Source organism: Haliotis rubra, unplaced genomic scaffold (genome assembly GCF_003918875.1).
Source record: "Haliotis rubra isolate DU_JTF1 unplaced genomic scaffold, ASM391887v1 Scf171, whole genome shotgun sequence".
Taxonomy (NCBI): domain Eukaryota; kingdom Metazoa; phylum Mollusca; class Gastropoda; order Lepetellida; family Haliotidae; genus Haliotis; species Haliotis rubra.
Genome location: NW_025765681.1, coordinates 651161 through 723249, shown reverse-complemented (window position 1 = coordinate 723249; position 72089 = coordinate 651161). Strand labels below are relative to the sequence as shown.

The following is a 72089-nucleotide window of genomic DNA, read 5'->3' as shown; positions in this document are numbered from 1 at the left end:
GATGATGGGACGCAAAACACGTTCCCCAACACGATGAGTTGGTTTATCTAACGGCACTACAAGCTCTTATGCTCAAAAGGTTTATTTTCATTCCAGACAAATAACTTGATCTTTGGCCGTTCCGTTTTATCACATTGGACATGGATGAAATATATGCTGATAAAATATCATGTTCGCAGAATTTGTTCCTTGGTGATGAAATATGGTCCAACTTTTCGTCTTGAGATAGTGAAAAGGTTTATGTGTTTAGGTTATTAACAAATATAGAAACAGTCTGAGTTCGGGCTATTAAGACTTAAAAAGATGTACGTATTTTTGTTTTTGTAAACAAATAAAGCACATATTAATTGCTGATGTAGCTACAAAGTATTGCGAGAGAGTTAAAGACACAGTGCAAAACGTGTGGCCCATGCACAGAATTAAAGGAACCGGGCACAGATATAGAAAAATTGTCAGTTTAAACTTTTCGCGAACATCTGATACCATCACTGGCTTTCAGAGATCTGTGTAATATTAGCCGCTACTTTGTCCCCAGGGTCTGTTTTGGGAACAAAAAGACAGGCTACTTCCTGGCGTTGAGGTTTTGTTTTAAAAGTTAAATGCGCCATGCTTCCTATATTAGACATGGAGCCCATTTCTGGTGTCCCCGGGGGCGGTGGGGTAGCCTAGTGGTTAAAGCGTTGGCTCGTCACGCCGAAGACCCGGGTTCGAATCCCCACAAGGGTACAATGTGTGAAGCCCATTTCTGGTGTTCCCCGCCGTGATGTTGCTGGAATATTGCTAAAAGCGGCGTTATACCAAACTCAGTCAGTCAGTGAGTCTGGTGTCCCCTGCCGTGCTATTGCTGGAGTATTGCTAAAAGCGGTGTAAAACTAAACTCACTCACTCCTGTATTAGACAGTCCCTTACCGTCATACAGTTAGGAAGATGGAATTCTACATGCTCAATTTGGTAATTATAGCAGGTACTGCACAAATAACGTTAACCATAGGCAACACAGACACTGGAACCTACTGCACCAGAGAATACTGTTCATTGAACTCTGACCTAAACACCATGACATGGGAGCATGGATTTATGCCGTGTAGAAAGGATACAACAATCGGAGTGTCTGGTCAATGCACATATAGAGCAATGAGTGAGACTTTTTAGCAATATTTTAACACGGCGGGGACACCAGAAATGGGCTTCCCATTGTACCCATAAATCGAACCTGACATTGTATGATAAAGTTGTATTATTTAAAACTTATAAATCTCTACAAAACAACTTGAAACCCGGAACCTTGAGGTGAAGCAATTTAGACAAATCATTCTAGACTTCCGTTGGACTCCTATTGAAATATTTTCTAGGGTCTGACCTATTCGTAAAGATAGGTGTGATTCGGGTTAGAAATGGTCTTCAGCAACCCGTGCTTGTTGTAAGAGGGGGTCAGGCTAGCTGACCTGGTTGACACATCTCGTCGTATCCCAGTTGCGTAGATCGATGCTCATGATGTCAATCAGTGGGGGGTGGGGGGAACGGGTGTGTGTGTGTGTGTGTGTGTGTGTAAGCCTAGTGGTTAAAGCGTTGGCTCGTCACGCCGAACCCGGGTTCGAATCCCCGCATGGGTACAATGAGTGAAGCCCATTTCTGGTTTCCCCCGCCGTGATATTGCTGCAATATTGCTAAAAGCGGCGTAAAACCAAACTCAGTCAGTCAGTCAATCAGTGGACTTTCTGGTCTAGACTGATTTTTCACAGGCCTCCGCAATATTGCTGAGTGTTGAGTGAAGCAACATACATACAAACATACTGTGAATGTTTTGTTTTAAAATTACATCTTCATTGCCCGACACGACCTCTTCATCAAAAGAAACAATACACAACTTGTTTTAAAAATAATTTCAATGATCAGACTTTCGTTTTACAGAATTTTGCTCCGAAATTGAGGTAGTCTTTTCGATAAAGAGAGGAAAAAAACCCAATTATTTTTCTTGCCTCAAAGTGTTAGGTGGGTCGTAAAAACATTTGGGAAGGAGGAAAGGAAAGCAGTCTCAACTGGCTGCTGAACGCAGTATTTTTACTTTAATTTGACAGCCAGTTTCAACAAAACTTTTTTTAACGTTTACTTTTTTGGATTCGGCGGATTCGTAACCCCCAAAAATAAAAATATAAACCAAAATACCATTATATGTCCATGTATAGCATTATGCAAGAATATGAATATTAATAACAAAATATAAATATGTTTGTGTACATTGTTAAACAGACCTTGAAAATTGTGAGTACTTTTTGTGCTCTGGGATTCTTGGAAGAATATGCTAATGGGATTCAAGAATCCTTTGTTCTATGTCAAACACTTGGCACAACTATGTCGAAAGATATCACCCCCGAAGGCAGTCATTTTATTTCCAAAAATGGGCGTATATGGGCGTGACATGTTGCGTGGGTTAATCCTCGGTTTCCTCCTTACAAAGCAGGGATAGAACTTATTCTCATATTTGTATTCATAGAATGGTGATATGATACATCCGGGTAGGTTGCCGTGCACGTGCCACGAGTCACACCGTGAGAAGCACGTGCTCTGAAAGGAAATGGACGTTTTGTCAAGTCATCCGGCCTAAAGCCTCTTTGAAACCTCAGAGCCGTTTTACAAACATTTGTATACACCAGCAAACGTTCTCCCGTGTTTATACAGATCCTGAAAATGTTTTCTGTCAGCTGGCTTCTGTCAAGGCAGATTTTCAGTCGATGAAAATTTCGTTTCATTTGAAGTGCTGTGCTTTTTATATATCTTCCATTAGTTTCTTAATATTGTGTTTTGTATTCTTCATCTTAGATGTGTATAATGTCGTTTCTGTCGGATGATGTAACCAGGCTCATTGTTGTTACAGACAACTGTTTTCTTTAAAAACCGTCATAAAAATCGGCACTGAGCAACATGAATTAACAATGCAATTAATGTCAAGGAGAAAATGTGTGATTACACAATGCCATTTAGAAAGTGGTCAAATGTAACATATGTTATATTTGGGATTACACTTTCTTAGTAAAGTACAAATTCTAGTACTTTTTTGAGTTGGTCTCCATCCGGGATTCGAACCCACAACCTCAGAGTCAGGCAACTAATCGCCAGCACACAAAGTCAGCTACCTAACCCGCTCAGCTACCGCGACTAGCTTCCACAAGAATGGAAGTCGGACAACTGGTAGTCTAGACTGCGGACTTTTTTGTACCCCTCTTTAAGTGTTAATTGGCACGGCTCCCACGGCCGAAAGCTATGATTACACAATGTCATTTAGAAAGTGGTCAAATGTAACATATGTTATATTTCGGATTACACTTTCTTAGTAAAGAAAATGAAAATGTGGTTCCATTTATACAAAGAGAAATCCCAGCCGAAGGATTGGTGAATAACATTTCTGTCCAATGGAACACCTTTGGGTCAGAACCCTGCTTTCCGGACGACGTTGGTAACAAAAGATTGGGTGCTTTGTTGTTCCAGCTATATGGCGGCGGTCTGTAAATAATCGAGTCTGGACCAGACAATCCAGTGATGAACAGCATGAGCATCGATCTACGCAACTGGGATGCGATGACATGTGTCAACCAAGTCAGCGAGCGTGACCACCCGATCCCATCAGTCGCCTCATACGACAAGCATGGGTTACTGAAGACCAAGTTTAACCCGGATCTTCACGGGTCGGTAACAAAAGGGGACATACTACATATCAGTGTTTGTAAATCCCGACATACAATTATGGATGGCTTCATGTTAGTCGTTACCGTCCAGATTAACGGGGTTTCTCAGAAGTTGTGAAGTAAAGACTTCAAGGGGTGGAGTACAAACGGAGCACCATGGTGAGCACAGAGGGAAACTTGACGTTACGAAAGCTGACATGAATCACCCAACATGTCCTAAGTCATGCGTATTTGTGTCACTCTGACTGTGTATGCATAGATCTCTGCATGAGACGAATCGGTATTACTACTCACCTTTATTTCCAGATCAGGGTCCCGATCCACATAGCGTTCGTAGCGCTACGACATTCGTAAGCCTATGGTAACTATAGAGTTACGACAGGTAGCAACGTTACGGACGCTTTATGGATCGGGACCCAGAGACCATATCCACAAAACGTTCGTAGTACTATAACAGTCGTAAGCCAGAGATATAGGGTTACGATAGGTCGTAACGTTACGAATGCGTTAAGTTGAAGCTCTTGGTTAAATTTTCTTTTGATTTTGCAAATCCGAGAAGACATCTCGATTCATACGAACAGAGGTCAGTAAGGGAGTCAAGTCAGTTGGTGCCGAGAATTGGCTTCATCTAGCCAAAAATATTCTATCCCTACATTTAAAAATGTTATCTATGAGAACGTTAAAAACTAAATGTATTGTTTTCTCTGTAAACTTCAGACTTTGCTCTTGTGGTATAGCGGTGAGCAGAGCTGAAAAAATACATGTTTTGACATGATTGAACTTGGTTCTTTTCTGAGATGCAGAAGTTCAAGCAATGCTTTAGGAACGTGTTAGAATCCGAACGGCATTAATTGCACTTGTCTCAAATTCTTTAAAGGAATATAGAGAAAGCCTTTCCTTGATTTTTATAAGTACGTGTATTATTGTTTATCTTTGAAAGTGGGATCGAATTTGGAGAAATGTTTGCTGCGGGACAAATAAAGATGGATCTCCTACGGATTGTTTTGGAACTTTTACCTCCAGTAGAAAAAGGGATGGACGTGTCTGCAGGTTACAGAAGTAAAAGTTGATAGTGCTGGTGCATGTTTTTGGCTTCTTTCTTCCTCAGTTAACATAACGGCCCTGTTTGTGGCATCATGTGGAGGGCCGAGAAACGTATTGCAATCTCTTGATGGTATGGAATCCGAGAAGGGACATTGTCCCTATGTCGCATTGTCGCCCGCTCAAAAACAAGTAAAGTGAGGCAAAATAAACCAAAACGCGACACGCGACATCGCGACAATGCGACAAATGGGCGAAATGTCAAATGGGCGAAATGGCAAATTTTGACGTAATCCATCTAACATGGTATTTCAGTGTAACATGAATAATTTTCGCTTTGTAATTTCAGTTTGAAATCATCTCTGCTCTGCGCAAATAATTTCAGTTCAATTCTCCGACCACTATTTAACTAATGACACCACATTTATCAACTTACGTATGGTTCCACAATGCACAACCTCATAGGTCGCCATGTTAAAGGAGTTCACGGCACTGTACATATGTTGATTAAACTGTTGCCATTCGGTAAATAAGCAACGGAAAATTAACAGAAATTATGCGATTGTAGGTAAGATGATTCCTCACAAATGTGCAAAATTTGACTTGGATCTTATGAAAATTAAATTCATATAAATTATTTATAATACACTAAATTAACATGGAAATTTCGTCAAGTGTCCGAATACTTTTTGCACGACTCTGTAGCTGGAATAGTTTTGAGTGCGGCATAAGACAATAAACAAACAAACACAATGATTATGCACTCCAGGCCACACTGCAAAAACAGAAAATGCACAACTTCTACGAGAGGCATTTGGAGTTGGAGTTGGAGTAGTAAGGAAGGATAACAATATATGGATGAACAACTTCTTTATTGCTGTGAGAGCGACGTTTCAGTGTAGGTTCTACCACCGATGATACGAGTGATGCGAGTGAGATGCACGTATAATTCTTCATACGTCCTATCAAAGTGGGATCAAATTTCTAATTCATTTTTTTATGCCGAAAGCTTATGAATGTTTTTTTCTGAAAGTGTAATAACGACACATATCACGCGGTGTACAATTTCACAAACTTCACAGTTCTTTGTGGATCATAATCTCTAACGCATAATTTCACGTGTTGTAAGTAAACATGATTTGTTTTGTAAATTTCAAGCGTTGGGTTAATCAAGCTTTAAGGCATTTAAGTTTTTGTTGTTTGAAAAAATCCGTTACCAATATTTGAAGTCACTGAACGTTTAAATAGTCTCAAAGTCACGTTGTTTTGTAGTAAGTAAATAGTGCCCACTTAATAGTACAAAACACTTGTCAGTTCTAGCAGTGAATGTCATTCAGAACAAGTGTGCGTTCATTTGTAGATAATTTGATTGAAACAAATCTGAATTTACAAGTTACCGCGAGAAAAATGTCTGAAAAAGAGGACATTTGTCTCGTTCGAAATTAAACTGACAAAAATAAAGTTATTGTTCGTACTTAATTTCCCAAGGCTTTGAAGCGGGACCAGCAGCTCTCGGGCAGTGATAACTGAATCCCTCGAGGTCGCCATAACGGAACAATTAGTCATTTGACTTTCAAAAAGTAATTAAAAGCGTTGCAAGCAGGCACAGTTATAGCTTATTATGAGACGTTGTTGTCTGGCGTGACTGTAGCGATGATGTTTTCTGAATGCATGCGTTATTGAAATTTGCAAAGGTACCCTTGAGGAGGATGCCGCTCACGTTGTCCTGATTGTCTGCAGCCTCCATTGTATGTATTGCAAACTTGAGTCAGATGGTCTGGATACAAATTAGGTTATTTCGAAAAAAAACTTTCTGTTATTCTATACTATACTTTGGAAAGACTGCTTTTCTTTAAAAGAAGAGTCTTGAAAGTAAATGAATTATAACTACTGATGAAAATGCAGAATTCGTTTATGTTTTTGTTTCAGTTCCTCCAGATTCGTTGAGAAGGATTGTATATTGATGTACAAGATTGGGTCCCGTTTGTGTAAACGAAAAAGAAAAAGAAATGATATTTTGATACGCTAAACTGTTCTCGTTGTACGTTTAAAGTGAATCATCATACACATGCATTTGGACCAAGTACACACATTTCCGGGGTTTGTAGCGGAGGCGTATTCTAAGAATTCTAAGCTCGACCCTTCATTACCTGAACATACATGTATAATAAAAAAATGAAAATGTTCAGGGGCAAAGAAGGAATACACTCGAAAGTTACATTTAAACCAGAAAAATATAAACGTTTACAAAACATTATTTGTCTGAAAACGGTCGTTCACGAAAGGTAGCAACGTTACGAACGCTTTGTGGATCGGGACCCAGAGATCCTATCCACAAAACGTTCGTAGCACTATGCCATTCGTACGCTAATGATAAAGTATAGAGTTACGATAGGTCGTAACGTTACGAACGCTTTGTGGATCGGGACCCAGAGATCCTATCCACAAAACGTTCGTAGCACTATGCCATTCGAACGCTAATGATAAAGTATAGAGTTACGATAGGTCGTAACGTTACGAACGCTTTGTGGATCGGGACCCAGAGATCCTATCCACAAAACGTTCGTAGCACTATACCATTCGTACGCTAATGATAAAGTATAGAGTTACGATAGGTCGTAACGTTACGAACGCTCTGTGGATAGGGACCCAGGTTGGTAAATCAATGGAAGAATATGGGTAATTGATTGTTATTAATAGATAACAGATCATCGATATCCCTGAAGTCTAAGTTGAACTTCTTGGCTAAATTTTCGTTTGATTTTGCAAATCCGAGGAGACATCTCGATTCAGACGAACAGAGGACAATAAGGGAGTGAGTTGGTGCAGAGAATTGGCTTCATCTAGCCCAAATATTCTCTACCTACATTTAAAAAATGTTATCTATGAAAACGTTAAAAACTATATGTCGTCGATACACTTCGAACTTATGATTTAAAACTCATTTATGATACAAGTATCAATAAATCACCAACGAATATCAATTTCTTGTGTGTACTGAGGGTCCCTGCCTCATTATGAAATTAACAATATTTTAAAGCTTATAATTAAAACCAAACACTAAACAATACCAAAAAACAACAACAATATTTTCTACCCTGTTACAATACCAACCATCAACTCGATATATCATGACGCAGACCTATCGAAAGGGATAAAAAAATCATCTCTCATTATCCTGGATAAGGTATTTGTTTTTCATTTTCTGAAAAAGTGAAGCGTACGTAATCCCCGAAATTCAACGGGTGTGGGTGATTGAAGTATGTCATCTTGCTTATACATATGTCCTCTAAATCTCAGAAAACCACATGTTTAATGCATATTCAATCAAAGGGTTATATAGTATTGTTTATGATGCATTTTTATGGATAAACCATTCACTACAAATTATGAACGATTGTTAAAAGTGGACAAGTCGGGTGGCCACCTCTCACCGTATCCCAACTGCCCAAATCGATGCTCATGATGTCAATCAAAGGATTGTCTTCACCTGATTTGTATATTACCACACTGTCGCCATACGAGTGGAGTGAGTTAGTGAGTGAGTTTGGTTTTACGCCCACTTATCAATATTGCAGCTATATCACCGCGGGGGACACGAGAAATGGCCTTCACACATTGTACCCATGTGGGGAATCGAACCTGGGTCTTCGGCGTGACGAGCGAAAGCTTTAACCACTGGGCTACCCTAATTCTTGCTTGAAGTGGAAGAAACGGGATGAGCTGACATCTCACATACCGAGATGGTCTAACTCTTTCTGTAAAGTTCTCTGAATACATGACATGAAACTTCTTTACTGAGAATGTGGAATTTCAGAATGTGTCAGAGATTTGTTCTCAAAATCATTTGATGGAGTCCCAATTATAATCTCTTTAAACTAGATACGTGTTAAACCTTCAACATTATATGGCGGGTGTGACACACGATATTTTAATACCTTAACATCAAGCATATTTTATGCAGCTCACACATTAAGAGAACGTTGAATGCATGGATCCCTGACCTTTTCCCTGTATTTTAGATACAATTCTGTACCGTCAAACAGTTTCTGCCAAAGTGTATTAAAGAACATTTTAGTTGTCAGTTTGTTGAAAACTTTGTTTAAATCAACAACAAAACTGTTTTAACAATTCCAGCGTCAATTAAATTTGTCAGTTTTCAATGGGTTTCTCATCCTTTCACTCCTCGTCTTATAATCACGCTCAGCCCAGGGTGATTCCGGAGTGGGATTGGTCTCATTTGAATTCAGTCTGTCGAAGGATTCGAATACAATGTATCAGGTAGTCTGACTGGTGGCTGAAGGTAGCCATCGCCCTCTTCTGGCGTTGATGGTTGCTCATGCTTCCAGTCTCCGGTTTCCAATCATTACTCTCTATTATTTACAAGTCTATTTAGATCGATGCTCATGCTGTTGAACACTGGGTTGTCTGGTCCATTAGATTATTTACACACCGCCGCCATATAGCTAGTGTGGCATAAAACTGAACTCACTCTTCTCACATGACTTTTTTACAAACGTTTACGTCTATGTATGTTTATAATAAGGCCATGGGTAGATCGCAACAGATATATTGGTCAATTGCCTTGGTTTTGCATGTGTTTATGACGTGTGTCAGCGGTGGGTCAGGATACGGTCACGTTTTTGCGAAAACCTGGTATCATCACTATTTGATGGTGAATCGAAACGTATACAGTTGGAATCGTACAATGGACAATTGAAATGTCTTTATTTATGGCAAGGGTTTTGTGACTTTTATATTCTCTCTGTGTGAGTTTATTGGAGTATGAACCTGAACAAAACGAGTGCCGATTGCAAACTGTAAGGCTGCATGTAACGGTTTGAAAAAAGTAATCTGTAATTGGTTATGTTTGTGTAAAAAATATTGGGGTTCGATAAATATTGTGGTAGGAAATGAATACGCATCCCCATGACTCCAACCATGTTTGATAGGTTCTAAACTTGTTATAATTCTTTTTATTGATTTTCAACGATAAGATAAGATGCCAATATGCAGATTTCGAATTTGTTTTTAATTTTATAATATTTTAATTTTCAAAATATAATCGTGGAGAAGTGGGTTTTTTTACTACTGACTATGTGCCAGTACAGTACACTTTTGGGATATGATATCGTAACTTAAGATCTTTTCAGCTGAAAATTAAACATATGAAATTAACCAGGAGGTATACTTTCTTTGGCTGGATAACTATTTTAAATGTGTTTACTCTTGCGTCGACTGGAACAGCTCTCAATTCGTTTTCTCGTAGATCCTGAGTATACGTTGGCAGTGAAACTCTTGGGATTCCTCGTGTGCGAGATGATCGGTCATGTTAGAAAAAGGTTTGAGATGTTTTATCTTGGTACTTAACCTGCAGAGATAACCCAGGTGATATCCCTCTCAGACAGAGATAACCTATGTTATATCCCACTCAGACAACACTCAGATAGTGACGTGTTTGACGACCAGCGTGAGTGAGTGGCAGCTACATGCACGAGGGTTCACGGCCAGTCTAAATCTGTTTCCAGAGAGTCTGGGAATATTCTGACATATGCTCTCCGAACTTAGTTCAGTGCCTCGTTCATGAGAATATGATCGGTCTGTCTTTTCATCTTTAGCAGAATTACTGCGTCTACGGATTTGTAAGTCATCCTAAATTCAAGGCATTCGGCTAATCGTCTCAGGTATCAGCAAATTCGAGACGTCTTCATATGAGTGAGTAAGTTTAGTTTTACGTCGCACGCAGCAATATTCCAGCAATACGGCGGCGGTCTGTAAATAATCGTGTCTGGACCAGACAATCCAGTGATCAACAGCATGAGCATCGATCTACGCAATTGGGATACAATGACATGCGTCAACCAAGTCAGCGAGCATGATCACCCCATCCCGTCAGTCGCCTTTAACGACAGGCATGGGCTACTGAAGACCAGTTCTAACCCAGACCGTCACGGTCCGCTTAACCGGCAAGCCAAAAATTAGAGTTATGCAATTCGCATCAAGACATCCTAGCCAGCATATATTCTTGCACTTAGGTTGTGACCGACAAATGATCCCGTTATATTAAAATATCGGTTTAGATATTGCCAGTAGTTCCCCTTTTGCAGCAGATATTTGCACATGTGTGGTGCACATTAAGTGATAATGAACATGTAGATGCCCGGATCGTTTCCTGTTAAGCGCCCCCTGGTGTGAGATTGATAAACCGATACATGAAAGGAACTTCAAATAGTCTGAAATATCTTTACAACTATTCTCATTTGAAAAAATACAATAATGATTCCATAAAATAATTATGGCGAAGTGTATAAATTAGAATGGGATAAAAGACAAGTTCCTAACTTCACTTGATGAAAAGGCTGGCAAGCGTTCAAACCAAAGCTTCATAATATCCTTTTGAAAAAAGCAATTTGAAAAGATATGCTTCAAAATCCCGAGACCGGTAACGTAATTATCAAGAACCTATCTTTTTTTCTATTTCGGAAAAAATGAGTGCACACTTTAGCGAGAGCGTTTCACCGAACATGAATTAGTCATGGAATTTATCAGCACTCCTTACCCCTCTTTGATCCCTCATTGGAACGCTTCCTTGGACGATATTACACAGATGAGGACTCGGGCTGAGAGTTATCTCCCTTTCCAAGGTCGCCCAGGGTTAAGTGAAAAGACGAGCGATCTGCAAAGTGGGGACTTTTTATGAGGCTCGAAGGTATCGCGGAAATAAAACAATACAACGAGAGAGGTCCACCGTCACTAGCGGATGCTTGGCATACGAAATTGTCTGGCAAAACTCTTTAAATTTTCATCAATGACTAGAATTAGCTACGAGCCTGACGTATTGGTTTACGCTTTGAACGGCGATTCTCGCCGATGGTGTGAGTGTTTTAGCTCCGCTAGGCCGAGGCACAAAATGGGTCGCTATTGGAAATCGAATTTCTCTACAGGCGACCGGAGTTTAATTGGCTGAGGTGCAAACTATTCATTTTACGAACACATTGGCCAGTCTTTAGCTTGGAAGCCATTGAATTAACTGTATACACGGGTGAAGTTCTCTCCTTGCCACTTTTTGTTCGTTCTCTTTTCGTCCATGTTGGAAATTGCCGGACTATAAGCTAACACGTCGGGGTGCCAAATGTTCAATTCTTATTGAGGAATCGTCAGAGGTCCTTGCGGAAATGGAATTTTGTGAGATGCTATTAGACTTAAATTTTTCATCACTTAGATGGTTAGTGCATTGAACCACTTTTAGAGCAGGCACTGTACGCTGCAGAGGCGAGGGGAAGGTGTGGTGTTTAAATGCTTGTTAAGGATATTGAACGCTACTGTAATGATCCAGCGGTTGTAGTGGCAGACAGGTTTAGGAGGTCATGAGCTTGATCAGCAATGGTTCATTTAGTAAATTTAAATACATTAGACTGTTTTTATTTCCTTCTCGACGTCATTACGGCGTGGCGTTGGGAGTTGGACATGTTTCATCAGTTGACTTCAAAGGGTGAATTTGAAAATTAATTATGAACGTTTTCATTTTGTGGCTATTTTTTAAATTTTTATAAAAAAGAAACATCATCATCGTCGAGATATACGTTAAAAGTTACAGATGATGATGTTAGAAAAAATAAGATTATCTCTCAATGTTCGATTTATAAAAGTTTTTTTAATTTTAGAAAAATATGGTTGTTCAGGCTCATTGACCTGTTTGGTGCATTTCATTGAATCCCAATTGCATAGAAAATTAGTAATGATGAAATCACTGGAGTGTCTGGTCCAGCCCAGATTATCAACAGGAATCAGACATACATCTCGATTAGGACTGAGTGAGACGTTAATCCAACCAACCACCTACCCACCAAACCAACCTATAACCAAACAAACAAACATATAAATAAACAAACAAACAATTGAATACACAAACAAACCATAACTACGCACATGCGTTTTCATATTTCTGGCGCATGCTCTGTTTCAAACTGCATTATTTGCTCTTGCGAAAACATCTGTTCTGCGTTAAAATAAACTAACAAACAAAAGTGTACGTACATTGTACCTCTTAACATTATTCTTATGTGCCATGTGTGATCATGCTCGATCATGGCCGTGGGCGAAGCTTGTATAACGGCATGAAACTCTTCTCCTCCTGCGCCGGACTGGGTGCAGCTTTACCCTGTTTACAGTTGCTGAAATGAACGTCTTTCACGAAGAATAAGGAATCGGTTCAAATAATGAAATGAAGAGTGTGTTTAAGACCATTTCCTACCCATGTGTGAATTGAACCAAGGTCTTCGTCCTGACGACCAAACCCCTGTTACCATTAGAACCAGACAGAAATAATCACGCAAAAAATGTATCCCTTGTTTATAAAAGTCGATTCCGAAGACACTGTTTGTTTGCAAATACCTGATTCGATACATATCGAAACATATAACAAAAATACAGCCGTACAATTGGCAAAAGGTTTTTGGTATTTCTGAAATTGCTTCACATACGCAAGATATGCTTTCATCCAAGGCCTGTTCTTAAGCCACTTGGGCATCGATAGGTAAATAGTAGAACGTGGTAACTATACAGTCACGTTCTGACACTTTGACGCATTAATTTTACCTATCGAATTTATTGTGAATGGTCGACCGTCATTATCACAGGCGTTTCCGGGTCCGCACCCTGGAAACACAAGGAGGAAAGTTCAAATGCAGCGTGTTCCTTCATCCAGCCTCTTATCTGAAAAGATCCCGCTCCCCTAACCCCGCCAGTACCCCCCACCCTCTTCTCCCAATAGACAATAACCAACGACAGCAAAACACACACACACGCGCACGCACACGCACGCACGCACGCACGCACGCACGCACACACACACACACACACACAAAGAAAAGGAAAAAAATGGGACCTGGCTGAACGTGTAACCGTTCCCTTACAGAGACCATATTGGTGAAACGCGTCGGAGGTACTCGCAAAAACACCTGGGTAGGTTACACACCTGGTGCCGTTCTCTAAAAGACACCAGGATGAGAAACACATGTGGTGCCGTTCTCTTCAAAACACCTGCATGAGTTAGACATGTGATGCCGTTCTCTGAAAACACGTGTCCCGGTTCCCTAACAGATTCCTTGATGGGTTGCAGACCTTGATCCGTTCCCAAACAGAGACCAGGATTGGTTCCCTAAGACCTGAATGGCTTACAGACTGTACTGTTCTCTAACTGACACCTGAATGGCCTAAAGGTGGTACTGTTCCCAACAGACACCTGCATGGCTTAAAGGTGGTACTGTTCTCTAACTGACACCTGAATGGCTTAAAGACGGTACTGTTCTCTGACAGACACCTGCATGGCTTAAATGTGGTACTGTTCTTTAACAGACACCTGAATGGCCTAAAGGTGGTACTGTTCCCAACAGACACCTGAATGGCTTAACAGACTGTTGACCTGAATGGCTTAAAGACGGTACTGTTCTCTAACAGACACCTGAATGGCTTAAAGACGGTACTGTTCTCTGACAGACACCTGAATGACCTAAATGTGGTACTGTTCTCTAACAGACACCTGAATGGCTTAAAGACGGTACTGTTCTCTGACAGACACCTGAATGGCTTAAAGACGGTACTGTTCTCTAACAGACACCTGAATGGCTTAAAGACGGTGTTCTCTAACAGACACCTGAATGGCTTAAAGACGGTACTGTTCTCTAACAGACACCTGAATGGCTTAAAGACGGTACTGTTCTCTGTTCTAACAGACACCTGAATGGCTTAAAGACGGTACTGTTCTCTGACAGACACCTGAATGACCTAAATGTGGTACTGTTCTCTAACAGACACCTGAATGGCTTAAAGACGGTACTGTTCTCTGACAGACACCTGAATGGCTTAAAGACGGTACTGTTCTCTAACAGACACCTGAATGGCTTAAAGACGGTACTGTTCTCTAACAGACACCTGAATGACCTAAATGTGGTACTGTTCTCTAACAGACACCTGAATGGCTTAAAGACGGTACTGTTCTCTAACAGACACCTGAATGGCTTAAAGACGGTACTGTTCTCTAACAGACACCTGAATGGCTTAAAGACGGTACTGCTTAAAGACGGTACTGAATTCGGTACTGTTCTCTAACAGACACCTGAATGGCTTAAAGACGGTACTGTTCTCTAACAGACACCTGAATGGCTTAAAGACGGTACTGTTCTCTAACAGACACCTGAATGGCTTAAAGACGGTACTGTTCTCTAACAGACACCTGAATGGCTTAAAGACGGTACTGTTCTCTAACAGACACCTGAATGGCTTAAAGACGGTACTGTTCTCAAACAGACACCTGGATGGCTTAAAGACGGTACTGTTCTCTAACAGACACCTGGAAGGGTTAAGCACGTTATCGTTTCCTAACAGACAATTTGATGTTACACACAGTTCTGTATTCTCTGACAGACGCCTAAATGGCTGCAGACCATTCTGTGGCACCTGGATGGATTAAAAATGTACCGTTTCCTAGTAACGGTACCGTTCCGCAGTCATCGATATTTCAACATATAAAGTAATCGCATCCGAGATACCAGGGGTTGATATTATGAACGCCGGAAGCCTGACCCCTCGATCGATGACCAGACCTTGTCAGTTAACCACATCTTCATGGGGACCTATTCTAACCCAGGATCCCCATGGATTTAAAACTGTTAAAAACAAACCTTCTAACACCACTGACAGACATTCTGATATGATTATTATATATCAACAGTTTCGCAGAGAACATAACCCGTTAAAATGTTCTGTAACGAATAAAGTAATTTTATTTATACAAATACTTAAAAAATCAACATGGAATATTAGGAAACTGAGAACTACCTTGTACAACGTTGAATGCAAAAACAGCCAAGTACTCTGCAATACATTTCGTGCAAGTCATGCTGTCAGAAAGCGCTGTATGCAACTTGTGACCCCAGGTCAAACAAGCGATTGCTTGTCTCTATGAATATTCATACGCAACCCCCCAAACACACCTTCGACCTTGTTTACCCTTCTCTGGACATCAGCGAGATCTTTTTTCCTTTCTTGAGAGTCTTGTTGGCACCAATGGCCACCTCTCATCATACATTCCACCATCAAGACGGGTCTGACGTGTTTTGCACGGCCCAAACATGATGCAATTAGCCATTACAAAGGAAAAATCGAAACAAAAAATCAGATCTAATTTCATTGTTTCGATTGAAGAGAGTCTTGGCACCCGTCGGGTCGACGCGAATAAACACCAGACTCTTGCGGAATTTACTCCAAGGGACGCTTTCGTGAAATGTCTATTAAACAGTGAATTCGCTTAGCGAACAATTGATAGAACGTTAGATAGAATTTCAGGTACACCTCCCCGAACACTGGCTACACACACCCAACGTCATAACTTTACCCTCCCATGTGGCCGGGCCAATCATGGCCAGCTCGTGGAACTGGTATTGCAATTCCTCATCAATGAATTAGGATAATTGACTTACAACAGCACGCATGGACTATGCAAAAGCAAGCACGAGATTGGTGCGAAAGTTCATGCTGAGCGTGGCGCGAGAGAAATTGATACGTCCAAGTCTAATAGCGAAATGATGTGAGGAGACTCGCTTGGGAAGACATCGAACAGCAAGGGTAATCGTTCAGCCGGTGACGGGGCCGTAGGGCTTGAGGGTTCTCGATCGTTTATCGAAATTTGCAGGCTCGGTTTAATCAAAAGAAACAAAACAAACAGCTGACAAATTGCTGTTTTTCACCCAATGAGTAATGATAATAGTTTGGAAGAAATCGTTTATGTTTCCGGGCCATGTTGTAGAGCTCTTGACAGAATAGTTCACATTGATGGCGCGGTTTAAATCAGCTGCGTTGCTTCAGAAGTCGGGGCTTGATGAGGAACTTGGGCTGATTGACTTGGCCTCTAGGACGGGGAGGGTAGGGGAGAAGTGTGGGGGTCAGAGAATGTGGGGGAGGGGTTGGGTGGTTATAACCTTGCAGCTATTGTTAATAGCTGTGGAGGAGTCGTTAATTCGTGACTTGTAATCAAAGGTTCGGGCGCCATTGACCCCTTAATCTTCTTACTTGGTATGATTTGTGGATGTTGCTGGTGTAACTGGACAAAGATCGATGGATGAAGGTTGTCATTACCACATTCTGATTGAAATGAATCATTCGATATATCTGATGACAATTAACAGTGTACAAATGCAGCTTTGTCACGGACATGTTGGTAATGCACAATCCAACCGGGTTATTAGTGAGTGAATACGGTTTTCGCAGCTTTTAGCAATATTCCAGCAATATCACGCAAGTGACTGCAGAAATTGGCTTCACGCATTGTATCCATGTGGGGAATCCAACCCAAGCCTTCGATTAACCACTAGGCTACCCTACCACCCTTAAACGGGTTATGAGTGAGCTGGGCGTTGTTTATTGTCGTAGTCACCAATATTCAAGATCTATCCGGGATTCACGGAAAGCAGTGAGTGAGATCATGAGCAGATACCCGCGTTATCGGGATTCAATCACATTCACACAACTTCTGATAACAAATGAAGTACAACTTGTAAACGTTACCAACAGCGGTGAAACGCACGAGCAAGGGTTTAGTGGCAGGCCAAGGAGCTTATATGGGATTCGAACCCACGATCAGCAGATCCGGGTGCAGCTGAGAAAGGTGGAGATAAGAGTGAGTCAATATTTATTGTTGTCCGCGGCAGTGTCACAGACAAATGGTGTTGACAACAGGCTAAAAGAATGGTAATGTACTGTCAGAGCAAGTCAAGCATGGTCAATTTATGTTACTGTCGCCATTACTTCCTGCAACAACATCATACCATGTGGCTTGTGAGTTATACCATGACATATTAAAACACTGACTAGTTGGAGGGGTTGGAGGGGGTTGTAGCCTGTCTCACAGTCCCTGAACCACATTATTTTCCTACGGCCTTGTCCTTCCTGCAATGTGATGTGATGTGATGTGATGTGAAATTGGGTTTTACGTCGTGCTTGAGAATATTTCGCTCATATGACGACGTGCATGCATGTGTATGTGTATGTGCGGCTGCTTGTACTAGCCCAGACTTAAGCTGTTTTTTTTATAGTGCTAGCCCACTGAGATACCGTGAAGCATGAATACACAGACACTCAGACACATTATACTGACTCCGAGCCGACCAGTCCTTGTTGTACCCATTAATGCCGAGCGCCAGGCAGGGACCAACAAGTACCATATTTTAACGTCTTTTTGGTATGACGCGGTCGGGGATCGAACCCGCGACCTTCCGCTCTCCGGGCGGACGCGCTAACCACTACACCACGGAGGCGGTCCCTTCCTGCAATGCTAAAGCCCTAAAAGAAGTCTAGATTTCCTCAGGTTCAGGTCCCTTCTCACTGGGGATCCTCTTCACTTTAAATGGAATTATTTGTTAATATCAAAATCATATATTTCAGAGACTAAGTGTTAGTCCAGAACGGGAGGTCAACCTAGGGTTGAGACAGTCTGGACTTGCCCAGTCATTCCAGATTTGGGATGGATTGAGTTGTAACTTCTTATCTAGACTTTGGCGCGGAAGCGTATAACAGGAATGCGCCACAGTTCAGGAACGTGAACCATAGGGTGAGTGCATGTGTCCGCGAAGAGATGAGTGCTGGATAGCTGTATACGTCACTCTCAAGACAAAAATATAAATGTTTACAAACTGTAAAAGGTAAGAGAATGATTTTGGATGATATGTATAATCTTAGCTTCGTGTCTTTTGACAGGAAATATTTCAACACTCGGTAAGCCTCATACTTTAAAACGTTTATTAGCATATGTTGATATATATACTCATGCCAATAATGGTTGTCACCCCTCCCCACCCCAACCCCAACACCTCACACCCCCACACCTCACCCCCTCTCCAATAAAAAAAATTGAAGGGGGTGACAACCATCATTGGCATGAGTATATATATATGATGCACAAATAACCCCAAATGAGATTCACCTTAAGAGGTTTCTTCCTTACTTTATGATATCGATAATACCTACTTCATATCAATAACTGATTATTGATATTATCAAAGTGGTTAAAGCGTTCGCTCGTCACGCCGAAGAGCAGGGTTCGATTCCCCACATGGGCACAATGTGTGAAGCCCATTTCGGGTGTCCCCCGCCGTGATATTGCTGGAATATTGCTAATAGCGGCGTAAAACTAAAGTCACTCACTCACTGTTGATGTTAAAATAACTTCCTAGACGTACCTTTTATATTATTTATAAAAAAGTGAAATGTATTATTCCATTTTGTAATATCTTGACATAATAGTGAATGGCAGATATAATAACTCTCATGTGAGATAAATATCATCAATGCACATCAACGCCCTCTTGATTTCGCACCAATCTTGACAAGCATTCACTGCTGGATTAACGTTGTTTGAAAATGGTGGCAGTTATTAATACAATACGGGATAGGGCTTCTTCACGCACGCTGTCATATGATTGTACCTTTGAACGGAATCAACAAGGCACCGATAGACGTGAGAGATAGTAGTTGACAATTTATGCATTTATTTCGGGATACTTTAAGGGATAATTGATCACTTCCGCGTACCGTAGAGTGAAATATTGATATGTGCTTGTTTATATGAGTGAATGAGCGAGTTCATGGCAGTACCTGGACTGAATTAGACTTGATTAAACCTCTCATAACCCAGTCTTACAAGACAACAGTGGTACAGACCTTCCCGAATCAGAGGGAACAGCGAGTCAAATACTCGTATAACGTAACCCGGATTCAAACCCAATCCTTCGTGACAAGTAATGGCACTAACCACTCGGCCATCATAGATACCGAATCACATATCAATACCAACTATATATAAAATGAATACACAATGCCATTTAGAAAGGGGTCAAATGTAAATTGGTATTTTTGGGATTATATCCGGGACTCGAACCCGCACTCTCAGAATCATGCACCGAATCGCCAGCACTCAAAGTCAGCCGTCTTACCCACTACGCGTGGAAGCCTCGTTGGCTGAGTGGGTTAGACGGCTGACTTTGTGTGGTGGCGTTTAGGTGCCTGATTCCGAGAGTGTGGGTTCGAATCCCCTGATGGGACTCAACCCAACAAAAGTACTACACTCTGTACTTTACTAATAAAGTGTAATCCCAAATATAACACGTTACATATATAACATATAACTGGAACAATATATACTCATGCCAATAATGGTTGTCAACCCCCTCCCCACCCTTAACCCCACGCACACCTCACACCCCCACCCCACACCCCCTCTCCAATTAAAAAAATTGAAGGGCGTGACAACCATTATTGGCATTAGTATATTATGGTTATTCATCCCAGACAGAAACCTGAAACCACCGGAAATAGTAATGGAGGTTACATGGTGCAAACCAATAGATTTCCTCTTACATAACCTTTCCAATGAAAACATTTTACTGATAATAACATCTTCATTAAGTAAGTAATCTATAAAAACGCATCTCGCTAAAGCAAGCGTACTAATTGAATTATACTTCCAAATAACGGTAGAATCAGTACCGAACGAGTCACCGGGGACTTGTGGCGTAGACGCTGTCTAAAACAGCATTCGGCGGTAGAGTAAAAAAATCCACTTGAGGGTTCATTACTCGAACAAAATCTCTGTGAGCACACATGTGTAATCTTTTTAAAACATCTTAAACATTTGTTTAGTGATTGATAAAATGAAATCAAAATTATTACGTCAGTGCATTTCATGTATTGTGCAACCGCTGGCTCCCTGGTCGGTGGTTTCCGTCCACTCTTGACCCCATGCTGCAATATACTGTTATCTCTTTAGGATTAAAAGCAAAAACATGCCAAATCCGCCACATTGGTGGCCGTGGGGATCCCCTGATAAAAGACCCCTAATTGATCACAAGTAAATAATATCCCACGTCTCCTTTACAAAGAAGAAATTTCCATTTAGTACTCAAACCCCAATGAATGGAATTGTTAATGTGAGGAGTTCCAGATACATTCATATTGATGTTTATTTCTTTGCAACACGTAAAAGACTGATAGCCCAGAGAATTGAAGCGGAAAATTAATCACTTTAAAGCCAAGTTGCGATATCCATCCTTAGAAACCTTAACCCTTATCGCCTCTTGAAGAAGGGCCGATTTCTTCGCGCTCCTAACCTGGTTTCCGTCATGTATGCGCGCGGCTGATATTACTTGACAGCCCGTCAAAAGACATGGCCGCTTAACGCTCTATCAAGGATGATTTCCACGTTATTTCATCCTCAAGAACAAGGCGGAATTTAGTTAGGATATGATAGGTCAAAACAGGCAAATAGCCCGAAGAACTATCCGCGACGCTATCCCAGCAATGCATGTGTCCCCTGCCATGAAACATTGGTTATAACGATAAGATGGAGCACTGTAACTTCAGAGAGGTATGCGGGGCTATGAGAAACACAAAACCCAATTTTCCTCTTACAAATCACGGCTGTGTCATGATTATATGCAATAAATCTGAATGCTTCAGAATTACGAAATCGGTCTGATTTAGTGTGATTTTAACCCTGGATACATGTCAATGGAAGGTTTTCATGTTACCAATTGATCTTATCACAGTTATTTTTCTATATGATAATTATGTAAGGCGAAGCCTTGATCAGTGGTTTAACGTTGTTATGATGGGAGCTCATGTAATGGCGGATGCTCATATACTCAATTGCAGGTTTATGTGCGTCAATTGTGTAAACCCATCAAAGTTAAATGGGCATACTGGTATTATCAATACTATTAATGTGTACTTGATGATGACGATGATGATAATAATAATAATGATGATGACTATATAGTGCTAATAATATCAATAACGGATGAATGATGGTGGTGGTGATGGTAATGTGGTGATGCTGATAAAGATGATGATGACGACGACGATGATAATATCATGGTGCTAATACTATTAATAACAGACGACGACGACGACGACGATGATGTCATAATGATAATATCAGTAGCAGATGACAACGATGATGATGATGATAATAATAGTGATGATGAATGACGATATAGTGCTTAATAATATCAATAACGGATGATGATGACGACGCGATGATGATGATGTCATAATGATAATATCAGTAGCAGATGACAACGATGATGATGATGATAATAATAGTGTTGATGAATGACGATATAGTGCTTAATAATATCAATAACGGATGATGATGACGACGCGATGATGATGATGATGATGATGATGATGATGATGATGATGATGATGGTTTTGGTCATGATGATGATGATGATGAACAATAACAATGCTATTATATATTCAACAGAGAACACAAATAAAAACGAACAGCATGTAAATCAGTACAGAAGAACGCTAGCTTTTAAAACTGAAATCTCCAATAATGTCTTCAACAAATCTGATTGTCTTTGATGCAATCAAAATGTTGTTTCCTTAATGGGCGTTTGTTGCTCATTACAATGGAAACAGCTATCCTAATCCCGCCTGGTCTCCTCACTTTAATCGACCTGGCAACTTTCCCTATTAGAAACATTTCCTCTGTCATTACGGACCAGTCACTACAGTGGCATTTCTCCTGATGACTGATAGCCCGCTTACAAATCTTGCAGTCAAATACCATCAATTTTCGGAAATGATCAATTTGCGCCTCGCAACACGAAATCAGGAAAACAAAAGCTATAATTGCACGCTGTTACCTACACGGGAGAAAGACAGTGATGTTTATTCTATCTGAATGCTGAGCATTAACTGGAGAATTTAGCTGTCGGTCCAGAGGAGACAATAGCTGTAGCAAATTGCCTGCCTTAAGTAGCCGGGACGACGTTCCTCCGCTGCAATGAATACCCTTTAAATCGAAACAGTTTGTCTTAATATTGTTGTACGATAGCAATTGGTTTTGTTTTACCGATAGGAAAAGGTAACGGACAGTTTCGACAGGGGATATAAATTATGTAGATTGCTTTACGACTTGACGGGGAAACTTGTAAGTGATATGAACAAGACTGGTCAATTTCAAATTACATGGCTAGATATGATTGCGGGTAATCGGTGCGCCATTATGTTTCTATTTCAACTTAAAAGGGAAGAACATGATTAAAGAGACAGGTTAGTATAATATGTCATCGAATTTCTTCTTAAGGGCTGGTTTTTAAGATAACATGAAACGTGCAGTCAATAAAAGATCAGGGATAGAGGGCAGAATGATTTGTTTTGTTCTGTAGTTGATTCGGTCCTTCATTCTTGACTTTCTAGTCGGTTTCAAATTCGCATTATTCATGGCGCATTACGGGATTATCCTGAGTATAATGTCTCTATTTTATTACGATAAATACCCTTGGACCGGTCACTACATGGCCTCATCTAGGGCGTGACGTCATCTACTTCATCTCTCTCATTTGATTGGGTGGCATGTGGCGCCGTGTCTTTCGAATCTGACTGAAAAAGACGTTATGGTGAAATATACGCCCAAGATATTTTGTAATGTAATGAAGACAGAATAACCTTGATAATTAAAGATGGACATCGTATGATCGACAACCTGAATGACTTGACTATAGCGGCACGGTTGTCAACGTCGTGCAGATTTGCCTCCCCTTATGTTGACAAGAATATGCTGAAGTTTGTGCGAATCCAAGTCCCTGATCTCCAAACACGCCGTGTCCATGTGTTTCAGCAAACTCTTTAAATTGATTGTATCCACGATGGTATCCAAAACCATTTTCCATTTTACGTCTTAAACTACATATATGTATGATATGAATTTTGAAATTGAAGTTTGTTAGTGATACAATAAAATATAGTCCCCTTAAAAAGAAAGGCATGTGTTTTTTCACGATATATGACGTGTGACAGTTTTTGTTTGTTTGTTTGTTTGTTTGCTGTTTACCATCGAATTCAGCAGTACTCCAGCTATATGGCGGCGGCCCGTAAATTATCAAATCTAGACCAGACAATCCAGTGATCAATATCATGAGCATCGATCTACGCAATTGGGATACGACACGTGTCAACCAAGTCAACGAACCTGACCACCCGATCACGTTAGTCGCCTCCTACGACTTAAAAAGGCGTGATAGTGATCTGTGGGCCATGTGTGTTTGGAAGATTAGAGAGTGAAATTGGAGTTCATTAAACGTTAACGGTTACGTCTTTACATGACACTATCTTGTGCACGACAGCCGTAACGTCAAGCTACGTGAGTGTCGGCCAGTGTCCTAAATGACTACACCTCAACTCCCGCCCGTGGAATCGGAAAGCCTGCGGATGTCTCCTTTATCCATTCTTCCTGAACAACGTGGCGTAATTGCTGCCGAATCTGTGGCCCTGACTGACGTTGACGTAAACGTCTGTCAAGCGTCCCACATGTGCTCAATTGGGTTGAGATCCGGTGATATTGAGGGCCCCGTGCTATGGTTGTGTTCTGAGCTATCAGAAATCAGCACAGGGTCTTCCTGTCGGAGGACGGGCATTGCGTCTTGCTGAAGAATGGCGCCTGGTACGTGCAGCGCCGGGACAATGCGTGGATGTAAGATTTCGTCATGATAACGCGCACCTGTTATGTTGCCACGCATACGGACAAAATCTTTTAGAGACAAGATTTGGCTCCATAAACCATGACATTTTCTCCACCAACGCTTAAGACTTTTAGTACAGTAGGCGCATATTTTGTCGCCGAGACCGACCCGTTTAACACTTCTTTGGTGCGTCGTCCTGTACGTAGAGCTCAGGTCACAACCAGTTGAAGTTAAGCAACGTTGGTCTCGGACAGTCCTGGGATGGGTGACCGTGTTTGGCAGCTTGACACCTGAGAGTTTCTAGGACTTCAGTCCTGCCCCACAACGAAGCACATGTGATACACCTTTGGCAAGTGAGTTTGTTCAAAATTGCCTCTGTCCGCCCAGCAGTAATTTGGGTATGATACGATGGTAGTCTGAATTTGAACCTTGAGCGCCTGACAGGCGACGGTTGTATTCTCCACAGTGAGTGTTCTGTATTCGTTGACCAGGGGTAATATGTCAGCTCTTTGAGCATGCAACGGCGCACTGATAAATGCGCAATATAAATGGACTATTATATTCTTTGTGGTGCACTCGTCTTGTACTGTGTGGTTCCCTCGTCTTGTACTGTGTGGTTCCCTCGTATTGCGCCTTGACGTTGTACAATGTGTTGCCTTCCTACTGCTCTGTGCTGTGCTTGGATGTTGAAAAGTGCGACACCCTCCTCTTGCACTGTGCTGTACCCTCTTATTGTCACTGTTAGTAACCTTCTTTTGCAGGTGAACAAATTACTCCCCACCGGATACGCTCACCTTTCATTGTATCATCGATTCTTGATAGCGCTTCGTAAACACATGCTCATTGTAAAGCAGGAATCGTACAGTCGACCTTATTGTATAAATATCACATGGCATAAAAATCGAGTCTGTACTATGACGATGTAGACGTTAAATATCTTAACCCCCTAACGACAAGCATGGGTTGCTTACAACGTCTCACGGGATGTCCACAATCTATCACTGGTGAAACCCATACTCACTCTCCAAACCAGGATAAGAACAGTTTCCGAACAGAACAAAACCCAACGAAATCACGGGCCAGCTGTAAATAGCCAGTAATTAGCATTTTCGATGACATTCGAAATCCTCAATATCGGCTAGATGTCACGTGTGTACTGTAGCTATAGCCAAACTGGTATTGGTGAGACGGGCCATCGTCAGACGAAGCAACGTAAACTCTGTCAAAAGCAACGAAACTCTGTCAAAGAAACGCCACCCCTGTATTTTAGAGATTTTGATCTGAAGTTTTAGGACGACACGGCATTTTTATTATTTAAGACAGAAGTCTGAAATTTGGCAGAATAATAACCCAGATGGGCATGTTTAAAATTGTCATTTCAAAAGTCATCTCACAGACACCAGTTTGTCACCAGGGGGGCGTCTGTCTCAGTATCTCGTATGAGCACCACGCGCTGCAATCACTGCACGGCATCTCCTTGGACAAGAACGGATAAGACGCCGGATTCTTTCCTGGGGAATGGCTCTCCACTCCTCCTGCAGTGCAACGGCGAGCTGTTGCAGCGTCTGTGGCGGCGGCTGACGTTGACGTACGCGTCGATCCAGAGTATCCCACAGGTGTTCAATAGGGTTGAGGTCTGGTGATTTAGAGGGTCATGGCAAGACATTGACGTTGGAATTCTGCAGAAAGTTCATTGTTGCACGTGCAGTATGAGGCCGGGCGTTGTCCCGTTGAAAAATCTGTGTCTGTTGGTCAATAATCGGGAGAAGGTGAAGCTCTAACACGTGGTTGATGTAACGTTGGGCTGTCAGGTTCCCTGGAACGATCACCAAGTCAGATTTCTGGTTGTATGAGATGGTTCCCCAAACCATGACGCTTTCTCCGCCAAATCTGTCCACCTGTCGGACGCAGATGGGCGCTAAACGTTTATGACGTCTCCTATACAGACGCTGTCTTCCGTCGTGACGTTGCAAAAGAAAAACGTGATTCATCAGAAAACCAGATTCGCCTCCAGTTTTGTAAAGTCCGTATCCTTACGTTGTTGCACCACCTGAGTCGTCGGCGTCGATGTAGGGGGCGTAGTACAGAGTCCAACAACTGGTCTACAGGCACGTAAACCCGCTTCTTTCAGACGGTTCCTAATCGTTTGAGCTGACACTCTCCTCAAACCTGGTATTTGTGTGGCAGTCACGGTTGGTAGGGCATGCCGATTACGCAGGTGATGGACCCGGATGTACCGATCTTGAAGGGGTCGTGATTCTTGGCCTTCCACTTCTCGGGCGATCGTTGGTCAAATTGAAGTTGTTGTAGCGGCTCCAAAGTCGGGATATCGTTGTTTTGTGAACATTTAGGTGCCGTGCAACAGTTCCAAAACTTTCTCCGGCTTGAACACGACCAATGGCGATATTTCGGTCGGCAGCACTCAATCGTGGCATTTTAACACAGCTTTTCGGCGACAAATGAATGAATATAATACGGAAGCACATGGGCTTTTATACACCCCTACATTAACTGCCATTTTCATGATTTGCATGTGTTTTTTTTGTGCGAAGTCACCATGAGGTTCATTTCATGCTTTGTGACGGAATAAGCAATAAAATACACTTATGCGTACAAATGCAGTTGTTTGGATGGTAATCTTCATTAATTACGTGTATCATTTCAATACATTCGAATAAAATTTAGTTTGGAAGCAATAACTTCATTCAAACGAATTTTTCATATCTGAGGACAGGGGTTGCGTTTCTTTTTTGACAGAGTTTATATTTAAGCGCCAGTTCAAGTTCAAGTGATCGGAAACACATAAATAATCGAGTCTGGACCAGACAATCCAGTGACCAACATCAAGAGTAGCAATATACGCAGTCAGCGAGTCTGACCACCCGATCGGGTCAGTCGCCCCTTACAAGCATGGGTTGTTGAAGATCAATTCTAACCCGGATCTTCACGGGTCAAATGTGCGGGGAAAGGCAACCTCCCTTGAGTCGTTGATGTTTTGCACTGGTGAAACCCATACTACTCTCAAACCAGGAACTGTAATCGGAACGAGTATGGGATTCGAATCCAGTTTAACAGGGTCTGTCATCGACAAAATAATTCTGCACAGCGAATTAGGGTACGTCATATCTGTTCCAAAAATGTTGCCTCATGGTTCGGAAAGAAACTTAACTTCTCCGATTCGGTTGACTGATTCCTTGTGGGTGATATTTTATAATTTTATATAGTTGTGGAGGCTGTGATTTGTCATGTGGAATCCCTGGTTCGATTCCCACATGTTTACATCGTATAGATTCCATATTTTGCACAGTAGGCTAAGAGCGGGAGTAAAACATACTTACGCCGCTCTCTTCATGCCCATAGGGGTGGTGGGGTAGCCTAGTAGTTAAAGCGATCGCTCGTCACGCCGAAGACCCGAGTTCGATTCCCCGTATGGGTACAATTTGTGAAGCTCTTTTCTGGTGTCCCCCGCCGTGATATTGGTGGAATATTGCAAAGCGGCGTAAAACTATGCTCACTCACTTTTGACCCCCATCAACGCAAAGCACATTATAACATAACTCGACTTTATATTAAGTGACTGAGCTTAAAGTTTTAAATTATGTATATATAAAGCGTCGACGCATATCAGTAATCAGTCTCGCTTATCAGCGGAAACCTTCAAAGACACAGTAGAGATGTAAGTTATTTATGTCATTGGATAAGTCAAATCAGGGACACAAGGTGTTGGCGAAGAAGGTAAGCATGTCCTGTTCTACCAGTACCATCCACCATGAACTTGGTTTTACGCCGCCTTTAGCAATATTCCAGCAAAATCACGTCGGGTGGACACCAGAAATGGGCTTCACACATTGTAGCCATGTGGGAAATCGAACCCGGGTCTTCAGCGTGACGAGCGAACGCTTTGACCAGTAGGCGACCCCACCGCCCCACAGAAGGAGCCCTGTCAAAACGAGACATACGCGACTCTCGTAAACATCAATAGAACTCTCTCTAAAGCATTAAACATTAATAATCGACTTCTAAATCGACCCCAAAACATTGTAAGAAATGTGTAAACATTTTGCATTTGTTTTAACTCGTTTCAATTTTTTCTGCGTGTGTGGCGTCATTACTCGCACGGCAGATTCAGACTCTTCTCTGTCGGAACAATTCCAGATCCAAGCTTCTTCCTGATAGTGGTTTGTCAGCACCAACCGATGCTCGATGGCTCCAGTTGTTATCGTTAAGACATGCGTAACTCTACAAAAAATTAAACAAGAAGGCAATCTTCATCAAAGGCGCAACAAACGCAACTCAAATATGAAACATTTCCCAGAAACCAGCCTCACATTTTCGCGAACCGTATCTTTTAATAATCATGTTGTTTTACCAGTCGATATTCCGGTTCTTTTTAACGCCTGTCCCGTTCTTACCCGTCTATGTACATCCTAACATACTTATAAATCTAAATTGTGATTTTTGACAGCTATTTCTGTACGGCTGAAGAATATCTATGTTTCAAAGGTACCGTGAAGATCCGAGTTTGAACTGGTCTGCAGAACCCCCCGTTTAAACAACAACAACAAAAAAGAATGTTTCGTTGAAAAATCAGGGTATTTACAATGTTTATCCAAATTCATTTCGAACGCTCGACTGCACACACACTGACAGCGTCCCTTCAGCTCTACCCCTCGATCTCATTGAAACACACCAGCAACGTCCCTCATCTACAACACTAATTACCGTAGTTATTAATTAGTCGTGCCATCTGGTGAATATAACTTTCACAATAACATTCAAAACATGTCAAAAGCAATTTTGTCAATTTATTTCCTATTTCCACGTTTTGCTCAACAATTATCTCATCTGAACTTTACGATCACTTTGTTAAAGAAATCTCCCTTTCCATCGGCCAAGACTCGCCTTGGTAACACGCCGGGCGACGTGGCCTGTAACCACACGCCCAGTGATAGTCCCAGTAGACCCCCCTTGCCTCAGTCTATTCTATTTGCCGTAAGCAGGACAACTCGTCAAAGTAATTGGCTTTAGTCTATGAATATGAAGTCAACTGTCATTTTAAATTAAAGGGAAGGTTGTCCCTAAGGAACCTGGGTCTAAGGGGGAGCCCAGGGCAATTAATCTACAACGATATTCACAGAAAAATTAAAATTATTAGTTATCTGAATGTGTTCAATTTGCACATTTATGTAATTCCTCATTGTCGAGTTCTTAAGGGCGCTATTGTATGACGTGCTTAGCTTCTCCGAGACAAGGGAATGTCACTCCATAACGTCGTTTGACAGCACTTGTCATAATTGCAATAGTGGGGAATAGCTTTTTCTGCAAATGATATTTCCGTTCGTGACAATTTTGAATATCTAAAGGGTTTTGTATTTTTTTTGGTTAAGGTATAGACATTCTGTGGGCTAGATGCATCGATCGATTCGAGACTCGCCCTGTCTCCTTCAGCTCTCGTTATTATTTACATATTGCATGAGTGGAGTTTTAGGCCGCTTTCAAAGAGTGGATGGATTTATGAGCGACACCGAAAATGTATCCCCAGTAAACGGGTATTGGTTGTGCCATGTGTCTCAGTTTCACACAGGGCACAAATTACGTAGAGACAAAATGCCCTGTGTGAAACTGAGATATTATATGTGTGTAAATATTCCCCTGTGTAAAGCTGTGTGTTGTTGACACATTGTGTGTAAACATTCCCTGTGTGATGTTGAGACAGTCTGTGCAAAACTTTCCCAGTGTGAAGCTGAGACATTGTGTGTAAACTTTCCTTTGTGCAAAACTTTCCCAGTGTAAATATTCGTGTGAAGCTGAGACATTGTGTAAACTTTCCCTTTGTGACTTGAGACATTGTCTGTGTGTAAATATTCCCAGTGTGAAGCTGAGACATTGTATCCCCAGTGTGAAGCTGAGACATTCCCCAGTGCGAAGCTGAGATATGTGTGAAATATCCCCAGTGTGAAGCTGAGACATTGTATGTGTGTAAATATCCCCAGTGTGAAGCTGAGACATTATCTGTGTGTAAATATCCCCAGTGTGAAGCTGAGACATTGTCTGTAAATATTCCCAGTGTGAAGCTGAGACATTATCTCTGTGTAAATATCCCCAGTGTGAAGCTGAGACATTATCTCTGTGTAAATATCCCAGTGTGAAGCTGAGACATTGTCTGTGTGTAAATATCCCCAGTGTGAAGCTGAGATATTGTCTGTGTGTAAATATCCCCAGTGTGAAGCTGAGACATTGTCTGTGTGTAAATATCCCCAGTGTGAAGCTGAGACATTGTCTCTGTGTAAATATCCCCAGTGTGAAGCTGAGACATTATCTGTGTGTAAATATCCCCAGTGTGAAGCTGAGACATTGATCTCTGTGTAAAATTGCTGAGACATTATCTATGTGTAAATATCCCCAGTGTGAAGCTGAGACATTATCTCTGTGTAAATATCCCCAGTGTGAAGCTGAGACATTGTCTCTGTGTAAATATCCCCAGTGTGAAGCTGAGACATTATCTGAGACATTGTGTAAATATCCTCTGTGAGCTGAGACATTATCTCTGTGTAAATATCCCCAGTGTGAAGCTGAGACATTAGTCTGTGTGTAAATATCCCTCTGTGAACCTGAGACATGTCTGTGTAAATATCCCCAGTGTGAGTTGAGACATTATCTCTGTGTAAATATCCCCAGTGTGAAGCTGAGACATTATCTATGTGTAAATATCCCCAGTGTGAAGCTGAGACATTATCTATGTGTAAATATCCCCAGTGTGAAGCTGAGGCATTGTCTGTGTGTAAATATCCCCAGTGTGAAGCTGAGGCATTGTCTGTGTGTAAATATCCCCAGTGTGAAGCTGAGACATTGTGTGTAAACATTCCACTGTGATATTGTCTGTGTGTAGGTGTTCCTCTGTGTGGTGCTTGGACTTTGTCTACACAGATCTATTCTTAACAGAGATGCTGATATGTTGTTACCATAGAGGTCTGTTCCTGTGTGTGTATGTGTGTTTTTGTTTTTTGTTGTTGTTTTTTTGTGTGTGTTTTTGTGTGTTTGATCCATGCGGCAGTTTTGGAATTGATTTAGCACTGTCTCACAGTACGCTGAAACTGAGCCAAGTTGTCCTTGTTGTATCCTCTAAATGCCGAGCGAGACAGGGTAACAACAAGGACCCTCGATCTTCTTCTCTTGTTTGCTCATGTTTGCTTAAATACTGACTATGGGTGTTATACTGTGTATACTGCCTAGTTGTGTTATACTGGAAATACAGGCTGTGGATGTTATATACATCATCATCAAACTGGGTCCTCAATCTGGGGGAAAGTGTTTCTTTTAGGTAAAAGATATTTCTTTGAAATGGCCTACAGGCGTTTTCTTCTGCAAAGAACAGCATTGTATCCATTAGAGTTTTTGGAAATATATGGGAATATGTATATATTCTTCAAAACAAGCTGTTTTCGAACAATGATTAATGCTGAAAACGTCTGTATAATTCTTGTTATACTAATTACTGATTACGCTTCCAACGTAAATATATATATTCAAAATGGAATTTTTTATAAAGGCATGCAATGTGAAATCTTACTTGATTGCTTTTAATAAAAATATATGATAACCACTAGGTAAGTGAGTTTAGTTTTACGCCCATATTGGGGTGGGGTTAAGAGTACAGTTTGAAAGTACAATGACTAAAGTAGTACAATTCTCAAGATATTTCATACTAAATATAGGTAAATATTTTAGATAAGATAAAAATAATTGTAAATTATACAGATGATAATGATGATTTTGATTGTGATGCTTCAAATCCACCATTACAAATGAAAACAACCACAACAAAAATCGTAAAATATATGATATGAAAAAGGTCGCTCTTCTCATCCGTAGCTCAGTTCATGACCGACGTCATCGCGGAGACGCACCCACGCTGCCCAGATCGTCATAAGCAACGCTTTAGTACTGCTCCTCGCAGGCTTTGTTGAACCCCTTCCTCACTAGTGTTTATCTTTATAGTGATCATCAACGCTCAGCAGAAAGTGTCAGACACTCAGTGTAGTTTGACAACTTCGAAATTTCTCCGCGAAGTTAACGGCTAGGTGGCCATCAGGCTAGCTTTATCGCTACACTTAGCCTAATGGGGACGAGGACTCGCTTCAAAGCTGAAGAATATCCCCAGTGTGAAGCTGAGACATTGTCTGTAAACTTTCCCTCTGTGACTTGAGACATTATCTCTGTGTAAATATCCCCAGTGTGAAGCTGAGACATTATCTCTGTGTAAATATCCCCAGTGTGAAGCTGAGGCATTGTCTGTGTGTAAATATCCCCAGTGTGAAGCTGAGACATTATCTCTGTGTAAATATTCCCAGTGTGAAGCTGAGACATTGTCTGTAAACTTTCCCTGTGAAGTGAATTGAGACATTATCTCTGTGTAAATATCCCCAGTGTGAAGCTGAGACATTATCTCTGTGTAAATATCCCCAGTGTAAAGCTGAGGTATTGTCTGTGTGTAAATATCCCCAGTGTGAAGCTGAGACATTGTGTGTAAACTTTCCCTCTGTGACTTGAGACATTATCTCTGTGTAAATATCCCCAGTGTGAAGCTGAGGCATTGTCTGTGTGTAAATATTCCCAGTGTGAAGCTGAGACATTGTGTGTGAACATTCCCCTGTGCCAAGTTAAGGCATTGTGTGTGTGTAAACATTCCACTGTGATATTGTCTGTGTGTAGGTGTTCCTCTGTGTGGTGCTTGGACTTTGTCTACACAGATCTATTCTTAACAGAGATGCTGCTGATATGTTGTTATGCCTGTTTGTTTTTTGTGTGTGTTTGTTTTTTGTGTGTGTGTTTTGTTTGTTTGTTTTGTGTGTGTGTGTGTGTGTGTGTGTGTGTGTGTGTGTGTGTGTGTGTGTGTGTGTGTGTGTGTGATCCATGCGGCAGTTTTGGAATTGATTTAGCACTGTCTCACAGTACGCTGAAACTGAGCCAAGTTGTCCTTGTTTTATCCTCTAAATGCCGAGCGAGACAGGGTAACAACAAGGACCCTCGATCTTCTTCCCTTGTTTGCTCATGTTTGCTTAAATACTGACTTGCATACGTGTTTACTGCCTAGTTGTGTTATACTGGAAATACAGGCTGTGGATGTTATATACATCATCATCAAACTGGGTCCTCAATCTGGGGGAAAGTGTTTCTTTTAGGTAAAAGATATTTCTTTGAAATAGCCTACAGGCGTTTTCTTCTGCAATGAACAGCATTGTATCCATTAGAGCTTTTGGAAATATATTGGAATATGTATATATTCTTCAAAACAAGCTGTTTTCGAACAATGATTAATGCTGAAAACGTCTGTACTGATTACGTTTCCAACGTAAATATATATATTCAAAATGGAAAAAAAATTAAAGGCATGCAATGTGAAATCTTACTTGATTGCTTTTATTAAAAATATATGATAACCACTAGGTAAGTGAGGTTAGTTTTACGCCCATATTGGGGTGGGGTTAAGAGTACAGTTTGAATGTACAATGACTAAAGCAGCACAATTCTCATGATATTTCATACTAAATATAGGTAAATATTTTAGATAAGATAAAAATAATTGTAAATTATACAGATGATAATGATGATTTTGATTGTGATGCTTCAAATCCACTATTACAAATGAAAACAACCACAACAAAAATCGTAAAAATATATGATATGAAAAAGGTCGCCTCTTCTCATCCGTAGCTCAGTTCATGACCGACGTCATCGCGGAGACGCACCCACGCTGCCCAGATCGTCATAAGAATGCTTTAGTACTGCTCCTCGCAGGCTTTGTTGAACCCCTTCCTCACTAGTGTTTATCTTTATAGTGATCATCAACGCTCAGCAGAAAAGTGTCAGACACTCAGTGTAGTTTGACAACTTCGAAATTTCTCCGCGAAGTTAACGGCTAGGTGGCCATCAGGCTAGCTTTATCGCTACACTTAGCCTAATGGGGACGAGGACTCGCTTCAAAGCTGAAGACTGCGGAAGGCAGATGGTCCCGCCAAAATAATTCTTTTATGAGTGGAACCACCGAATATAATTGATGAACCCACTCTGGCAAATATTTTGGGTGTTTCATTACCCTGTAGCGTGTCGAGGTCTAATGGCAGCAGTGAGATAACTAACACTAATGTCTATTGGACTAGTTGACTTTGGTATATCTCTCTAATTGCCACCGTCGCACATGTGTTACTAAGCATGGCCTATTCGGGGCAGTCAGACTGTAACGACTCTTAATTAAATCAACTAGTCCGTTGAGGGTTGAGCTTGTATTAGTGGAAAAGAATATATTAGTTTAACGGTAATTACAAAGATAGGGCTTGCAAGTAAGAGATTGTAACGAAAGGGGATTGGAGACTTCGTAATTTGCCAGTGTCTGATAAATGATCCCTTAGGACAGTGTAATAGTCGTGGAACCGGTCTAACGCAGGCCAGATAGAAAAGCATTTAATATTCCATTTGTGGGCCAGCTTGAATGGGCTTTTGTTCACAATTTACAAGATTAATCACTTGAGAGAAACTGTGTCGTTTTTAGTTGTACAAAGTGAATTCGGGGAAACCTTGCTTGCACCGTTTAGTCGGGCATGGAGCGTTTGGCCCAGCTAACGAAAAGGCCATGCGCACTAGTTAAATAATAAAAGGGAGCGTAAAAACGACAATTGTAACATAAAAATATGAAATTGAATTATTTTTGCAAATAACGACTTCAGAACTGAATGCGGACATCGATCAGTTGGTAATGGGATAAGTTCGATCATAAGAGTTCACGTTTTGCGGTCCCAAGATCCCAATTTTAGATGGGTTCAAACGCAAATTGAACGATAATATCAAAGACAGACAGGGTAATATTTGTAATTAATTCATAACACAATAGCGTCCTGGATATATCGAACCCCAAGGCTTTCTTATTTAACAAAAGGAAAGTTAATAAATGGTAATTTCATTAAGTAATTGGGCATGTCCCAAACAAGAAGAATATCAGGTTAGAGTCTGCGCCATGTTTGCTTTGTGTATCAGTGTTCGGGAAAATGAGTACTAAACTTGTTGGTCATGTTTGTTTTTATTGGTAAGAATAGTTTCTGTTCGTATATGTCATGTTATGCTGATGTTTGGGGATACACAGAAAGGGAAGATGCTGGATCAATACTATAGAGGGTTTGCTTAATATGGTCAAGGAATCGGGGAAGATCCAGGGTGTTTCAATGTAAACAGTCATCGGATCATATCAGGCAGTAGAAAATAGAACAAATCATGGTATATGTTTTTTAGCTATTTGATATAAAATATTTACATTTATTTTCAGATGTGATATCTGTTTTGCCCATAATCCACGTGATATGGCATTGTGTATGGATTAGGTAAAGTTGTAATTTTGTCACGAAGGTATGTATCGTATGACAAGCATGTATGTTTTGGATGCATGGAATTGTTTTAATGAGACATTATATCATGAGCGTCTTTTACAACTGTACTTACAATTAACGGATGTGATTATTGTACATCTGAAATACACATTCTTACGATATTTCGTTACAAAATGCAAGAAAATACTCTTTTGATATCCCTTGTGTCTGCCTAGTAACCTTCAAAGTTACATTAAACTACCAAGCAAAAGAAATATTACTCTTGAAAATTGGATTTGAGCAAAAAAAGTTAGAAACGACATCACATCGTTACTAGACTGCAACACTTCTCAGATGCACGACAAAGCTAAGTTTCAAAGCAAAACTAAGATACCTACATGAATACATCTCCACTGCATAACCATTTATGTTCAGAAATGGGTGCATACCTTTTGCCCAGCAGGGGCGGTGGGGTAGCCTAGTGGTTAAAGCGTTCGCTCATCACGCCGAAGGCCCGGGTTCGATTCCTCACATGGGTACAATGTGTGAAGCCCATTTCTGGTGTCCCCCGCCGTGATATTGCTGGAATATTGCTAAAACCGGCGTAAAACCGTACTCAGTCAGTCAGTTTTTGCCCAGCAACTTATATATAAAATATTGAAGAGCTTTGAGTATGTACACCTCCCTGAGTTTACCTGCCAAACAATATGTGATCGATGGTCGTTGTGGTCAACTGCATCTCTAACACTGGCCATTAACATATCCTTTTATCAACGACAAACATAGAAAAGGGGAAAATCTGGGATTCGAACCCAGGACCACGGTAACGATTAAGTGACAGTGGTTTCCTAGCCTTAACACCGTTGTCAAAATATGCACATGTATGTATGAAGCTTATGTTTGTTGAAGCAGAGACAACAAACTTGCAAATCAAGTGAATAAAACTTTATTGACAAAACTTTATAATACATCTATACACGTATGTGCATCTTCGGGTTATCCCAAATAAATTATTTCTGTATATAAGATAAGTTTTTCGTCGGAACATATTCCCCATATTGGAGGTTAAATTACTCATTTCAAACTTGTATATGAAACTTAAAATTATTACTTCCGTCATCATTGAACTCGGATAATATTATTGTTATATAAATTTATGATATATGAAATATGTAAGGGTACAATTATGCCCTTACTTGCATACCACATACACTATGTGTACGAATAACACAAGTAAATAGAATTGGGAATTTTTTGGTTATGTAATCGATGAAGATAGATGGTAATAAAAATGTATACAAATGAAATCTTAACTAATGACGTAAAAAATGTTAACAAAAATATAGGATAATAACATCCGTGTGAGCGATGCTGTGAAGAAAAGGACCAACGTCCAGCAGCAGAATCCATCGATGAGGGTGAAGACAATCGTTGTGAATAAGGAGGAATTCCCTTCGCCTTCAGTCTACAGCTAATAAATCATATGTCAAAATCTTCTATACATATCGCAGTATATACACAGTTTTATACAAACAAATATCCATGATTGCATGAACGTCAAACAAGTAAGCCTTCAACATCACAATGTTCACTACCCCTCCCTGGGGCTATGTATGGGAGTCCTCCAGACTCCGCTCTACTGACGGGGGTACCAGTCGGAATGAGGGGTTGGGAGGGGGCACACACAGGGGCGGGTACATCTGACTCCCCTCCTCAGATCGGAGACTCATGAGGAACTTCTGAGCTGCCTGGCGTTCTATTTCCCGCTCCTCAGCAGTCTGGCGTCTGTGGACGGAGACAGAACACTGAATAGAACCATGTTATGAAGAGGGTTTACATAATTGCCATGAATATATTCGATTTCAAATAGCTTTGTTTACACCGGGGATGAAGTTTCTAGATAATAACACCCTAACATATATTCAATGCAGTTGATTACATCCAATAAGGGGCGGTGGGGTATCCTAGTGGTTAAAGCGTTCGCTCGTCACGCCGAAGACTCGAGTTCGATTCCCCATATGGGTACAATATGTGAAGCCCATTTCTGGTGTCCCTCGCCTTGATATGCTGGAATATTGCTAAAAGCGGCGTAAAACTATTATCATTCACTCACATCAAATACACTCGCACTGTGGCCGAGTCGTTATGGTCAAGCATAATTTCTTGTTTATATTTTTTATCACTTGCATTTTCATTTTTACATTTTCATGTAACTGAAACAGAAGTAAGGAAAACTATGCTAAATAAGTTCTTATTTACATATTAACTTCTTATTAACTCAGAAATGCAGATTGAAAACAAACTCTTTCATTTGGATGTATTACCTTCAACTTAGAGCATTTACTTGCTTGTACGTGTTTTAATGTTTTCACGCATCATGTAAACGATTATTTGACTCGAGATTAGATGACGTATTTGATTTATACCTTTTCATAAATATTATATAATTATATATGTACTGTATAGGTAACCTGTCAAGCGTTTAATTAATCGAACATGTTAACCTATCATTCTAAGTCAAACTATAAGTAGTTGTCAAGACAATAACATCAGGTGAGTAGCAACTAATCGTAAGTAGTTGTTGAGACGATAGGCTATTGTTTGGTCGTTGCTATCCTTGCAGTCGTATAGTCTTCCTCACTATATCTCCAAGTAGATACATGTAACCCTCTTGATAAGAGTAACAATAATGCTTCATATATCGAATAATGTGTAACATATATTTTCAATACCCTACTGAGTGCATTAGGAGAAAAACAATTAAATGAGTTCCATGCTCTTAGGCACTTTAAAATGTTCTGCTGCACTTCAAGACTATTACTGATTTGATGTATTGCAGTGCCAGTAATCTAGATCGTGATCTATGTGTATATATCTAAAAAGGTGAGACATTATTCCGGCAAAGTGTAGGATCGTTGTTTGAAACGTCAAAGTATTGAAGAAGTTTTGAAGTTCTAGGAGCAAAAACAAACCCGCCTTTAGGCCCCAGGATATTTCTCCACGAACGTCTTAACATCGCAATATTGGAATCGAAGAGAAAACTCCAACCGTGTTTGTTTAGCTGATCCAGCGTGATGAGTGTGATCATTCATGGTGCAGATCATTGTCATCATCATCATTATTATCATCAGCACTATAATCATAAGGTAACAATAATTCACGCCCGTAGTAAGGAAGATCGTCTTTGATATGGAGTAATATTATTACTTATAGATGAAAGAAAAACTACTACTACTACTACTACAAAAACTAAAAATTATTATTATATTATACTTACTACTACTACTATATATTATTATTACATTATACTTACTACTACTACATATATTATTATTATATTATACTTACTACTACTACATATATTATTATTATATTATACTTACTACTACTACTATATATTATTATTATATTATACTTACTACTACTACTAATATATATTATTATATTATACTTACTACTACTACTATATTATTTATATTATACTTACTACTACTACTATATATTATTATTATATTATACTTACTACTACTACTATATATTATTATTATATTATACTTACTACTACTACTATATATTATTATTATATTACTCTTACTACTACTACTATATATTATTATTATATTATTATTATACTTACACATGTGTTTATATCATTAATACTGTGATGATGATGATCATCATCATCATTATTTTTGTTACTACTACTACTACTACTACTACTACTACTACTACTACTACTACTACTACTCCTGCTACCAGCACAACTGATATTGTTATTAATGTACCAGAACGTCATAAATGTTATTATACTTACATAGTTGTGTATATAATTATTATTGTGATAAATGAGAAGTCACGAGGTTTACATCTGAACCTTTTCCGACTGGGTTATGACGACAGTTAATACATCCCATCGTAACTATTCAATGATACCCTGAAGTTGATGCTGAAGGTCATTCAGTGATACCCTGAAGTTGATGCTGAAGAAGTTATTCAATGATACCCTGAAGTTGATGCTGAAGAAGTTATTCAATGATACCCTGAAGTTGATACTGAAGAAGTTATTCAATGATACCCTGAAGTTGATGCTGAAGAAGTTATTCAATGATACCCTGAAGTTGATGCTGAAGAAGTTATTCAATGATACCCTGAAGTTGATGCTGAAGAAGTTATTAAATGATACCCCGAAGTTGATGCTGAAGAAGTTATTCAATGATACCCTGAAGTTGATGCTGAAGAAGTTATTCAATGATACCCTGAAGTTGATGCTGAAGAGGTCATTCGGTGATACCCTGAAGTTGATGCTGAAGAAGTGAGGTGAGGTGAAATTGGGTTTAACGTCGTGCTTGAGAATATTTCACTCATATGACGACGGGCATGCGTGTGTATGTGTATGTGCGGCTGCTTGTACTAGCCCAGACTGAAGCTGGTTTTATAGTGCTAGCCCACTGAGATACCATGCCGCAGTGAAGCATGAATACCCCACTCAGACACATTATACTGACTCCGAGCCGAACAGTCCTTGTTGTACCCATTAATGCCGAGCGCCAGGCAGGGACCAACAAGTACCATATTTTAACGTCTTTTGGTATGATGCGGTCGGGGATCGAACCCGCGACCTTCTGCTCTCCGGGCGGACGCTCTAACCACTACACCACGGAGGCGGTCGCTGAAGAAGTTATTCAATGATACCCTGAAGTTGATGCTGAAGAAGTTATTCAATGATACCCTGAAGTTGATGCTGAAGAAGTTATTCAATGATACCCTGAAGTTGATGCTGAAGAAGTTATTCAATGATACCCTGAAGTTGATACTGAAGAAGTTATTAAATGATACCCTGAAGTTGATGCTGAAGAAGTTATTCAATGATACCCTGAAGTTGATGCTGAAGAAGTTATTCAATGATACCCTGAAGTTGATGCTGAAGAAGTTATTCAATGATACCCTGAAGTTGATGCTGAAGAAGTTATTCAATGATACCCTGAAGTTCATACTGAAGAGGTTCTTCAGGCAACTGTGTGAGATATTTCTGGCGAGTTGGTTTTGGGTTGTATGTGCCTTCAGTAGTGTGTTAGTGTGTGAGTGAGTTTAGTTTTACGCCGCTTTTAGCAATCAGTAGTGTGTTAACGACAAGCGGTGTCATAATGTACTGACGGTAACGTTAAACAATGTCAGACCCATTTTATTAGTACCAATCTAGAGAAGATGGTATTCCCTTCGGTACTTGGTTTGTATGTTGTTTAACACCGCACTCACTAATAGTGAGTGAGTGATTTGAGTTTTTCGCTGCACTCAGCAGTATTCCAGCTATATGGCAGCGGTCTGTAAATAATCGAGTCTGGACCAGACAATCCAGTGATCAACAGCATGAGCATCGATCTGCGCAATTCGGAACCGATGACATGTATCAACCAAGTCAACGAGCCTGACCACCTGATCCCGTTAGTCGCCTCTTACGACAAGCATGGGTTACTGAAGGCCAATATTCTAACCCGGACCTTCACGGGTCACACTCTCTAATATGTCAGGCATGTAATCGAGTCCAGACAAGACAATCCAGTGATTAACATCATGAGCACCGATCTATACAATGATGATATGCATGAACTGAGTCAGCGAGCAAGAACCCCGTGATCCGTTAGACACCTCTCATTAAAACATTGGTTCGTGAAGACTGGTAAGCCTGGACTTCTCTTTCCGTTACCTCCGTTACCTCTACAGGTTCCCGTATTTGAGCCGCAATAACTAAACGCCACTTAAATATATTAAACTGTCTGGCAAAAGCGCAAAGTAATGAATAAACTATCACCGATCTTGAAATGATTCTAAAGGTATAAAATTTCTATCAATGATCACAGAACGACAACTCGCTAAAGTAGATTTTCTGTATCATATTTCCATCACTTCGAAATTAACAGAGCTTAAATCAGGTTAATATTGTTAACAATTAGCTGTGTACTATCAACTTACACTTCCTAATTTCACATCCCAACTTGTAGCTCCTGTGGGAAGAGTCCCGGGGGGGCTTGTTTAACGTATTGATTTAAATTGTCGACGAACATTAAAACCAGTCTCTGCTGAACAAGGACCGGTCGACTTGAACAATCTATCAGTTCGTTCATAATTCAACTAACACGGCGAAGATATGTCATCTGCAAAATTGTTTTGGTAAATTATCCGATTTATGATAGTTTTGCCTTGAGGATGACAAATGCCACTTGAAAATGACTTGACTGGTTGTACCACGGGGATTACGAACAAATCCCAACTACATATTCCTGCCGAGAGATTGTGAATTATATTATCATAATTGTTTTAGATTGCAATGCGTCAGCTCTTCGTGGTTATTTATATTCAAATCGATATTTTTGTTGGTAACGTAAGATTTACGATAAATTTAAATGTTAATCACACTTGTATTTAATATTGAGAAAGTTTTTAAGCATTAGCATGTTAAAGCTTTCCACTGTGAAATTTATAGATTTTGTGAAAGTGTCTGAATTGTGACAGGAGTCGTACAACATGTCTATAAGTTTTTACATAAAACAGAAAATAGCTTTATCTGAATTGTGCAGACTTGGTTATAATTACATGGACATGTGTTTTAACACATGATCGTTTTCACAATTATTTTTTTATCATAGTTATGTAGATTACTTCTATTTACTTATTTTTAAATTTAAATTTAAGACACAGTGAAAACTCGTTATTTAAATTACAGACACAGTGAAAACTCGTTATATTTTGTTTGGTAAGTTATTAATTGCAACGTGACGGCAGGTCGGTAACTCACCAGATCTATGGTGCTGTACGAAGATACAATAACATATACCGCTGTGGTCATGTTGCTGTTTCAGAACAATGTATTTCACGACAATATTGTACAATCTGTCAATTGTACTGGAGGGAAGCCATACAATCATGTGACACTTCTACACGATCACGAGTGAGCATTTAGTCCCATCATCACGATGTAATTAGAAACGTCTCGTATGCGGATCTTTATCACGAAAAATCGAAGTCTCACATTCGAAGAATCCGCACTTGAATTTCATTGGGACGATCGCGGATGGATATTTAAGCGCATGCAGAGCCCATAGGAGTAGTCTAAAATCAAATATGTGCAGTATAAGAGCATTATGGCAATAAATTTGTCTTGCAAATATCAAACGAAGTCGATAAATATTCATACATCAACAGTCTTATTTTTTTACAGTGTTTTTACACCCGACCATTCCCGAATACACCCGACCATTCCCGAATACACCCGACCATTCCCGAATACACCCGACTGCACCCGACCACTCCCGACTGCACCTGGCTACACCCGACAACATTCGACTACGACTGACAGGGATACGGGTATGAAATCCCCTGAGACAATGACGTCTCAGACTTAATGTATAATTATTCCTGTGGTGTCTTACATAGGTCTTCTATTTAGAATGACCAACGGCATTATGTTATTTGTACTGACACGCACAACACTTTAATTTCATTAGTCAGTGGTGAAGTTACTATGAAACTTCCCAAATCTAGGAAAATACCTAAACTTAAGGTTTATTGTATTTCTGTGATAATATTTTATGCTTATTGACTCCAGTTCGTGTAACATTCATGTCATTTTACTTGTAATGACATAAGGATATTTTTTATATTATTTGTCATGAGATTAAATAATACATTTTTGGATATGACAAATGTATAACCTTTATCTTTGAAATGTTAAGACAAATGAAACTTATACTTTGATATTATTAAATATATTATATCTAAATGTTGTATATGTCGTGGTGTGAACATATCAATACATCATCTGTATTTCATATTCTTGCGGTTTCTAACAATACATAATACCGAAGTGTTTTCTTTCCATCACTACTTCTGTTCCGTATGTTAGAGAAATTATGATCGAGATCGATAACAATCAATGCACCTATTGTTCGAAAACGCAAATTTTATTGATAACTATTACTGATGAATGCCATGTTTCAATGAATAACTTTGTCACCGAATATGATATTGCATACACTGATTATACAGTGTAATAATGCGTGTGAAATGATAGGACTAAAATTCCCAAAAGAGTCTCTCTGAAATAGTTTTAAAGTTTCAAGATTGTGTAATTATTTCATTATCCTCAAGAAGACTGGTCCTCCTTTTACCACTGGCCCTAACTCAGGATAGTAAAAATATTTATAAAGTTCAAAGATTGTGTAATTATTTCATTATCCCCAAGAAGACTGGTCCTCCCTTTATCACTGGCCCTAACTCAGGATAGTAAAAATATTTATAAAGTTCAAAGATTGTGTAATTATTTCATTATCCTCAAGAAGACTGGTCCTCCCTTTACCACTGGCCCTAACTCAGGATAGTAAAAATATTTATAAAGTTCAAAGATTGTGTAATTATTTCATTATCCTCAAGAAGACTGTTTCTCTCTTATCACTGGCCCTAACTCAGGATAGTAAAAATATTTATAAAGTTCAAAGATTGTGTAATTATTTCATTATCCTCAAGAAGACTGGTTCTCTCTGATCACTGGCCCTAACTCAGGATAGTAAAAATATTTATAAAGTTCAAAGATTGTGTAATTATTTCATATTCCTCAAGAAGACTGGTTCTCTCTTATCACTGGCCCTAATTCAAGCTAATAGAACTGCACTGACCGCCATTTCGTCCTCCTGTTCTGGAACCACGTCTTCACCTGGGCATCGGTCATCTTCAGGGATTTGGCCAGACTGGACCTTTCAGCTGAAGCCAGGTACTTCTGTCGAGAAAACCTCTTCTCTAGTTCCATTACCTGTTGACGGGTGAAGGCTGTTCTGGGCTTTTTCCGCTTCGGGGGTGTACGATTTTGGTATGGATGACCCACCCGTCTGACCACTGTAATAAAATACAACTTGATAATAATTTGCCAAATCAAAATATGTTTTTTCCAGAATTTCATACAGCAATTATGAACACCTGATAACGCTATAAATACAATAAAATGATTAAACGCACAGCTGACAGCGAGTAGTATGACTGTCATAAACATGTATATATTAAATAATATATTATTTGGGTATCAAGAACGATTCATCAGTGTCCGTTAAAATGCATTTTGCCATTTATGACATAAACAGTTAATTTATTTCAACAATAATCTCGAAACTTTAACTGAGCTCACATTCAGTTGTACAACGTACAGCAGAAATTCTGTTTCAGTTCTTTGCTTGTTAGCCAAAGTTATTCTTTCATATTACCAAGTCATCAGTTCTGTCAAGCGTACATGGTTAGATTAAGAATGAGGTGCAATATCAACGGAGACTCAGTATTAACTGATTGCTCTTTTCCGTGAGGAAAAATGAAAAATTATTGATTTTCTGTCATTTCTACAGCAATAATAATCATCAAGTGATGTTCGTTGTAAATACAGATCTCGTGTCTTTGGAGAGACAGATAAGAACATGTTTCTTTAGGGAGAAAAAATAAACAATTTAAACAACTCCTATATGCGTACGAATAACGAATCCGGAACAAAAAGATCGTGTTTGAAGTGTCCTCTATTGTCGGTGCGTTTCTGTTTCTTCTCCGTGAGTGACAGCGAGACGCGTCTATGCATTCTTCAAGGAACTATTATAGATTTAAATCAATAATCTCAGGTTTATGGAGAAACGTTCATCAAATGAAATTAAGAACAGGGTTCAAGCATGAAACCAAAGTGTTGTGTCTGTACCCTTTTCGGTTAGAAAAGCCAAACATTGGAATGCGCTTAACGCTTTGAATAGTATTTGAATTATGGGATTTTAAAATTGAAATGATTTATCATTGATGTTTTGGTTTTTAATTCAATAAACATTTCAAAAATGAAAACAACAGTCTTTCCCGTGCCCTTATCTCGCTATAAGTGCATCAGTATGGCATGATATAAATGTTTCAACGCTTTGATAGATTTAATTTAACGGATATCTGTTTTTGTGGTAAATCAAAAGAATGTAACAAGACAAATGTTTCTTAGAAAACGGTTTGGTTTGGCAAAAATGCTTCATTTTCAAACAGAGTGATGGTTAAATGAATTTACACAATCGCTGTTGACGGGTCTGTAAGAGAGGGAAGTAAATAAACGCCGTTAAACGACAGGGCAGACAATGTCTGTCGCTAATTTCCTTAATAAGTACAACAATAGAATTTACACGTGACAGCCAGCCAGTTGTCGTTAGCTGGCACGTTTCTTCACAACACACAGAAACAGAAGAATAGAAAGAAATGGGAAATAGAGCTTTGTCTCTCACACTGCAGTGTAATGGTGTTAACACTTACTTTTCCCTATCTATACAACATACAGCACACATGCCTGTCAAGTGAAATATATCTGATTTAAAATTATGAGAAATTGTTTCTATTACTTCAGTTATTGAGATTTTCGCTACATACCTTGTCAATGAATAAAATTCAACTTAATAATGATAAAAAACATTATTTTGTGATATATTTATCTTTCAGCCTCTAATTTCCTAACTTAATTTTCATAATAAAAGTATTCTGAAAAATAAAACGCCATAAAAAGGTATATCTGATTTTCATGACAGATTCACAACTGTATTTGTTACTGGGAGAGAATACCCACTATAAGAAATACGTACACTGTCGTAGGCTATCCAGTCTTAGAGAAAACATACAGTGCAATACACTGACAATACCATATGCAGCATTCACAAATTAATACAATTATACATGAAATATAAAACTGACTTACTGCCATGTCTGTCTCGTTGTAAGCCTGACCAAGGACACATGTAGTTGTAAAGCTCGGGCCACACCGGTCTCCCAGATGGCGGACCATAAACCTCCACATGACTGCCTCCTGTTGTGTTTAACTTATTGTAAGAAAACACTACGTCCGAATGTGAGGCACTATCAGAAATGTCAGATTTTTTCTCCACATCGTCGCTATTTTTAACAAAGTTCGTTTCACTTCCCAAAATCCTCTCGACACTAAACGCTAGGTGTTTGGAGGATTTGCTTGATTCCATCCGTTTATCCGGTTCACAATTTGATGTCACCCGCCCGTCTGACTCTTCACCTTTGGAGGTAGAACTCTCAGAATCCGACATATCCGGACTGAGTACGTCAGAACGTTTTGAGTTTTCAACTAACATTATTCTCCCAGGCTACGAAAAAATCTATTTGGCAATGTCAAAAATCTCGGAGATGCCTTTTTTCGCCGGATCGTTCCCAGCTTCCAATAACAATCCAGACGCCGGGAGCGATTCCTGCCGTCCGTCTCTCAACTCCAGTCCGAAGATGTCCTCCCGTCCAAGCCAATTCAAGCGGGATATATTGTTCTAAACCAACGTTTAACTCCCAAATTTGCCTGATTGGCGCTATTAGCAGAGTTGAAGGATAGACGCTGATTACATCCCTTCGCCAAGGCCCCGCCTTTATGTAATCAAACAGAATGGGGGTTGGCAAGGGTTAGCATGTGTTTGCTTTTCAATTAAAGTAATCGATCGGTGCAAGCGACCTGCAATCGTATTAACAGCCCGTCTGGCAAATTATCCGAGGGAAAGTGCATTAAAAAGCTTTAAATTATTCGCCAATATTGTTGGTCATTTAGCCGTGTATTAATGAGGCATTTTTCGTCCGAGAATATTTTTAATAACCTCGGTTCTGAATGTCGCTTTCAAACAAGAACGAGATCCGAAAGGTTAGGAAAGAATGAAATAGGATTAGATTATGTATGTTGTACCCTTGTCGGACAAATGTATCTATGATGTTTTTTCCCTTTGTTATAGACCATTATAACTTGAGGCAATTGTTCAGTCAATACAAATCGAATTTCCTTGCTGGTTTGGAAGTGATTATACAACAATAAAGTTTAAATGTCGCTCATTTTCCGATCGTTGAAATTCACAATGATAACTGCCGTGGCTCTTTATCTCAATATCAGTTTCTGGCTGACGGACTGACTCTCCTCCCTGTCAGTTTCCATTCTGTCAAACACCAATTATTACATCCGTGAGGAAAATATTACAATATTTGATTTGATAAAAGCAAATAAAGTGGCGAACATTTTGAATGTATTCATTAGTTTGAGCGGCAACTTTCTTCTGATGTTACAGATCTCTGTAACATGTGCTCTTGCACAATACAGCTAGGTTTCACAGAGCGGCAAATGCGCATTTAAAATCCTTTAAGAAAATATTATTAAAGCAATAAAAATCGGAAAATAAACACAAAATATTTGAATTGTAATATTTAAAGTGTATAAAGTACACATCATAAAAGTTTTGCAATTAAAAAAAGTTACATTAAGAGGTATGTCGGCAAATGTTGGTCTGGCGTCTGAGTCATGGCTTGATGGAGGTATAGAAAGCCACCTTATATTCCTATTATTACGTTTTATTATAAACGTTTTTCATCTTTTTGTGCTGTTATGATAACATTTTAATTCTAAAATGTCATGTTATTGAATAAATAATGTGACAATTGGACAAGACGGGTTTAGTAATGGAGATACAAGTATCTTGAATTCAACAGAACAAGCACATAAAATATGAAACAAACAGAACATTCTTCCATCCCTTTAGTGCCGGCTATAATGAGCGGGTGCTTTCGTGTGCAAATAATGTCAACATTGTGCCAGGAGTAAAATATACTCACTACAGCTATATAAATATACAAAAAAACAAAACGTTGATGTAGGGTCGTGAAGATGCTTTGGAATGACGCTTACGGAATGACGCTTACGGAATGACGCTTACAACTGCATTGTCCGGTTTTTATCGCACCTGGAAAATCTCTTTTTCTGTATCACTGTGTGTGGGTGAGGGCAGTGGTTTGAATCCAACATGGTACACTTAGTCGCATGCTGACTGACTGAATGACAGGTTTCGCTAGAAGTTAGGGATCAAGCATTGTTGTTGCATTTATTTTTCACCAGATATATCATGACAGTAGTATTTCCGTGTGCCTATACCCCCGAGGGACTGGGCCCCGTTTCTCGAAGCGATCGTAGCGCTAAGGTGATCGTAACGCTAAGGTGATCGTAACGCCCATTATTAAACATACACGACCGACCAACGTAGTGCTAAGATCGTTTTGTAGAGACCGCCTCCGTGGTGTAGTGGTTAGAACGTCCGCCCGGAGATCCCCAACCGCGTCATACCAAAAGACGTTAAAATATGGTACTTGTTGGTCCCTGCCTGGCGTTCGGCATTAATAGGTACAACAAGGACTGGTCGGCTCGGAGTCAGTATTATATGTCTGAGTGGGGTATTCATGCTTCACTGCGGCGTGGTATCTCAGTGGGCTAGCACTATAAAACCAGCTTAAGTCTGGGGTAGTACAAGCAGCCGCACATACACATACACACGCATGCACGTCGTCATATGAGCGAAATATTCTCAAGTACGACGTTAAACCCAATTTCACCTCACCTCACCTCGTTTTGTGGAACGACGCCCTGGTATGTCGTGGGAGGTGAAACGGTCCAAACCCTCGGATTCAAACCCAGATCTGTGATAGTGAATAGCAACAACCTGGACAACTCGACCATCTGTTTCCTAAACCCTCGTATACATTGTTTCATAAATAAATAAATTTCACATATTCAGCATAATCAAAATGATACAAATTGATAACTCCCGTAGCAAATTTATTTTTATAGATATGAATCATTGACATTGTAAAATTGTATTTTTACAAGTCGACATTCGTATAATATCACAAATCCGCTTTCCCCAGTGCTTATTGGTTTTGCGCTTCTTTTAAATTGCACATCGGTATATGGTCCGTGGCGTGCCACTCTCATAATCCGTCAGAAACTTAACAGGCTCCGGAAAAAAATCGAATCAAGACGAAGCGGATTTCGATACATATTTAATTTCTGACTACTGGCAAGAGCTTGCGTGAACGCAGACGTCCCTGGAGACAAGTTAATTGCTTAGATGGAGAAATATCCTAGACAAAGGGGTATCGTTAAGGAAAATATATAGACTTTATTAGAATGCTCAGAGTTGCCATAACTGAAGTGCCTCACAAAACACAGCTGAACGTGTGAGGGTGGATGGGTTGACATTAGGTTCCTACACGAAAGTGGTTATATTAACTGTAGGTAAGTAGAATAAAATGTCAGAAGAAACAAACGCGATAAAACTGTAATAGCCCCCATCACGCCCAAGTACGCATCTATACAATAATCAGCACATAATTAAGTATAAAACTTTAACGCCAGAGAATAACCAGTCCGGATTATTTGAAGATTCCACTGGACGAAGACACACCCCGAAGAATAAGCACTGACATATAGAAGTGTGAATAGCCATGATCATATATCAGAGAATGTCAGAGTTACTGTGTGATAGTAATGCCAAGTAAATTCCATTGGACGAAAATTCACTCAACAGAATAAGCACTAACATAGAAGTGTGACTACCATGAGCATATATCAGAGAATGTCAGAGGTACCGTGTGACAGAAATGTCACGTAAATTCCATTGGACGAAAATTCATCCTATAGAACAGGCACTCCCACAAAACTGTTGAGAACCATGGTTATATATCATAGAATGCCAGAATTACAATGTCACGTAAATTCCATTGAACGAAGATTTATCCCACAGAAAAAGCACCAACATAGAAGTGTGAATAACCATGAGCATATATCTAAGAATGTCAGAGTTACCGTGTGATAGTAATGCCACGTAAATTCCATTGGACGAAGATTTATCCCACAGAATAAGCACCAACATTGAAGTGTGAATAACCATGAGCATATATCTAAGAATGTCAGAGTTACCGTGTGGTAGTAATGTCACGTAAATATAAACGTGTGAGTGAGTGAGTTGGTGAGTGAGTGGGTGAGTGAGTGAGTGAGTGAAGGAGACACCAGAGATGTGTTTCTCCTGCTGTATAGTACCTAAGTAAAGTGGTATGGAACAAAGAGACTCTGACCCGATTAATAATACGCGTTAATATGTAGCACTTAAAACAGGATCAACAATTTTCCTAAATACAATCATGCATATTCATATTGTTTACTTGTCACGCAATAAAGCGGGCTCATTGCTCTACTATGAGTGTCCCATTACATGGCGATATTTCCGTATTTAAATATCAGAGGACAGGGCCATGTGATATCTTTATATGAATAATATACATGTATCACTTGTGACATTTGTTCGTCACGCCGAAGACCCGGGTATGATTCCACCATATGACTGCAAGGTGTGATTTCTACCACAGTGGTATTGCTGGAATAGTGTTGAAGGCGGCGTAAAATTATATTAACTTTTCATTGGTGACCACATTTCGATTTTGCAGTCAACTGAAACAGCATTTCATCTAATTTGTTATGAAATATTCTAGGTACATGACTTCAGTAAATACTGGATTGTGATTGGTTAATTAAAATCATTCAGAGATATATAACGCCTTCAGATTTAAATCAAATTTAGAGATACTATATTTTCGTTATATACCTCTGATTTTCCAACATAGAATGTTTATCCCCTAAATATTAAAGGCTGGTAACAGCTTATAGTAGTTTAATGATTACAGGAGAAACGCGAATTTGAAATATCCCAAACCGGATGTTGTGCTCTTGTAAACTCTCTTCTATTCTGGTATTTTTGCTTTAAATCTGATGAAGCCGTTCATTATTTCAAGAATCGGTATAACGGTATTACAACCTACTTAGTGTGAAAGTAAGGGAGTCAGTTATAGCAATATTCCAGCCATATCACGGATGGTGTTTTCTTTTTGAAAACGGACATGTCTTTTGTACTTCTTAAGTTTAAATGAAATAAAGTTTTATCAGTTTAAAACATCGGTTTTAGATGTACAGATGACCCCATTTTTCTACAATGCCAAGGTAACGAATATGTTCACCTCATCTATTCCCCAGAGTTGGAAATCAAAGTAACAATTGATCAATCATTGTATTGCGCCGTATGGATTTATACCTCCTCTGTACCAATCTCTGTACAGGTCTGTATGACAAGAGGGATGATTTCGATTTTCGTAATCCTGAATTGCCCTCATGACGAACAAAGTGCCATCACCAAGCTTATGGGGCCAAGATTGCCCAGGAAGAGCATGAACATTCAATTCAAATGCAATTTGAACACATTATACTTACAGCTAAGCTTTTCATACATCACAATTAAAAGCCTGGTTAAGTCATTCCAGATATTTTGTGGCGGACGCTCAATACGATGGAATAAATCTGCATAGCAAGCTGCAGTTCAATGGTATTTCATAGTTAAACACTTTACATGGAGGCTTAACACTTTGTGGGGCGGCGGGGTAGCCTAGTGGTTAAAGCGTTCGCTCGTCACGCCGAAACCTGGGTTCGATTCCCAACATGGGTACAATGTGTGAAGCCCATTTCTGGTGTCCTCCGCAGCGATATTGCTGGAATATTGCTAAAAGCGGCGTAAAACTAAACTCACTCACACTTAACACTTAACACAGTGGGTAAACACATCCCAAAGGACGTGTACAAAGCATGACACACAGTGGTTAAACACATCCCACAGGACGTGTACATATGATGATACACAGTGGTTAAACACATCCCACTGGACGTGTACATAGCATGACACACGATGGTTAAACACATCACACAGGACGTCTACATAGCATGAGACACAGTGGTTAAACACCCCCCACAGGACGTGTACATAGTATGATACACAGTATAGTTAAACACATCCCACAGGACGTGTACATAGCATGTCACATGGTGGTTCAACACATCCCAACAGGAAGTGTACATAGCATGATACAGGGTGGTTAAACACATCCCACAGGCCGTGTACATAGCATGACACACGGTGGTTAAACACATCAAACAGGTCGTGTACATAGCATGATACACGGTGGTTAAACACATCCCCACGGGACGTGTACATAGTATGATACACAGTGGTTAAACACATCCCACAGGACGTGTACATATCATGACACACAGTGGTTAAACACATCCCACAGGTCGTGTACATAGTATGATACACAGTGGTTAAACACATCCCACAGGACGTGTACATAGCATGACACACAGTGGTTAAACACATCCCACAGGTCGTGTACATAGCATGATACATGGTTAAACACACCCCACAGGACGTGTACATAGCATGACACACGGTGGTTAAACACACCCCACAGGACGTGTACACAGCATGATACACAGTATTTAAACACATCCCACAGCACGTGTACATAGCATGATACACGGTGGTTAAACACATCCCACAGGACATGTACATAGCATGACACACGGTGGTTAAACACATCCCACAGGACGTGTACATAGCATGAAACACGGTGGTTAAACACATCCCACAGGACGTTTACACAGCATGATACACAGTGGTTAAACACATCCCACAGGACGTGTACATAGCATGAAACACAGTGGTTAAACACATCCCACAGGACGTGTACATAGCATGACACACAGTGGTTAAACACATCCCACAGGACGTGTACATAGCATGATAGACAGTGGTTAAACACACCCCAGAGGACGTGTACATAGCATGACACACGGTGGTTAAACACATCCCACAGGACGTGTACATAGCATGATACACGGTGGTTAAACACATCCCACAGGACGTGTACATAGCATGATACACAGTGGTTAAACACATCCCACAGGAGGTGTACATAGCATGACACACGGTTGTTAAACACACCCCATAGGACGTGTACATAGCATGACACACGGTGGTTAAACTCATCCCACAGGACGTGTACACAGCATGATACACAGTGGTTAAACACATCCCACAGGACGTGTACATAGCATGTCACACGGTGGTTAAACACATCCCACAGGACGTGTACATAGTATGATAGACAGTGGTTAAACACACCCCACAGGACGTGTACATAGTATGATACACAGTGGTTAAACACATCCCACAGGACGTGTACATAGCATGAAACACGGTGGTTAAACACACATGAGGACGTGTACATAGCATGACGCACAGTTGTTAAACGACGAGGAACAAATCGGGTTCGTCAGTTCTTTTTTCGGGATTTGATTTTAGTTTTTCTTCTATTTTTGAGACAGTGAGACAGCAGAATATTTTTTTGAAGCACCACTTACTCCAATCCCTCGAAATCACAGAGTATTGCATCTAAACCATCAGCTGAGTGTACTCGGTGGCATCATGTCTACACTGACCGTCATATTCCAGCTGTATCGTGAAAAGAATAGTTCCTTTACACAGGACAGGCACTTCAGTATGTTTACATTTTCTATGGTAATATATATTTCAGTTCGCTCGTCAAACGGACGGTTTGTTTCCCCAAATGGGTACAAAAAACGTGAAGCTCATTTCTGGTGTCCCCCGGGGGATATTGCTGGAATTTTGCTAAAAGCGGCGTAAAACCAAACTCACGTACGCACTCATTCTTGTTCAGTTTAGTTCAATTCAATTCTTTATTACAGAAGTGTAGGCCATCTACATAAATACATAGGTTACATGGCAAAACATGATGTGTACAGTACAAATTAATAATTCTAACATCTCAGATACATTGCATGATACATATAGCTAGCTAAATTATTGATAAGTTTTCAATCTGATGATGACATGAGGAATTTGAAGTTGGTGGCGGTCTGTAAATAATCGAGTCTGGACCAGACAATCCAGTGATCAACAGCATGAGCATCGATCTGCGCATGACATAGGTCAACCAAGCCAGCGAGCCTGACCAACCGATCCCGTTAGTCGCCTCTTACGACAAGCATGGGTCACTGAAGGCACATTCTAACCCGGACCTTCAAGGGTCACAATTTCTTGACGTACAGAACGTGAAAATGGCCGACGCGGGCAAAGTGACGGGGTGAGTTTTGGAAGGTATAAGTGAAAGCATAGTCGATTATGTCATTCTTCGTCAGTTGATCGATCATTCAAAGGTGTTGCGTTAAGTAGATACTGAAGTAAATCTATATATCGGAAGAATTTGATAGTTTAATTGTATATGTCTTTGTTCTCAAGGATCGGTCGCGGAATGACCGATCACCATCATGTAGTCCAACACTTTTCCAATCTAAGTGAAAACGCCGAGTTCAAGTTTAAAGGGTCTGAAGATGAAAAACAACGCTGTACATATTTTTGCTGGGGATTTCCCAATGGAAACCTGAAGTAGGTGGTCACTGTTAACGCTGTTCCAAAAATACAGTCTCGTGAAAACATACGAACGTCGAACATTTATAAAAATCATTTTCGTGGTCATGTGATCCTTATATCATGTAAACTTCATATTATGAAATATATTGAACATAAAAGACCCATTTCATCGAATCTCCATTCCATTAAAATAACTTATTTATAAGTTCTCCCAATGTCTTTGGGACATTCCAAATCTTACCCTTCCATTACTTGTTGTTCATTTAAACGGGATCCATCTCTGTTTCATTTAGATCGTGGTTCCGACATGGTTCAGAACCTGAAAGAATTAAAAAATATACCTCTTTGCGAAACTGGTGCCTGCTAACAGTTAGCTTGCTCGCTGGCATAACTGTGTATGCGCTCATGGACGACAACCAATCAGATACCCCCTTCCCTTCCCCCAACAAATTAAAGAAAAAAAAGAAAAAAAGAAAATTAAAATCACCCAATGAAAACAGTTCGTTGCAAGCATTAACTCTTATAATGGAACTGAAAGTAAAAACGCGAGTGAAATGTGTATGAAGCCATCAGTTAGGGTGGGTTGGCCTTGCACATCATTCAAAGATAGGTTATACATTGCGCCTGTTTACCTACTTATAGAGTAGTAATACAATTATAACAAGTTCATTTATTTAATACATCGTGTCAACGCCAGATAATAACCAGCCTTGATTACCCGACGCCACAGATTCGATGGGCGTCAGAGGCAAAACATCGTTAAAAATTATTTAAATAGTCAACTGAAAATCAGTGATGACACGAGGTGTTATCGAAAGTGTTCACTTGAGTTAATTCCAAAGAGAACGCTTTCAACGTCTGATGAACACCTAAATCAAGAAGACGATACATCTATATCTAGTTCTATAGATTTCTCTTTCACATAAACTAACCAACCTAAAACTCTACTGTGACAGAATTTTTTTTCTTTCTCACATCGTAAGCATTATGAGTGAGCCCAACACGGCGCACTGTCTGACATACGATCTAGCTCAGCCATTGATTAAGTATTTTTGACTTACAACAATTGGACAGGCACACTCACCTCTGTCGTGGTTGTAATTTCTTTCTACATACATTGGATAGATAGTTTTTAATCTCTGACACCAGGGTGTCAAATCGACGAATGCTTTCCGGAAGCAAAACACTTTTCCGACATTGCACCGGAGAAGATAATTGATCTCGGAGCAATTACATGGGATTAGCAACATTTCTGACGATCTACAAGACAAATATACTTCCAGACGTGCCTAATCACAATTACCCTTAATAGCGGTGAATGGTAATCGAAGATAATATTTAAGCTTTGACGGGACTTTATGTGACCTGACAGTGTCCGGCCGCGCGAAATTTGACAAGCAGGTGTACAGAGCAGACGACATTTTACCAGCAGGCCTCTGACATTTTCATTTCGAGAAGCCACTGTATGACGGACAGGTAAAACCCTCTTCTCGGAAGTGCTAGACAAAGGAGCATGAATATTTTAGGGATCTATTTTAGGCTAAATAGCCCCCAATGTGCATTTGGCGCCGGTAAGACATAGCCTGGGGTGAGAACGAGCCTAGTCCTGATGGAGCTCTCAATTGGAGCTGAGCTCCCTACAGCACTCTGTGGGCGATTTCCTCCATTGATTTGAAGGGAAGATTTTCTCTCGTGTTTTGTTAGAGCGGCATAATGTTCAAATGATTGCATTAATTTCATCCTTGCCCTCTATCAGGACGTTGCCAGTCTCCAATTAATTTGATCAGGAATGAACGTAATGTGAACATCAGTACCTAATTCCTAATCGCTGATCTTAATAGACTTTCCCCAACTAGCAACGAAAGGCCATTTTCCCACATCTCAGCGAGGTGTCGCCGGAACGGTAGGGCCCGATTGATCACTCAAATTACATACAAGTTTCACTCACAGAGTCCGCCATCACGTCAGATGTGTAATTACTATTGCTTCTGGTCCCTCGGGGTCTGCCATCCAAATACGCCAGCCCCGCGGGAGAGGCAGATTGAATGAAAGGGATAATATGGAAATGATAGGGCTATTTTCAAAAGTGACCCATGTTCATTGTAAATTTGTAATCATTAATAAAACTCCCGCGTGTACAACAAACATAATTGTTCGAGATGCGGCACCCGCTGTTCTTGATGTGTCGTTAAATGTTTTCCCAAAGTTTCAGCTTGCAGAGCGTCCATTGCTTCTTGGTTTAAAGTATTCGGCGCTGATGTGTGTGATAACGGGATATTTTACCGACTCGCACAGGATAAGTAATTAGATTTATTAACGTTATGTTGTACACGTGGAACAATTGACAGATATGACTCTGCCTGGTGCAGAAATTAATATGTTACTGATAATAAAACCGACATAAGTTGCTGACAATGTCATGCTGTCGTAGTTTGACATATACATTGTTATATATAAACTATATTACAGAACCTAGTACATTAGGCAGTGGGGTAGTCTAGTGGTTAAAGCGTTCACTCGTTGCGCCGAAGACCCGGGTTCGATTCCCCTATGGGTACAATGTGTGAAGCCCATTTCTGGTGTCCCCTGACGTTATTTTGCTGGGATATTGCTTAAAGCGGCGTAAAACCATACTCACTCACTCACTCCATATATGTTAAAGTTTTATATACAACAATTATGTATGACAGATAGTATGCCCGATAACTTTTGGAAACTCGTGTCCTTTACACAAAACATTAAACGACACGAGAAAAACAACAACAGAATAAGCAATAGTCAATAATGTACCATTTGACCTTACTATAATTATAACGTATTCTTCATTTTTATACTTATACATTGTATATTATATATTGTAGCATATGATAATAATGATAACAAAAAGAATAACAGCAATAACAACAGCAGCAGCAGCAACAACAACAACAACAACAACAACAACGACGACGACAAATAGCGTGTAGTCTCAAAGTAGACTCTTGTAGTCTCAAAGTCAGAAACCCTGGTAATTGATCAGTGTGTACTCGATTTGTATGCTCAACTCCCTGTGGAGTATACAATCAAAGACGTCGATGAGGCGCTTGAAGGTTATAGGTCATATTACCATCTCATCCATTCACTGCTGGCAAGTCAAAGGCATATTTCGAACCATGGCACTCGCCTAAGGAGTCAATGAATTTAGTTTTACGTCGCTTTTAGCAATGTCCCAGCAATGTCGTGGCGGGGGACACCAGAAATGGCTTCACACATTGTACCCATATGGGGCTTGTCTCAGGAGACATCCGTTGTAACCCGTGCCTTAGACTGAGTGACTCCAAAGAGTGAGTGAATGAGTTTAGTTTTACGCAGTTTTAAGCAATATTCCAGCAATATCACGGTGAGGAACACAGATGTAGATTTCGGTGCAAAATTTCAGTGTAAACTGTCGAAAGTATTGTAGAAATAAAATAAAGTATTGTTGTGAGATACTCGCTGATATGAAGCATGTATGGACTGTCATACCCGTATCAAATCTATCGTCATCAGAACACTAGTGTGTATTGTATTTTCCTTGCTAGTATATTTCATTGACAGTGAGTGAGTGAGTTTAGTTTTACGCCTCACTCGGCAATATTCCAGCTATATGGCGACGGTCTGTAAATATTCGAGTCTGGACCAGACAATCCTGTGATCAACAGCATGAGCATCGATCTACGCATTTGGGCTACGATGACATTTATTGACAGATAGAAAAGATAAGGCTTTGTGGTGTTTCCCCTTTTAGCTGATCTGTTTCTTTATGCATGTAAATCGGAGTTTCTGTCGGAATGGCATGGGCAAAAAAGAATTTTGTCAAGAAATTTAACTTAGTATTTACATGATCTGAGTGAGCGAGTGAGTATGGTTTTACGCCGCTTTTAGCAATAGTCCAGCAATATCGGGGTGGGGGACACGAGCGGACGCTTTACTGACTGAGTTTTGGTTGTACGCCGCTTTTAGCAATATTCCAGCAACATCACGGCGGGGGACACCAAAAATGGGCTTCACACATTGTACCCAAGTGGGGAATGGAACCCGGGTCTTCGGCGTGACGAGCGAACGCTCTAACCGCCAGGCTACCCCACCGCCCACACGATCTGAACTACTCCAATAATTGTTAGATAGCCAATCCTTTTCCATTGACATTCGCCCTGAACTAGAAATATAGGAGACCAGTAAGACAGTGTCATCTATTTCATGTTTATATTTATGCTGTCTGAATGAAAACAACTCTCCATAAGACCAGATGACAAGTGGGATAAAGTCTTTGGTTCATGCTCATTATCCCAGGAGATTCAGCCCTTTCTCGAGGTACAATATCGAACATGCTCTTTCCACGAAGATTTCAAACAACCTCATACGACTTGTTTTGATCAAAAGTGTTTGATCAAGGTAACAACGTGTGGATAACATTTCCAAAAATGTTCCTATTCGGATTTGTAGTATATGTGATTTTACACGTGGACTATTGGCGTATGAACTTTGTGTTTGTGGTGGGTGATAAGTTGCGGATACGCAGCAATATTCCTGAACACATATTGTGTCATCACTATTTGATGGTGATTCATAAACACAAGCTGATGACACAACCGGAATTCTTCAGTTAGTTCTGGCAGAGATTTCTTATGAATATGGAAATGGTTTTGCCGCTTTTACTTTGACCATCATCCCGTGGGATGACACAATCTGCAACTTAAGCTAACTGACGCGACACATGCCTCGTCGCTATAACATGTAGGTTCTGTATAATTGCCAATACGTCAATTACAAACAATATCTACGTGTTTTGGAAGCTAATCCATCATTAATGCCGACTAAAGTGAGTGAATATTAGTTCACTTTTAGCAATATTCAAGCAATATCATGGCGGGGGAAACCAGAAATGGGCTTCACACATTGTACCCATATGTAGAATCGAACCCGAGTCTTCGGTGTAAAGAGCGAACGCTTTTACCAGTAGGCTACCCCACCGCCCCAATATCGATGAAAAGTACACGTAAATGCATTTTTAACACTGCATTGGGTAGCGCCCGCTACGCGCACCCTCTTGTTTGCAGGGTTTGTGTACAATCAAGTCATAAATATGCTATGCATTGTGTCTCGTTGTTTATCTCTCGTAAATTTTAGTGAGTGAGTTTCACACCGCACTCAGCAATATTCCAGTTAAATGGCGGCGGTCTGTAAATAATCGAGTCTGGACCAGACAATCCAGTGATTAACAGCATGAGCATCGATCTGCGGAACTGGGATACGATGACGTCAACCAAGTCAGTAAGCCTGACCACCCAATCCCGTTAGTCACCTCTTTCGACAAGCAAGGGTTACTGAAGATCAATTCTAACCCGGATCTTCACGATTTGAGTAAAATTCTTTACTCCAGAAAATATCATCATACAACGGAAGAGAATAAATGTTGATTACACATCTTTGATAAGTTTCTCAATGTTAGTTCGTCTGGATCAAATAATTGTTGGGAAAACAGAAATGTGTATCATGAACATATTTTACCGGAGTTAAAGAAGTGCAAACATTGTCTTAATGTCCATATGCAGAACGCCATATTATATAAAGAACATGAGGTACCTGCTGGTATCCTTGTACAGGTTTTTTAACTTTTGACGCTTTGAAGTGTTATAAATCTTCTAAAACATCACACTAACACATTTAAAACTCAACAAACTTTAAAAATACTGACTCCAAAGTGTCTGAACAAAACTTCACCAAAACTGCTATTTTTAATACAATTAGTTTACGCAGGATGGATCAGTACATAAATCGGTTATCTTATAGCTATCAAAGAAGGGAGTGTTGGAGAGTCCATTGGCTTGGAGGCCTGACAGGCGGTTTTCATAGCATACAACACAACCTCTCAACAATTTAATAAGTGACACAGGGGATACATTAGCCTAAAAGAGACAATCTGAGCCAATACACCAAATCACTTTTCTCTCAGACTTTTTGTGACATTAAGAGCTCATTTAGATAATCATTTTACTTTTTCTCTCGGTAGGTTTGGCGTCGCCATCTTGGTGACACTGGCACCGGAGGGAGAAGCGTCGATTTTTGAATCAACCGCCTCACTTGTAATCAACAGGGACGAAGCAAGTCTTTTTCGTTGGATGTGAGGTTCTATTGTTATTGCGTGAGCTAGACACATCTAGCAAAAACGAAATGCGCATTGGCGAAGTTGCAAAAACGAATTCGAAATTGATGATGACATTCCTGATATTCGCTTTTATAATGAGGATGTTGTTTTTGTGTCATTCGTTTAAATATAATGTAGTTGAAATGACTATTTTGTCATTAAATTTAGCTTAGTGTCGACGATTTACATAATTATTATCTTATCGTCTCTTTTTTTAGGCGCACGACATTCCTGCAAGATCCTGAGTTAAATGATGTAAGCTGACCTTATGATTGCTCAAAAATTCTTTTAAATAAAGTTGTATTTCAGTCATTCCATATAAAATTCCATTTCTGAGGTTTCGGTAAAAGGTCCTGTTGGTTGCGTGAGGCAATTGTAAGGATATTGATATACGTATCTGATTGGCTGCATTAATAGCACATGTATGTAACTTATTCGTTGATTGGTTGCACTAATAGTACATGTTTGTAACTGATTCGCTGATTGGCTGCAACACGTCACCTCTCTGCTGGCTTGAACTTTATGAAGTCATACTGATATACATATGTTATCTCTTCGCTGATTGGTTGGGCATGCATATGGGATGGAGAGTCGGGGATGAAGAGTCGGGACAAAAAGTTGTATTAGTTTGGAAAACTGTTTTACACTTATTGTGGCCGTAGAGACCGTAATTGACATATGTAATGCATTTCCGTTTTCTACACTTATGACTTGATAAACTTCGACGACTTGTTTTCAACCCAGAAAATGTCCCGGGGGTCGAGGTGATGAACCTCAATCAGCATTACATATCGGAAAATGAATGTCTCTGTCTCTGGTTAGGTACGGATTCAAAATCAGAATAATCGGAATCCTAAGCATTATTATGACAACGTTGTGCGCGATAATACACTTCCGGGTAACAGTAACTGTGATCGTGATCTTATTCATCATTGTGGTGGGCGGTTAAAGCGTTCGCCCTTCACGCCGAAGACCCGGCTTCGATTTCCCACATGGGTACAATGTGTGAAGCCCATTTCTGGTGTCCCCCGCCGTGATATTGCTTGAATATTGCTAAAAGCGGCGTAAAACCATACTCACTCATCATTGTAGATATCTTTACCACTCGTCTGAATACTACTTTCCTTAAAGTTTTGAAGTGTACGGTGGTACGTGTGCTACAGATGGACTTCAGGCTTATAAATATTATTTGGTCCTATCAATTCCCTATAACACATTGGTGGTCCGGTCGTGTCTGTTGGCCAGACTTTGGTCATGGTCAAGTGAACCTAGATTTGGTTTGGTCGCTTTTATTGCACTCAGCAATATTCCAGCTATATGGCGGTGGCCTGTAAATAATCGCATCTGGACCAGACATTCCAGTGATCAATAGCATGAGCATCAATCTACGCAATTGGGATACGATGACATGTGTCAGCCAAGTCAGCGAGCCTGACCACCCGTTCCGTTAGTCGCCTCTTACGACAAGCATAGGTTACTGAATATCAATTCTAACCCGGATCTTCACCGGTTATGTAAACCTAGAAACATGACATCACCTCAGTGTGGATCACTGCACGACTGTGGCCTCTAATGCCGTGCAGCAGGTTGTGGGGCGACTGTGGACGTCCTGCAGCAGGTTGTGGGGCAACTGTGGACGTCCTGCAGCAGGTTGTGGGGCGACTGTGGACGTCCTGCAGCAGGTTGTGGGGCGACTGTGGACGTCCTGCAGCAGGTTGTGGGGCGACTGTGGACGTCCTGCAGCAGGTTGTGGGCCAACTGTGGACGTCCTGCAGCAGGTTGTGGGGCAACTGTGGACGTCCTGCAGCAGATACCATCTGAGGACACTATTTCTCACAGTCTTGACATGTACTCTTGCACCAGTTGCCCGTTGCAAGCGGTAACGTATTTCAGAAGAGGTTGTAACCGATTTTTATATTTCATCTTCTGACCCCATCTGTTCTCGGATGGAGCTGTTGTCTTTGGGTTTGGTATCCAGAGTGGCGTCAATCATCGACGTTATGACATTGTGTTTCTTGGCGTCGGGCGCACAATCTGCTGATGACAGATTGAGAAACATGTCGGCATTGGGCAACAATATTCTGAGCTGTATGCGCAAACTTCGAATGATCAATTTAGCTATTTCTTCAATGATGAAATGTTTACAACGGTCTATTTGAAATGTTTGCTTTCCATAGAACAATAGGCTTACAACCTAGTCTGAGTGACATAGTAAATATGACATGCCAGCCCTTTCACTTCCTATTCGAGGTGACGTGTTTCACGAACGTCAAAACGTTGTTATTGGCAGCATGGATTCTTCAGACATATTCATACAATCGCTTACTTTCATTTTACGTTCCTTCAGATTCACCTCTAAGCAAAATACCCCCTGCATGTTTGTACAGTATATGCAGAAAAGTATATCAACAACTGACGTCAAACGAATCATCAGCTTTGGAAAATTACTGCCAGGGATGAAGGGTTTGGGAACTAGAACATTACCCCCCAATATATCCAAACCAGTGCATGTGGACCATTCATGTTGGGTCATTCTTCTTAACTGAGCGAGGGGGAGTCTAGTCTTTGTTCTAGGTACTACAGTCTGCGATTTGCAGACTTTGGAAGAGGTTTCCGCAGAAACAGATCGGCCACGCCTCCGAGCTATGTCAACACTACTTCAAGGTCGTTTAATAAGAACCACGCCTCGGGAAATTGAGCCCGAATATCCAATCAGATTACTTTTCACTTGCACCAGGCCACCGGAGTTCAAGTTACTTACTTGATGATTGGACGTCGCCTGCATGCTCCACGACCACGTTTTGTACAGCCGTGAACAAATTGACATATTCTGGCAAGATGCCAGTGACGATGTCTCGTGAAATATTTTATGTTGAGTCTAGAGTTTGAATTGGGGTAAGGGCAAGGCAAGGCAAGGCAAGGCAAGGCAAGGCAAGGCAAGGCAAGGCAAGGCAAGGCAAGGCAAGGCAAGGCAAGGCAAGGGCAAGGCAAGGCAAGGCAACGTGACAGTTTTGAGAGAGGGATCTGCAATGATGAGGGGGGAATCTCTTTGACTGCCAGAACACCACTGGATTTTGGCCATGGAAAGGTCACTGGACAGGACAACCGAGACATCATGGTGGCACAGAGTAGGTCCATGATTCGTCTTTCAAGAACATAATGACCAACCATGAGTTCTGAGGTGTCTTCCAGTAAGCAGTTCTGGGACATGATCGGGAGACGTGAACACCGAGGGCTAACACCACCTGCTACATAAGTCTCAGTGGACCAGGTACTACAAGAGGAGTGGCCAAGATTCCCTCCCATTGTCATTCGGACAAAGCCACGCCATACAAATGAAAATTTGACCAATAGTGGTTTGACCATTTATTGACCAGATGTTCATACACCGACTACTTATCCGTGTCACCGTCAATATGTTCAGTTGATTGTCACGTTACACCCAGTCCATATTTTTCCTTATCCACCCATTACCACCACTCGATACATTTGAACTTTTCTGAATCATCTGTTATATTCGACTTTTTTCACTTTTCGTCTTTTTTCACTTTTCGAAAGAATATGCAGTTATGACAGTGTATACTTTCGTGTTGAATGAGGATAGGTGAAATTGGCTCACCGTTCTCTGATATATGAAGATGAAATGTATTAAAGCCACTTTGTTTATTGAGGCAGTGCATTTCCTGCTTGGACAATTTGTTGACTTTGAGACTGAAATGGTGATGATTCAGATGGTGGAATTTGTCGCGTAGTTGAAATCTGAGGGAATAACGAAGGATTATAATCTGTATGACATACAAACCGACACCTACCTAGACTAAGGCTTAGTCTCTGAATATATATAATTTTGATAGTAACAAACAAGCCCATTTATATTGAAAAGGAGCCCTAGGGAGACCAGAGATTCAGAGGAAACCTGAACCTGAGGAAATCTTTAGGGCTTTAGCACTGCAGATAGGGCTTGGCAGTAGAGAAAATAATGTGGTTCAGGGACTGTGAGACAGACTAACACCTACCCTGCAACCCTTAGACACTTTTCATAGCTACATCGACATCCCTCGGTCCACCATTGCTCGCGGAAGCTAACTGAAGCCCTATTATTTAATGTATTGCTGTCCTCAAACCACATCTTGCTACGCAACTGTCCGACAAAACAAGGTTGTTTTGTTGTTTAACGCCACACTCAGCGTTCTGTAAATAATCGAATCTGGACCAGACAGTCCAGTTGGGATACGATCACATGTGTCAACCAAGTCAGCGAGCCTGACAACCCGATTCCGTTTGTCGCCTCTTGCGACAAGCGTGGGTTGCTGAAGACAAATTCTAACCCGACTCTTCACGGGTACGTTCAAGAAGGGGAGTTACGATTGTCGCAGCGCTAATCCAGTGATCAACAGCATGAGCATCGATCTACGCAATTGGGATACGATGACATGTGTCAACCAAGTCAGCGAATCTGACCACCCGATTCCGTTAGTCGCCTCTTACGACAAGCAAGGGTTACTAAAGATCAATTCTATCCCGGATCTTCACGGGTCGACAAAACAAAGTATGTACACTCATGTTTGATGTTGGCTAAAATGAGACAAGCAAGAAATATATACTGTTATCCTTACGAAATGGTGATTTGATGGTGTATTTGATTGGTATCAAAGCCGTAGTTTGGAATTTAAGTCTGAAGCGAGTCAAACAGAAATCATAGATGTGCTCTGAACCTTAGGCATGCAATGTATCGGCGACTGTTTTCAGCAAAGTACACATTCTGACATCCTCGATAATCTCCAGGGTATACTTTCCTATAAATCTCCACTATACCCTGGATGCATCTACGGCTCGAGCCGATGATTTTATTACCTCCCTTGGTTGGCTTTTTTTCCAATCTGGCTAGCTATTCTCGAACGTTCGTAGCCCTACGAACTTCGTAAGCCCATTCTTAACACATAAACTACGATCAAAGTTAAGAATTCTTAGGACTATGAACGTTTCGAGAATAAGGGCCCAGGTGTCTACGCTGGGAAGTTGAGCGTACCAATCACAACTCACTTTCGCCTTTTATCTAATCGATTAAACTTGGCAACACAATAATATATTGTTGCAGAGGTACTCTGAAAGAGGTGCAAGGAGTTCTTGCATATATTTTTTTTTAAGATTTCAGACCTGTCATTTTGTCTGTATGTTTCCCCACCAAATCTGAGTCGCACTGCGAACAAACTTTCGCGGCTGCGACCGCTATCTTTGGTGACACTGGCAAACTCGGTTGTAACGGCGGCTTATCTGATTGGCTACTGTGACAATGCGGAGCCAGCAAAGGGAGGTAATAAAATTATCGGCTCGAGCCGTTTTTCGGAACGTATACCCTGGAGATTATCGAGGATGAAGTTTATCGGAACGAATACCCTGGAGATTATCGAGGATGAGATTTATCGGAACAAAAACCCTGGAGATTATCGAGGATGACGTTCTGATAACTTTGTTAATATTTTTGTAAAGTTAAATTTTCAAGAGTATACTTCTTCCTTCAGTTTTTACTGATGAAATACGGTATCTGTCAGACTATATAGAGTCAAAGAATTAATTATTTCCTTATACCTCAGCTTGTACCTAAGTATTTATTGCGCTAAGGTTTTTTGTAGAACAACCCAGGATTACTGTTGAATGAATAATAATTAAGGAAACTATGGGATTTCGATAATCGTAGTATCCTGGCATTCACAGGGGACTCAACTCATAGCTGTTGTGTGAAATAGGCAAATACACAAAAGATAGGAATTTCCATTCATATGTTTAACACAAGACCTGACAAAATTTATAACAAAAATATATAAACGTTTTCAAAAGGCAATCTGCGAAACGCTGAAAAAATAAGACCCAAAATACAGCTGTCACACATGTATCAAATACATCGCGATGTAATAACCATTTATTGTTTGTTCAATTCTTAGCCAGCATCAAACACTGTTGTGTACATTTTTCAGTCGTTTAGTTTGTGAGTGGCGCACTTGTCCCCAAATCTGCACAGTACAATCATGTAAGTATAATGACTATAAACTACAACATCAGCATCCCTGCCGCTGCATCCAGCCTAGCATAGCGAGTTCAAAATAGGTTAAAAATAAATCCTGAAGTTTTGAGACCTACAGTCCCCCAAAGACGTAAGTACTATTACGTATATACGTATATACTCATGCCAATAATGGTTGTCACCCCTCCCCACCCCAACCCCACACACATCTCACACCCCACATCTAACCCCTCTCAATTAAAAAATTGAAGGGGTGACAACCATTATTGTTATATACAACATGAAAAATAGTCTGGAATGTTCTGACAAGGAATGACAAATGAGTATTGAAGAGTTCACATTTTGGATAACGATCTCGACGTAAAGAAAGTATCGATGAAATAGGATGGCACTGTTTAAAATCTATTTTAGTTAGTATGTATAAGATTAAGAAATAAGGTGAGTTGATTTTATCAGATGGAGAATTCGCAGGAACGCTAATTGAAGGTGCCCACACAGATTTGCCAATATAAAAAGGACACGCCTCTCCCTTATTTGGTAAAGAAGAATACACAATGGAACCAAACGATTTTTTATTATCATATCATATCATATACTGTACTGTATTGTTCCATTATTCTATTGATAGACGCAGGGCGTTTTACGTAATTAGACTTACAGTTTCGTTTTGTACCTAAATTGTGACGTCATTTCGGTATAGGCACAGGAGTAATTATTTACTTTCTATTATTTTTTTCTACATACAAAATTCATTTACCGGACTAATATACGTATCTGAATGTGCCTTTAATATGTGAAAGTGTCCAAGTCGTTCCAAGTCCATGCTGTCGTTCTTCGTAAAAAAAAATCACAACTGTGTGATTAAAGGATTCCAGGTAAACCTACCTGTAATTATATTTTAGTAACATACCGTTGCATGGTGAACAATCTCGATAGCTGTCCATTCCTGAATATATCTGCAAGGGATTAAATTGTGAAAGAAAATCGAGACATTGCCCCATGTTGCCTGACATAGTGAATTGTTCGGCCTCTGGGGATAATGAAAAGTTCATTTCTAAGGATAATTCCGAAGATGCGTGTATGTGTATTTTGAGTCTTTTGTAAATATTTTTAGAATTCATGTATCGTAATGACAAAATAAGAGATACGATAAGGAAAGACTGTATTATCCCAAGTGAAATTCACATTGCACAGTTTGTTCTCGCTATTATATGAAAATAGATAATGTATGACATTAAAATATAAATATAAGAAACTAAGACACTTACTGATATACCCAAGGATAAAAATATGTAGAAAATTGGACATCCCAGTGACGAGAACGAATGGCATTTGAAAGTACATATATCATACTTTTATAACAGGAGAGGGGCGATGGGTAGCCTAGTGGTTAAAGCGTTCGCCCGTCACGTCGTAGACCCGGGTTCGATTCTCCACAAGGGTACAATATGTGAAGCCCATTTCTGGTGTCCCCCGCCGTGATATTGCTGGAATATTGCTAAAGTCGGCGCAAACCTAAACTCACTCACTCAATAATAACGGAACGCAGGATCATCCACAAAGACTTGTCATTCCTATTACTTACAAGTTCTAGAATGCCTCTCAAACAGTTCAGGAGTGAAGGTAAATAGTTATATTCCCAGGTATACCTGTTGCATTTACCTGTGGCCATTTTCCTTTGAAGATGTGTCATGTGTACATGAAACAGGGAGATTTTGATTTTTGAAATAAACAATACAAGTGTTAATAGGGATCATTTTATCATTTCCTTTTAAATGTGTTGTATTTGTCATAGAAGTGTTTAACCCATGAAGATCCGGGTTAGAATTGATCTTCAGTAACCCATGCTTGTCGTAAGAGGCGACTAACGGGATCGGGTTGTCAGGCTCGCTGACTTGGTTGACACATGTCATCGTATCCCAATTGCGTAGATCGATGCTCAAGCTGTTGATCAGCGCATTGTCTGGTCCAGACTCGATTATTACAGACCGCTGCCATATAGTTGGAAAATTGCTGAGTGTGGCGTAAAACTAAACTCACTCACCTTAGAAATGTTAAGGGGTTGATCCGTAGGTTGTCTCTCCTAAAAACCGAGAGCATACATTTTCTGAAAAAATCCGCCCTCTTCTAATCTCAGTCTCTGAAATAATGAGATTTGTAGGTTCTTTATTCTTGAGAATTCCATTGCAGCAAAACCTTGTTAATAAACCTTACATATACCTTTATAGCAGCGACTGCATGTGTTTATTTTACAAGATTTATTGAACGACGTGTTTTAGCGTTTAATATAATCCTCTTGAATAAAAACACCGATATGATAGTAAGGAAGCATAGAAAATGGAATTTCAGATTACACAGTTACGCAACATATCAATATGCAGACACAGCGAGGTTTGAACTATCTGACACAATAGCAATAGGCTGTATTAAATGAATGTATACTCACGAAAATGTGACCCAAACTATAACATCCGTTATCCAAAACTTACTAGGCTGAAAAAAGTCGCACGCCTTAGGTCCGAAATACAATTATTATACCTATATGAAATACACCACTGTCGAATTACCATTCTTATACCCCTAGCTGAAAGGTTACATATATATTTACCAAGGAATTCCGTTCTTCGTTCCTTCCATCCATCCAACCAGTTTTGTTTAACCAATAACTTAATGTTTGGGATTGTTTTCACATTTGGGTACTACTATCTTTGTCTACAGGAGAGGTGCAGTGTAAAGTTTGATTTGATTTTCTTATTCTTGCAAAAAAATAGGAATTTGAGTTGAACCAATATTTTGATCACATGATAATGGATTGTTTTCAAATTTGAGGATCACCTTCCATGTCCACTGAAGAAATGTGTTATGATATTATTTTCATCTATCAAGAACTATCACAATTCACATATCTAAAGTGGTGTCAAAATCTGTTTAGTATTGTTGTTCAGCTAATAGTCGGTGGTATTAGGGAGTCCTGTGGGTAGTGGTTTAGGCGTTCGCTGTCACGCCGAAGACCCGTGTTCGATTCCATAAATGGGTACAATGTGTGAAGCCCATTTCTGGTGTCCCCCGCCGTGATATTGCTGGAATATTGCTAAAAGCGTAAAACTAGATTCACTCACTCAAATTTTTATGGCTTGTATGTTTGGTTCTACACATTAACATGAGCGTGTATATTTTTTCCTGGCAGTTTATAACATGATTAAGATGTTAAAATTATGAAAAAGAAAATCTTTATACATCAAATAAAAATAAAAATTCCCTACAAACGTTTACAAAATACTACGAATCCTGAAAGCGTAGCCCGGCGAATATCCATTCCATATTTCCCCTCTAACCTGCCCCCTTAGAGTGCAATTGCTAAACACGAAGCACATGTAGAGTGTTTATCAACACGCGTAGCTACACGATCATGTATATAAACTTTCCAACAGACTACTTACCCACAGCTGATGAGATAAACTTGGCGGAGAAATGTGCAACCTGTCAATCACGACACTAATCAATAACAAAATAGAACATCAGTCTTTCAACAGTCACATTTACAACTGTTTATTGTTTACACGTCTGGAATATATTTCAGGAAGTTATTAGAGCTGCGGGCATTTTTCATAAATCGTTTACTTCAACACGTTTGCGGAGCGGTCAGAAAAGTGAGAGGTGTGTAGGTGAAATAAGCAAGATGGCAGTTGAGAGATAACAAAACGTTTACTCCTTCAGATTGTATTTTTTAACCATTTCATATTGCTATATTTGAAACATAATATAAAACACGTTCATATATTACTTGGATAAATAACTTTAGTTTATAAAGGTAGACCGTTTATATGGATATATGATATAAAATATTGTGTGATTGTTTTGGATGCTTTAACACCGATCGATCGCACTCCTATGGTACAAACACAGCTCCGATGGAGTATATGTTTCGATCAACTGTTTCCCTTATTCATTTTATATCGGCCTTTAATCTCCGTGGATATTTTACCTACGCTTCGCTGAGATCACGTCTTTTTCGTTGATAAAAAACAAGTGCGTGTGTGCGTGCGTGTGTGTGCGTGTGTGTGTGTACGCGCGCGCGCACCGGAAATAGTAATGTACGCGTGTGTTGAGTCGAACCTATCGAACTCTCATTTTGTCACCATCCCTAGTTTAAAGTGTCATGCCGATGACAGGTCGAGTACCCGGGTTCGATTCCCTACACGGGTACATTGTGTAAAGCCGTGATATTGCTGGAATATTGCTAAAACCGGCGTATAATGATACGCATCCAGTCACACATTATAGCTCCCTGTATAAATTCCACGGGTCGTATTAAGACATAAATAACTATCTTTGAATATCAGTTGTATTATCTGACATGTCAATGTGTTAAAATCAAAGGTAATGCTCTTCTATACAAACTGAGAGTCACGACTGGCAACTGAACCGGGTGATCTGCAAAATCCGTTCATGGTAACCGGGATGGGCCGCTCCTTGGCCAGATAGTTGTGCGTTAACTTGCTGTCAACTGTCTGTACCGGGTTCTACTGCTTAACTAACTGCCAGAACATTAAGACCTGACAATTGACTGACTGACTGACTGAGTTTGGTTTTACGCCGCTTTTAGCAATATTCCAGCAACATCACGGCGGGGGACACCAGAAATGGGCTTCACACATTGTACCCATGTGGGGATTCGAACCCGGGTCTTCGGCGTGACGAGCCAACGCTTTGACCACTATTCTACCCCACCGCCCCTGACAATTGAACCTGGAGATCTGGATAATTTGTTCATAACAACAAAGTCGGGTCGCTCGTTGGCCAGAATGTTGCGTGGCCACTTGCTTCCAACTGTCTGTACCATGTTCTACTGCGTACCACACTTCAGAGACAGTACGACCTCACAACTGAACCCCACAATCTGCCTAAATCCGAGCAGTCGACAACAACAACGGGGACGGAAGCTTTGTTCCTTCTTCGTTTTAAAAAAATGTTTATCAGTAGTTGTAAACATGGTGCATGGAGTAGACAGTGGATAAAGCCCAGCTTGAGTTTTACGCAGGTAAATGAAAATAATTTTGACAGGAACATTGCATGTGTCGAGTCCATGTTGGGCATTGATGAATGCAGTTTGAGAAGAGGTTTCATATGTGGGTGTGTCATTCTCTCAGGTCGTGTC

At 40.2% G+C, this 72089-nt stretch overlaps 1 protein-coding gene across 1 annotated transcript; it reads right to left on the bottom strand.

Moving 5' to 3' along the window:
* Window positions 1–36534: 36534 nt before the first annotated feature.
* LOC124272609 (homeobox protein ceh-19-like) lies at window positions 36535–46898 on the bottom strand. Its single transcript, XM_046707807.1, has 3 exons — window positions 46346–46898; window positions 44274–44490; window positions 36535–37389 (listed from the first exon to the last, which is right to left on the bottom strand). The coding sequence occupies exons 1-3, from the start codon at window positions 46746–46748 to the stop codon at window positions 37212–37214; spliced, it is 798 nt and encodes a 265-aa protein (XP_046563763.1). The 5' UTR covers window positions 46749–46898; the 3' UTR covers window positions 36535–37211.
* Window positions 46899–72089: the final 25191 nt, after the last annotated feature.

What these genes read in the sequence shown, in the direction of transcription:
- LOC124272609 (XM_046707807.1), bottom strand. Translation starts at nt 46,748, where the DNA reads ATGTTAGTTGAAAACTCAAAACGTTCTGACGTACTCAGTCCGGATATG. An exon ending in ACAACGAGACAGACATGGCA is followed by an intron (nt 44,491 to 46,345) that starts GTAAGTCAGTTT and finishes ATTTTATTACAG; the next exon opens with TGGTCAGACGGGTGGGTCAT. An exon ending in AACAGGAGGACGAAATGGCG is followed by an intron (nt 37,390 to 44,273) that starts GTCAGTGCAGTT and finishes CTCCGTCCACAG; the next exon opens with ACGCCAGACTGCTGAGGAGC.